We start from the raw sequence: 61,829 nt of genomic DNA, 5'->3' as shown, positions 1-61,829 counted from the left end.
GCCGCTTCTCCTCGACGTGCTCCCCCGGCCCGGGCCCTGGGGACGGGACGGCCTCGCTGCCCTCCTCACACGGCCCCACATGCGCTCGGCCATCGGTCGCCCACCCTTGCCTGGCCACTGGTCGTGCGCTTCGCTCTCGTTCACCTAAGGGTCTCATTCTTCCCCCGCCAGTTTTTGGCATCCAGGCCTCTGCGCTGCCACAGCAGCGATGTTTGCCACTGCACCTGGAGGATGGAAAAGGCGGATCTGCAAGGGATGCGGTAAGAGGAGGGAGAGCTTTCCCACACAGGTGTCGGCTGCGCTGGGCCTGTGCTGCAGCTGGGTGCCTCCACTTCGGGCCTGACCTGAGACCAAGGAGACTAAGGGATGCACAGCTTCCCGTCAAGGCTGGTGATATGCTAAAGCTGTCAGGCAGCAGAACCCAGCAGTTCGTGAGGAAAATATTCCAGAAAAAAAAAGAGTATCTTCACTCTGAAAATATGCCAGCTGTGGCACCGAAACAGCCCCCAAAAGCATGTCCCTGGGAGAAAATGGTGTGAGAGAACCTCCCAGTGCCCAGACTTACTCCACACCAGTGCCTTTGCCCTGCCACCTCCTGGGAAACCAGAGGTGAGATTAAGCGAAAAGGAGAAAGAGACCACATCATGGGAAGGAAAAGAAGCAGAAGCAACTTTTTAAAAATGAGTTTTCTCTTGAAGCCAAGCTTTACAGACTCTCAGAACGGAGCCCTTCATGACCCCCCACAGGCTGCACCTCTTAGGGCAAACTGTTTTCACCTGCTCTGGCACCAGAAACGAATTACACCTCTGCAGAGGGGGGTGGGGGAGGTTTGCTGAAGCCTCTAATCGTTTTTCCAAGCACTTTTCTACTCCTCACCTTTGCTTTGGTATGGCACTATCTCATGTGAGTTGTGCTGCTTTGGTTTTTTGCTAGTGCTTACAGACCTAAGTGACAGGGCTGTGCAAGTTTTCTCCTACTTAGGACCACAGAACTGTTCAGGTTGTAGAAGACCTTGAAGATCATTGTTTAACCCAGCACTGCCAAGCCCACCACTAAACCCTGTCCCTAAGTGCCACATCCACACGTCTTCTAGGTACCTCCCAGGATGGTGACTCAACTCCTTCTCTGGGCACCGTTCCAATCCCCAACAGCCCTTTCAGTGAAGAAAATCTTCCTAATCTCAAGTCTGAGCCTCCCCTGGCACAGCCTGAGGCCGTTTCCTCTCATCCCATCCCTTGTCACTTGGGAGCAGAGACCAACCCCCATCTCTCTGCACCCTCCTTTCAGGGAGTTGTAGAGAGCCATCAGGTCTCCCTGAGCCTCCTCTTCTCCAGGCTGAACCCCCCAGCTCCCTCATCTGCTCCTCACAGCACTTGTGCTCCAGACCCTTCCCCAGCGCCGTCCCCTTCTCCAGACACATTCCAGCACCTCAATGTCTTTGTTGTAGTGGGGGGCCCAAAACCAAACACAGGAATCGAGGTGTGACCTCACCAGTGCCCAGCACAGGGGGATGGTGCCTGCCCTGGTCCTGATTTAATTCTCCTCCTGTAATTTTCACTCTGCCTTTGTAACAGATTTATTCTAGTTCCCTGCACATGACATGAAAACAAGCTATCACTCATGCCAGTTCAACAGCATTTAAGGCGCTCAGATAAAGGCTATTCCACAAAATCTTAACTGGACCTGGTTTCAGTAAATCTGGCTTTTTGGACAGACTAAATCCTGCAATCTATTTAGCCCTTGCTAAAATCTTTCTTCTTCCATCACTGAAATCATTGTACTTTATAAAATGATCAATGCCATCCAAGAGATGGCAAATCTACCTCATTTCTGAGTTAAATAACTTCACAGGGGAACTGATGGAGCAACTGTCTCCTAGGAAGTAAAAGCAATTCTGGCTCAATTGTGTTAGTTCCTTCAAAATGTATTTTCAATGTTAATTTACTAGTTGGTTTGTATCATTTATACTTGCTATTCCGTTTTTAAATGGTGTAAATATAACAGAATCCCTCAGTTTATTGTAATATTAACTGCAATTTCAAAATAACCAAATCATTCGTTATATAAATTAGCGCCCAAACTGAGAAGAGCCAGAGAAATAACCACCTATGAAATACAGTTAGAACACTGAATGTCTGTGATGAATCCCTATAAAATTACTTCAAATTCTGCCTCATCCTTTCCTTGCAAAGGAAACCTACATGCTGCCAGCCTGCACATCTGGTGATAAAAGATGAATTCAGGAGAGTTATCCTAAAACCAGTTATGAAAAAAGTTCAGACACCGTTTTGCACCAGATATGCAAGAATAGAAAGAATAAAATCATTGTGTTTAATGCAACAACAGGGGCCCTGGAAAGGAGGAAAAACATTCTTCCTCATGCTGAAGACGTAGGCTCTTCCCAAGCTGTAGCAGCTGCCTTGCAGTGCCTTAGATAATTATCTGAGTTAACTCTTTTAAATGACTTTTAAAAAACAATTCAGATCAGCACCTTTGTGATCAAGCCACATAAAGGGTGTGTTATTGCCAGGTAAAAAGGCATAAAGGGGCGTTAGCCCAGGATTAAATAACATTATTGTATCTTGAGGCTGTGAATTTAATTATAACTGTAGGAGGGGGAAACTACCTCTCTGGGAACCTGCAACCGCTTTCAAGAGGCCTCGGACATTGCACTTGATCAAGGGCTGATCACATTTACGACACTGATAAGGAGCTGCAGTTATCAGCGAGTAGTTGTCACATTTGGCCCAAGATCAAGACTTATTCTCACTTTCCAAGGTCCTGTGAAAAGAACGCCTCTGTGAATGAGTAAGCTTGACACTGTTTTCCCAGCGGGATGAACAGCCAATGCTGTCATGCAAGAATGTGCTGCACCACTGCACGCTTTGAGGCTGGATGTTTTACACACTTCACAGCCCAGACACATAGCTGACTTCGTTTTACAGTGAGGCAGGTTCTCCAGAGCAAACCTCGACCGCAGGTATCCTCCAGAGCCCTGCTGACCCTGCCGTTCACATCCAGTGCAATCTGGCCTGCGGGTTGAGTGAGGGGAAGCCTCTCCTTACATGCCCTGGGATTCCTGTGCGCTCATAGCGTTCCTTCTCTGCTCCTCATCCACAGTGAAGCTACAAGAGGAGATTATCTCTCCTTTATGCATTGCCTAGTTAGTTAGGATCCTCTGTTAGGTCTCCAATCCTGGTTTTTTCTACATAGATGATGTCCTGAAAATGGCACCAAACAATTTAGCATCAGTATTTCTAACTCTTTATGCTTTTCTATATACTTTTTACCACAAATGTATGCATCAATGTAATTACAGTGCAATGCAATTATACGGATTAATGTGTGCTTTTGTGGCAAAAGTATACTGAACAGTATACTGAGGCTCTGTATTTCATAGAAAATGTTTGTTTCAGTGCTGCCACCTGTCATTTTGCAGGGACCAGGGTAATGAGATAATAACAATGGCATTAGATTTTCGCTGTTCATTAAAAAATAAAAAGTAAAACATCAGCCTCATTAGCAGAGAGAAAAAAAATACATCCCAGTATCACTGCAACCTTGAAGCATCCTGAACAGGCTATCAAGAGCCTGCGATCTACAGTTACTGGGGTTGGCAATGCCGTTGTTCTTCTGCGGCTACATGGATACCTAAAGGAGCTTTAGAGGAAATCTGCCCAGCGCAACGCTGAGATTTGAAGGGCAGAACAGGCTGTGGCTCACCAAGGCTGGCTGCCGCGGGACTTCACTCACCATCAGAGTCTGCCTCCTGTTGGAACTGTACGGTTCGCTTTCCTAAGCCATCTAGTCTCGACTTAACGCTCTTTCCTGGGACTTTAATTAAAGTGCCTGTGCTGGGCCGCAAATGATTTCACAGCCCCACTACAGAAAGTTAATTTTATTGATTAAATTTCTGACCCCATCAAAATAGATTTCGTATTTGCTTCGCAAGAATTATTTTTCACAAGATGCCCTGGATGGGTGTTATGTTGTCTTAAATCTTTCACTGATTGCATCTGGCCATGTCTTTCCACTATCCAGCCTCGGACTCATTGGCAAGCCAACCAGCCTATATTGGCCTGTTCACCCTCTTAAAATACTAATTTTTCTTTACGCCTCCCAAACTTCTCCAGCATGATAAAATTTAACAGAAATCAGTTCTGGTGATTTAAGTTTTCTTTAAATTTGCAGAAAACTTTATAACCTTGAGATGCAGTTTAAATATGTCACTACTTTAAAATATTTTCTCTGAATACTACCAATGTTTTCCTCCCAGAAATATATTGATAAGATTTTCCATGTAAAAAATGGAAAAATGGATAAAGTATATGAAGATGCTATGTAAACAGGGCAAACTAAAAATATCCAGCCAGACTAGCTAATAACAGCACCATAGCCAAGAGGCAAGAGCAGGTCAAATTATATGGTAAACATTTATATTGTAAACATAATTCTGTTTGTGTAGCTCCCAGTTCTATATATAACCGTTTGAATTCCCACATTAAGTGTAAGAAATGCCCTTAAGTAAGAAAATACAGTGTAATTTATTGGCAACAGAGAGTTCGTTTGGAAGATTTGGGGCTGGTCTGTAATTTCTTTAAGTCGACAGAAAAAATTCCACTGAAAACACACAGAAAACACACAGAAACATTGTCAAGATCTTAAAAAAAATCCACAAGATTTAGAGACAAAGGCTACTTACCTCTTCCGAGACCCTGTATTTCCAAAATAAATGCTACATTTCAAATTAACTTTAAACCCAAAATATTTAGATTCGCGCGGATGGGCAACATACAGTGTCAGAATTCTAGGTTTTGCTGTGGTGGAAGGACTAGAAAGCTGGCAGCATAACACAGGATGCTCATTTCAGTGAGGAGAAGTCAATTACAGGAAAAGCCGAGGAACTCATTCCTGAAAAGCGTATTTTTTAAGTACAGGCCAGCGTGAGGCCTCCGTGCGTGGGCCTGCTCACCTTTGCGAATGCCGCGGGGCTGGGCGGCAGAGCCCCCTGAGCCGGCTCCCTGTGGGCAGACGGCCCGGCTGCATGCGCCGGAGCTGGACAAGCCGTTGTCCCTCAGGAGGAAACAAAGCCCTGAGCTTGGCACCCCGGCTGTGTAAGCTGCCAGGCTTTCCCCTGAAAGGTCACTGCTGTCCGATGCCGCTGCTAGGGAAGCAAGCACGCGGCACTGAGAAGGTCCCTTTGACGTTTGGCTTAACCAAGAGGCAGATGTGGATGTTACAGTGCGTACCTGCAGCGAGCCCTCGTGTTACGCGTCGGTTACCCAGGCTAAGCTGTTTGGCCTCTAAAAGGGTCCCTCTAGCCCTCCAGAAGAGAGAAGCAGGGCGCAGCGAGCGCCGGCAAGTGCCAGGACCCCCCTGTGCGGGTACCTGCGGCCCACGCTCCCTACAGAGCTGCTTTGGCCTTGCGCAGAGGGCTTCGGCCTTGGAAACCGAGGCCACCCAGAGAAAGGAAGATTCCCCTGTCGCTCCCGTGGGCCTGTGCTATCCCTTTTCCCACTTGCAGCACGGGATTGCAGCACGATTGTCTGAGGGGGGATTTCCCAGCGAGCACCAGCTGGTAACCACAGCTGGAAGTGTTCCAGGGCTGATTTGCTGCCAGGGAAGGGAAAGGAGGCAGAAGGTACACACGGTGCTGGGAAAGCCAAGGGATCGCAGGGAGAATGTGCTCAAAAATTTATCCAGGATAAAGCCTGAGGCAGGCAAATGAGTCTTCTGTGCTGGGCTGCCCTGGGGAGGGGGGAAATGTTTTCAAGTTTCACCTAAATCCAAACTCTGTGGTACTATAAATGCATGTTTGTATACACATCTATATATAAACATGTATGTGTACACTTATAAATATATATGTGTGTGCACATATGTCTGTGTGTACAAAAACACAAGGGCAGATGAACACTTTGTTCCTTTTTCCACCGAAAGCAACAGATTGCAAAGTACACAACATTCCCAAGCCAATTTCACGTCTATGACATTGTTGCCCTTAAGGACTCCACTATGCAAATGATACGTAGATTTCTAACAGGTAAAAGGCTTTCCCTCCCCACTTTCCTATTCCTAAAACATTAATTTCTGGATTTACAGCTACATGATTCAATTAAAGAAGAAATGGGACAGAAAGCAGACATCCAGGACAAGGCTCGAAGGAGAACTATGGAAACAATGCGTCGAAAGGAAATTATATTGCAATTTCACTAGTCCACTCCAGTATTAGACGTCTGTATTCAGTTTTTAAGGTGTGGCTTTCCGTCATCATTCCTGACATCAATAGCGGTCAAAATGTAACCGGCCCTGGAAGTAATAGCTGTGCCGTCCTCACACACACATTTCACCCACATACCTTGGCAAGTTCTTTTATGTAAATCACTGTCACCTTGTTTTTACAACCATGAGTCCCCTAGCCAATATAATATTCCTTTTCAAATAGGAGGGGGTGAAATCTCTCAAATAACTCAGTTACTCTGAAGAACTTGTTGCTGGAGTCTGTTTTCCTTCTCCATGGACACCATTGCCATCTAGTGTGATGATGATGTGACTGCACTATTTAGGTACAGAAAAAAGGGTAGGAAGATGGTTATTGGTTACACTATGTCAGTAAAGATGCTGACTGCATAGAATGAAAGTACAGTATAGGAACCTGAGGGTTAAAACTGCAATGAAGATACACTGAACAGTGTAGCAGCAGTTATTAGACTACCATTTCAAAAGCCAGGTAGTCAAAACAACTTATTTTGCAATCCAGCGTAGAAGACGGCTTTTAATTATGTGACTGAGTTACCCTACTTTTCACCTGCCACATTCAGCTTCTAATTCAAACGTTAAGTTTACCCCTTTAGGACTGTGTTCTTACTTTTTATTTATCCTTCAGTTTATGCTAGATATGTAAAAATAAAATAAAATAAAAATAAAAAATTGCAAAGATGCACTGGTTCAGTGACCATTAAAAATATAAAAAGAAAACGTATATTATTTAAAGGCAATTAATCCTAGAGGAAAAAAGTTCAAATATAATGCAACACCACTTTTTTATAAAATGTAGACTTTATGATAGAAACCCAAATCTTTATTTGCATGAAAAGCTGGATTTTGGAGCATCAGTTCTCAAGGTTGTTTGTCAAAGTGTCTAGAAGAGTATTACAGTATGGAAAGGAAAAACTTCTGGAAAACCAAATGCATTCATCTCATTTTCCAACTTTTGGCTGGGTTTCACTTTGGCTAAACGGTGTATTGGTCAGTGCTACCTACAGGCCACAGAAGGCAGAGACTCCTGCCTGCCTGCAGTAGGCAGCAGCATCAATCAGGAAGCTCACGAGACACTTTGCCCATATTATCCCATCCTGACTGTCACAAGTGCTAGGATGGCCATGAATTTCTGGAGGGTATGCCAAGCAGACCTAATCCATGACAGGTCCAAGAAGAGAGGTGCTCTTCATGGGAGCGTGGTGAGATCAGAAGGTTGAGTCTGAAATTTTCCTCTGTTGTCTCACACCAAAGACCTCACTCATCAGGGTATAACATGAGATAGTAAATACTTTCACCTAATCAGCAGCAGAGAGATAAGGGGAGAAAATCCCATAACCCCCAAAATCAGTGTATTTATATTCCTCCTGGTAACCACACAAGGAGAAAAAGAATTTCTTCAGAATTTTGAGATGCTCCAAGTATTTTCAGTGCACAAGAGAAGACTGGATTGATTGCCTGTGCACTGGTGCATAGTTAACAGAAGAAAACGGTGCCATAATGACTCCACCATGATGCACGTGGGCAACTACAGCTGATCAGAACTTGGGTTCTGAAGCTGGGTCCTTGGCCGCCCACCTGCTTCTTTTAACATGAGGGTTTGACATTTGGTTTGTCCTCCAAAATGATTTTAAGCAGGGCCATGTATTTTGGTGTGTATATTTGAATGAAACTTAACATTGCTGCACAAACTTTTCTTTAGTCATGTCTCTTACAGAAACATTAGTTAGCAATAGGAAGAATTGTCTGGGATGTATATATTAAGTAAATCTGGAGCTATAAATATCATTGGGGAAAGACTTTGTTATTTTTAGCTTTTCTTCACATTTTGGTCTTTTTATTTGTGCACTGGTGCATTATGGCATCCGTAAGGTTGAACACAGGCTGCCTCTATCAGGAATCTCCTGCCAGAGAGGTTCCTCTGCTGAGAGCTGTGAATTAATTTGCACAAGTGCAATACACCCCAAAGATCTGCTATTTCGACGGCGCGTGGGTCCAGGATGCCCCTGACCTTCCCATAAAGGCTGTGCACAGCCCCAGGTCAGCACGCTGGCTCGTGATGATGTCTGCTCGCAGCACTGGCTTAGTCTGAAATTAGAGTGACCACAGTGAGTTGTAACTTGGGTGGGCACTCAAAACTCACCTGGCAGTGCAAGCCACAAACCAGGAGAAGTTGTATTTCAAAGGTACGAGTCTCAGGCCTAAACGCAGGAAGGACCCAGCCCCCACCTTGGGACACTCCCTGCTGCATTGCTAAGCTTGCAAGGAAAAAATGTGATTATTCTATGGCTTAAAAGTAAATAAATAGGTAAATAAATAACTTTTAAAACTGAGCTTAAAGAAAAGCTCACCCCTTCACCCATTTACAAACGTGTTATTAAATAACCGACCCCACACCCCACGAATGTGACCCAAAGCCTAGGGGACAATCTGTTCGATGATGGCAACTCGTGCAACTGCCTGGAAAGTAATTTGTTTTGAGCTGTCCTATATTGAGTGGCTTCTCTGGGGGTTTATTTTTATTCAAATAGCACCAGCAGAGGGGACCTACATTTCAGAAACCAGGTCATGTTACAATGTGACCCAGAGGACGGTGGTGGCCCAGAGGAATGAGGTGGAGAACAGGCGTCAGCAGGGTGCTGTAAGGGCCCAATTCATCCAGCACGAAGGGAGATTGCTTTTCTCACAGCCTGCAAAGTGGGGATATGCTATGCTGAAGGCAGCTAAGGGTCCATAGCATGGATAGACCTAAATATTTTCTATTGTAACTGAAGCGTTGTGACAGTTTGCATGTGCAAACTCAAAAAAGGGGAGTCACAGGCATAGTGTTGGGGACAACGTCCAACACACCCCCTTCTTTCAGCATGTAACATAGCATATATGTTTCTTACATTACTGTGTTCAAAGTCATTTTACTCCTGGCAAGTAAGTAGTATAACTGTTTGGGAAGTATTGTAGAGATTGGGATTTTCTACAGAAACATATGGGCAAAGCAGCTTGAAGCTGCTATGTACACCCATGGCAATTTTTGCAAGGCTCTGGACAAGTTTGGTGTCCTAGCAGATTAGACTGGAGACTCAAGAGTTAAGTGCAAGCAGCTAAAATACATCTGACCATACAGCTGTACATCTCAAAGCTTTTGTGGATTCCTGTGTCAGTCCCAAGTGGATTGCTTTGACTCATGATGGATACAAGTATGTTTGCATCATTTTTTATACGCTGACTTTGCAAAAAAAAAAAAAAGTTGCTTTATTTACTTGTACATCATTGTTATATTTAAAAAATGACCCTTTAGCTTTCTAGTAAAAAGGAGAAACTTGTTAAACTTATGGCAGGGAAGAGGAAATGAGAGGAACATCCCCAGAGCAATGCAAAAACAAGAGTAGGACACTGCTTGTTTTAATAAACCCACTCATTTGACCATCTGACCACTCCTTTTATGGAGAAAAATGAGTTTTTTCCCATGGTTGCTTTTGTGACTGCTCAAAAATAGTCTTCAGTTTTGCCTTGTAAGTCGCTTATAAATATCTACTCCAGAATGCAGTTTTTTACAAAAACCAAATCATCCTAGGAAAAAGGTGCTGCAACTACTACCACATTTTTGCCTTTTCCCTTACCATAACTGTGTTAATGTCAAGCCAATTACTAAAAAAAAAAAAGAAAAGAAAACAAAACACCTAACAAAAAGCCCCCAAACAACCAAAAACCACCGCAACAACTAACCAACCAAAAAAACCCAACCCAAAAACCAAAATAGTTTTCTGAATCGAAGTCCATCAGCGGAAACCCTAGATATTGCCAGGGCTGATTATTGCACAGACCTAGCCGCCCGCTGTTTTTAAGAGGATTTGAGGCTCTCGCCTGCCTTCCTGCTGTCCTGGGGTGACATCTTCTGGCCCCAACTGAAACTGCACAAAAACACATCCAGTGACACTGGTGCAGAAACCCTCTGATTTATGGCCATTAAGAGATTTCTAAACTGGACCAAAAAAATATCTCTCTTCCTTTTTCCCACAAGGATTTTTCTCCTTAGAGCTTTCCTGGCTGGCCAAACCCCTGCTCTGTGCCCAAGAACTTACTTCACTGTTTTTATTTTGTACCACTCTCAAGCTGTAGCAAAGGAGGGTGCAGAATTAGGGTCTGGGGTGCAAATCACCCCTTGGCTACTCAATACAGCGCATCTTGAACCTTGCTGCTTTGTCCAAAGGTTGTTTCAACTTACCAAACTGTCTATATCCCAAATAAAGCCCTTTTTTTACGCAGAACAGCAATGCCCTGGCTATGCATTTATATTGTGGAGCTGATTCATAGGGGCATCTAAGACAATTACCCTTAGCTTTGGTCTGCACAGTTCTTGCAGGGAGTACAGAGGTCTGCTGCTCCCAATGCCTTCACAGCATAGCTGGGGGGGGGGGTCTGCCCAAGAGCTTAATGCCCCCATCTCACCTGGCGTGGTGGTTCAAGGGTTTTGGTTCATGGTGGTTCAAGGGTTTGCTGGGTCCTCACACAGACGTGTGACAGCTGAGTACTGAACAACTGCCCCTCAGCAGGAGCAAACAGCTTTGCTCCAAGCCACATTAGAATCACAGAATGGTTTGGGTTGGAAGGGACCTTAAAACCCATCCAGTTCCAACCCCCCTGCCATGGGCAGGGACACCTTCCACTAGACCAGGTTGCTCAAAGCCTCATCCAGCCTGGCCTTGGACACTTCCTTGAACACAAGCACCCTACCTGGGGAGGCTGCTGGACACGGACTCTGCAGATGGCCTCAGGACACCCAGGTACCCTGGGTCTCCCAGCTCCTCCCCGACTACCCCAGTGACTCTAGAAAAAATGCACTTTTCCTCCCTCACCTTGAAGACACTGGCCTCAGTGTCACCGACTCCTCACAGGAGTCTGGGGCCTTCCGCATGTTACGCGTGCCCTGAAACAGCTCCCCCATGGGGTCCTGGGCTGCCTTCGGGCTCAGCCTCTGGGCACGTGCCTCAGGACAAAGCTTTCTGTCCATACAAAGCAGTACTTAGCGTACCTTGCCAAAACCCAAGGAAGCTGCTTACTGAGGCTACCTGCCTCCAGGGCTGAGCGGTTGCAGACTGGGAGGTTTTGCAGTAGAATTTTGGAGGTTAGGCCTCTTGTTGCCACCATTTTGGTTTACCTGCATCCTTTTGAAAACAGGCCTCTCTGCTTCCCATGAGCTGATCAGTAACTATTCACCCAGCCCTCACCTGCTGCAGCCTCATGGATGATGAACTGGAACAATGCAAACACCGAGCTGAGGAGTCCAGTGTATTTAACGAGTAGATACAAACAACTCTTTCAGCACCTTCTCATTCAATTAAATAAACCTGTAAGATGGGAAATAGACTTGATGGTACACAGAAAAGTCAATGATGATTTAACAAGTGGTTCTAAGTGCTGCTGGCTTGGATACGAGTCTTCCCTCACAAAAGCGATGTCATGTAACCAAATGCCAAATTAGCGGTTTCCTGCAGGAGGAAGCAATTAGCAGAGATAACCTGGTATTCAGATTTGTCACAGGGCACTGGTTTAATCCCTTTTCCCCCATATCAAGCCAAATAGCTTGAGCTGGAAGAAAAGGCTGTTGGTCACGTGGAGACTGTATTATCGTGTGTGTCCTCGTGCAGAGGAAAGGAGGGATTGAGCTGCTGCTCTGCACTGAGCTGCAGTAAGTACGGGGTGGTGGAAACAGGTGAAAAAGGCCGCATGCATTCTGCATCTCAGATCTGGCTATCGGTCAAGCGTACCCACACACAGAGCACCCCCTCAGTGCAGGCACACTTAACAGCTTTCTAAAGCATCGCAGACAGCTGCCTGGTGCCTCATCTCTCTCTCCCTTCCCAATTCTTAAACTCTTCTGACAATTTTGCCTCAATGAAGATGAAAAATTTTCTGCACTCTGCAGATAAATGAACAAAGCCTTTGGTTGGTTTTTGAGTGCAGCCCAACAAATACTCCTTCCTTTGTGTGTGTGTGTGTGTGTTTTTTGGTTTTGTTTGGTTTTAATGGGTTTGGGGATTTATTATTTTTTTTAATAGGAGGTTGACAAAATGGGGAAAGCAAGAAATGTTAGTTGGGTAGTTCTTATGGTACCCAAATCAGGGAGACAGATAGCAAAAAGTTACGGGACCATTACATGCCCAACCTGAGTCACCCCATGAAGGTCTTTAACCTATAGAGGGGAAAACGTTACTTGTTATAGACTTCCATCTTCTAGCTGGTCCAGGCAAGTCACGTCTGATGCCACCCCTGTTCCCACAAGGAGATTAGGCTGGGCATCCATTTGCTCTCCAGAGCCTCTGGGTACACCCAGTCCATTAGAAATCTTCAAACTGCAGCTTTCTCCTGGTCACCAGAACAGGACATCCCCACCCCCGCTCCATCCCATGTGATATATTGTCCTCGGTCCCAGGTGAAGGGAGAGATCTGGGTCCCTTACAAAGGTAGGAGGGGGAAGCCTCACAAGCAACTGTGTGTTCCTTGAGTGTGTAGGGTAAAGAATTTATACATTAAATGCTTCCAGAGGGTCTGTGTGGCCAACGCTCGGAGCAGGGTGGCTGACCATCCTCAGTCTAATGGAAAATAGATACTTTTTAAAGACCATCCTACTTAAAAGTGCAAAGTGTTGTATAATTTGGGCTCCATTTTTTGTCTTCTCCTACACTGCAGGAAACAACTACAGCCAAACTAAACTTCACTGAGAAATGCTGGTGCACCAAAGTTGCAGGATATTGAGCCTCTAAGCTATGAATTCCTCTTTCGCTATGCTGAGATAACAAACGGACGAACAGTATGGTGCGAGCCCTCAAAGGGCAGAGGAAATTATTCTCATCGGCGGGTAAGATAGCCTAAACACTAATTCAGTCTTAGAAACATGCTACAAAAACTACCTTTCCTTCTCCTTACCTCCTGGAGCCCAGTGCAAGCACACTTGTGCTGGGGACAGAGTGACCCGGCAGAGACGGAACCAGAAGGTATTGCCAAAAAAATCACCGTGCAGTCATGAGAGCCCTCTGCTTTGCGAGGGGGATGGAGCAGCCCACAAAGCACAACTGCAATGAACTGCTCATTAGTGGGTAAAGTTATTGACACACCCAGAGTGGAGGAGTAGAACAGAAAACACATTATAAGATGAACAATATGCAAATGATAATTTGCGGCTCCATAAGCCATCCCACGCAGTGCTCAGGCTTCTGTACACTTCAATAAACCCAGATTTGAATACATCAGGGAGGAGAAGGAAAGTGGCCGTGGCCAGAGGAAGAGATGCTGCATCCTTTCCCAGGAGACCAAGGGGCGAGTTCAGTGCTGACAGCCACAGTGAATGGTGCTGACCTTTCCCAGCACCGCTGGATTTCTGGAAGCCCAGACCCACTGACTTCTTTCCTCTCCCCCCACTTTTCAGACTTGAGGAAAGTCCTGCAAAATGCCTTCTCTGCAGCTTTCTCACCCTCTGCACTCACTCTGCCTTTTTCAGAAGCTGTGATGAAGGCACCGGTTGACAAGCTGTGGATTCAGAGCTGCGGGAAGTGGAAGAAAATCTGTCTTAATGTCTTTACTCTCTGGTGTTGCAATTGCAAAACTCCCCAAGAAGAAGCCAGGGCACACTTTGATTTGTTAATGCTTCTGATCTAACGGGGAGCTCTACATTTCACTTGCAGACCGGAGGGGGAAAATTAAACCAGATGGGAATAGAGTGCTGCCTACTGCTTTCATGGCATATACCGCAAGGGGGACTCTTCTCCCACTTCATGGGGCTAGCAATGTCAAAGAGAAGGGAAAGGATGAATAAATCGGTAATGCACCTGAATGTGCAGAGACCATGTTAGGCTTTAAGTTTTTAAGCCTGCAGGAGCTGTTAATCTGCAAAACTCATTAACAGGTACCAGTTCATGTGCATGTCCAACTGCTGTTCTGGCTCCTTTCAGCTCTGGTTTTATCCTGTATATTTTCACATTGCAAACATCCTCTCAATTTTTCTTAACGGAGGGAAATCTAAGGAACTTCGTAGAGCCACCGGATAGGAACTACAAATGAAAAGCCTGACCACCCATAGAAACCTCTGATTACATTCCAGGGCTGGGAGAACCTGCTGGGCTGCCGAGGCCTGTCCCCGGCGTGTCCGCAGCGCAGAAGCCAGGTACTGATGTGGGCTGTGGGATGGGGTTTGGGCAGCAGCGCAGGAGAGGGGGAACACGACACGGAAGAGTGCCGGAAGGGAGGGAAGAGGTGTGTGGCCCAGTGCTGACCAGCTTGAGCCATCCATGGAGTGCCACCTGCCTCAGGGTAACACATTCTAAACTGACAGAAGAAGAACAAAAGCACAGTTTAAGGTTTCTGCCAGTGTGCACGTATTTACCCGTGGTTTGCTGTACTAATTCTCAGCTACCATGAAAGCTTGATCCTGCACAACTGCATACATCCCTTTCTGCCTTAGACAGAGCCCACATTGTGAGGTTTATCAGCACTTCAGGTTTAACTAAGTTCACTTTCTGAAATCAAGATTTAAAAACACAAGCTCTCTTCCCTTTAACTTCTAGGAAGTGAATATAGCAGGGTCCATAAATACCACCCTGAATTGTCTGTATGGTGCCTTTCTTTGCTAAAATGCAAAAGAAAGCTTGGGTATCTATATCTAATGAAACTCTTATCTTGAAAATATATTTAGTGGGTTTATGGTGAAATCACAGAAGATGGCCACTAAAATGAAACAGAATTAACTGCCTATGCAAACAAAGTTGTAGGTGACCTCACAATTACTTTAAAATCTTCCCCAAACAAGAGACATTATCATACTAATTGGAACTTCATTTTAGTGGGAAAAAACTTACACAGCTGCCATAATTCTCATTATAAGTGTGCAAATAATTGTTCTACTTAACATATTAAATTTCTATTATCAAAACATTAACTTAACCCAAAAGTCAAAGGTGTCAAAGTGAAACCCAAAAGTCTGTGCTGGAGGACAGGGCTTGAAATGTTCTGCTAGTCAGGGTGCATCAGCGATGAGCACGTTCACATCTCACGGCGTACCAGACAGTGATGACTGGCTCTTTAATGGTTTTTAAGATTTCAGCTATGCACAACAGTAGGAAAAGAAAGTAACTTGCACCGTGAGCGAAAAAAGTGTTTGGATTTCTCTCATTTGTCCCTCTGCCACCCAGGCCACAGTCACATCAGGCATCCCAAGGCCACCAGAACACCCCCAGTGTCATGGTAGAGCTGGATGCGTCCTGGCTGCCCATATACTGAATGGGTAACGGCAGAATTCTGCTCTTCCTCTGGGAGCACAGAAGCATTCATTTGCTTCTCACTTTCCTCTACCCAGCTGTCAATTTTCCTGAAGTGGAAACTTAATTAATTTGGAGACTGCTAATTCTCCTTCAAATTTGGATGGAATCAGTCATTTGGTTCAGAAGTTATTCAGAGCAGGAGGGACAGGTGGGTGGACACTGCAGTCACGTAAGTGTTGTTTCCCTAGGAAATCAAACTGAAAACAAGAGGGTAACAGGAACATTAGAAAAAAAGAGGTCCTCAAATCTTAAGAGAGCTAATTAGTACCTCACAACTGTTGGAGAACTAATTGTTAATGGACTAATTTTGACCAGGCATCTGGGAAGTACCGGTTATGTATGCACAGTGGTGTAGTGACGCTGCAGTGCGGGTGCAGAGGGTGAGTGCTTCCCGCAAGGTACGGGCATGAATGTGGAAAGTGGGGTTCTTTACCTAATATCAAGAGCACAATCAAATCTGTAAATAAAACAATTACTTAGAAAAGAACTTGAATTTCTGAAAGTAAGGGCAATCGGCAGCAGGTAGCTGAAATACTGGCCAGACTTAGATGTCTGTGCCATGTCACAAAACCAAAGCGCTTTAATGCAATCCACATTTCCACGTTAATGCAATTTTTAATGCAATTTAAAGCCAATCGGAAGTCTATGTGTAAGACAGCCTAGAAAGAAGGCACCACAGGACCATCTCTTAGAGGCGATGGAGCAGGAAGACGGTAGGAACAACACTTCCTAAACCAAACTCTGAAGTTTTTCATTGGAGGAAATAAGAAGTAGTTTGGGCACTGAAGGAGAAGCAACAGGAGTGATCACGGTACATGGATCATGTACTTCTGCCTTCGGAATTTAAAATTCATGAGAGGAACTACTGTAAGAAATCTTTTTGTTTGGTTGGTTTTGGAGATTTTAGTGACTCTATAAGATGAAAACTAACAGTCCTTTCTCTCGATGCAGCTACAAAGATTCTGGAAATGTATTACAAAGCAAGACTGTAAAACTTCTTTCCTATGCCTTTTTCAAAAGATAAGTCTGCAACATTTATTATAGAGTAGGAAAGAGACCGAATCCAGTCTGTCTGGTTTGCAAATCAATAAATTCACAGGCTAAAACTGGCAATGTTAACAAAACAGGCTGCACAACCAGGGTCATCAGCAGAGGGCTTGCTCAGGCTGAACTTTTAACAACATGGTGTTTAAAAAGGAAAAAATAATCAAACTACGTTACAGTGTATGTATTTTTACAAGAACTCCATTAGCCTACTTAAGCAAAGTCACTTGCAAGAGCATGAGACCCTTTCTTCTAATCTCCACACCTTTTCTTGACTCAGTTTCTCCCTGCTTGGTTTGGGGATTATATTTTCCTCTTCAGTTCAGCCACACAGAGCTGTATTCAACTGTAAATGAGATGTCCCCAACAGTACCTATTTGACCAGACCTTTTATTTTATCATTTGTATGTAACTATAACCTTTTCTAGAAAGATGGAGAGGGATTAAAGACCTGTTAAACTCACACATTACTGCTAGACTGCTAGAAAGGTCCCACTCATATTGCACTGTTCAAGTAGAAACAAATTCTACTGTCACCAGCAACAACACAGAATATATGTCTGCTATTTCACTCCATGTTATGGAATATATTTTTTAAAATCCCAAACCAACAAACCCAAACCAAACAAACCAGTGGTTTTGGATAGACAAATGCCACAATAATGCTAAAGTACTCCAGAGAAACCTCACAGAGCTGAGTAAGTGGGCAGAAAAAGGGAGGTAGGTGACTTTCAGCAGAGAGAAATGCAAGGAAACGCGTAGAGGGAAAAATAATCCAAACACTACCTGCAGGAGGCTGAACTCTGAACCAATAGGTAGAACTACAGGAAGAGCTCCTGGAGTCATCACTGACAGTTTTTGGAAATCAGGGCACAGCCCAACATGTATCAGTAACCAAACATAGTCAAAATAATGGACATCATAGGACAAGTCATAGCAGAGATAGCATTTTTCTACTGGATATTTGCATGAAAAGAGAAAGAAGCTAGGAAAGGCCAAACACTTCTTCCATGCAAACCCACTGCAGGAGCTGCTTGAGAAATAGAGAAACCTGCCTTGGATGGTGAAATTTCCTTGGAAAGACTTTTCACTGAAAAGTCAGCTTGTTCATCTAACGCATGCAGTAGCCAGACTGCTTTACTAGCACTAACCAGTATTTCTGTGTCCTGGTTCTGGCATTTGGTACAGACGATCTACTTTTAAACCCACTACTACAGAAGCAGCACCGAATCAGTGCCTGTACACCAACCTGCCGAAAGGGAACTGGGAAAACAGGAGTGGGACCTACAGTGGGGAACCAAGCCTAAGGAGCTGCGTATTTACACTTAAAAGGAATGTGGTCTTAAGCCCTGAACTCTGCAATACAGAGCTATCATGGCTTAAGCTTGCTATGCATGAAAATAAACCACTTGTGAATAGCTTCCATAATGACCTTACTACAAAAAAAGCACTTCAAACCAAGCCCTTACAGTGTTTCTTGTAGTTATTTCAGTGCATTCACAGTCTCCTTTTATAAATCCGTGTAGCATTTTGCTGCCTGAGTGAAAGGAAGGGTCCATATTCCAGTAGTTAGAAACCCTTTCATTTATTATTAAAGCTTTTAAAATACGTATCAATAATAAGAGCTGAGGCTACATTCCCGTATGAAACGGCCTCACGGAAGTCTCCTTGCTAAGGCTACGTCAGAGCAATGTTTGTCCCTGGATGGTCTGTGCTTTCTTCAGGGGACCCACTCCCTCATTTTTTAAATGCAAGTAGAAACCTGCCTTTCAGCAGCAACAACAGGCAGCGCAAGAGGAACATTTTTCATCAGTTTTAGTTCCTAAAACGTCCCTCTTTTTGGATGATGTGTTCCTCTAACACGCTTGCCATCAGGCAGAATTCGTCTTACTGCAGCCCAGCTTTCCTCCGTGGAGGCATGGTCAGCGGGGGTGTCCACGCAGCATCCTTTGATTTTAACATCAGTCATGCTCAGAAACAGCAGTGCATTTCAAAGACTTCATCGCTTCACAGCCTGCCCCTGACTGACTCAGCCAGAAAAGAGCAAACTGAAAGTATTGGTGATGTTTCCTTGTTCACCTCCAATAGCTAATTACTGGCAGGATGCACTCAGGCACTTACCCGAGCTAGATGCAGGCAACAAACCCTTAACTATGGTAGTATGCTACCAGCACAGAATGCCAGCACGTGCTGAACACATTCGATGTGAGTTTATGTGATTCTGCGAGAAAGTTTGATTTTAATGAACACCCTTTTTAACAGAGCAGAGAGCTTCCTCAGCGGTTGATAATATCCCTTCAGAGCCCACCTGCAACGTTATGTGACTGACTGCCCCACGCCTTAAACATCAGGATCATACTCCTCCTGCCTTTATTTAGTTTTTTAAAAGCAGCCTATAGATCAGCAAAAGAAGGTCTAAAATTTGGGAAAGACAGACCTGTCAGGGTGTAGCAGCCCGACTTTTGCACTTCCCTGTGGACAGAGTACTGCTAACAGCAGGGTGGTGTGCTTACATCCTGACAAGGCCTCTGCTCTGAAGTGGACCTTAGGAGGACTCAGTTCCAGCTGCTCTCTCTTACGATTTATTACATTTTATTGCCCCAAGACTGTAAAAATATAGCGTATTTTCTATGGAGGCTGAACTAGCAGCACTCAGATGAATGGATATCACAGCCTCGGATTAATTTGTTTCGACAATCCCCCTCCAAAAAATCCTAAGAAGCAAATCTTGCTCTCACCTGAGTTTTCATGCAACATGCCAGGTTGGGAAGGAAGCACAAGAAATCAAGGTGACATGTCCTGCAGTAGCAGCAGCTGGAGCGTTTCCCTGTACCTGCAGCCTGTTACCTTGTTTTTAAACCTCAGAAGCGTTGCTGCCTTTTCTTTTTACACTTCTCTCCTTTAGCGACTGTGCCTTCATTAGTTTGAGGACGTGGAGGTTATCAGGAAGGCTGGAAGGCTGTGTCATAGAAAGATCAGCTGCTGAAATCAATGTGACTTTCGTGCTTGCCTCTGTGGAGGCTACAGCTGAGCACTTCGCCTCCTGAAAACACCAACTCACTTGGCACAAGAAGTTGCTTAGCTGTGTTACCTTCACAGTGGCACAAGTAATGTGCTCCGGCTTCAACAGGAGCTACAGTGGAAAGTGGGGAGGGTTAGGTTAGATATCAGGAAGAAGTTCTTCCCGGAGAGGGTGGGGAGGGACTGGGACAGGTTGCCCAGAGAGGCTGTGGATGCCCCATCCCTGGAAGTGTCCAAGGCCAGGCTGGATGAGGCTTGGAGCAACCTGGTCTAGTGGAAGGTGTCCCTGCCCATGGCTGGGGGGTTGGAACTGGATGGGCTTTAAGGTCCCTTTCCACCCAAACCATTCCATGATATGATATGAATCTATGAGATCTGTTTTATCCAACAGTCCTGGAGAAGGATGATGGACAGGTGGGTGCATGTGTGTGTTTAGATACACACGTGTATATACACAAAGACAGCAAATCCCCTCCAAGCAAACAAGGGCACGGCTATTCTGTAATTCCAGAAAAAAGGGACTGTAATTCGTCATCTTGGCAGGATAATTAGCCTGGGCAGTGCACTGCCCAGCGTGGCTCTACTCAGGCACCCATGCTAGACTGGGTATCTCTCCACACACCGTCCTGTCCCCGCTCACCTCTTTTAAGGAAATGAAGGAGTTGGTGGCTGAGCCAAGCACAGCTTCTGAACATGAAATCTGGCAGCACGACTTCTGCTCCCTTCCCCTGCTTCTAACTCGGTTGGCCTTAACAATCCAATCCACAGTGTTTTACCACATTGTGAAGGTCTTTCAAGGTGCCTACAGGCCACTTTGTGCCCTGACGTCTATTCAGAATTAATTTATTTATGCATATTGATAGTGTAACTATGCAGATTTTTCAGTCTGCATAGTGTACCAGTAAATTAAACTGATGAGAGAGACAAATATTTACCATTCTCAGCTGGCTTGATGGTGGTATTAAGTTCTATAGTTTACTACATCCTTATATGCCGTGTTCCTCATTAAACAGATGTGATTAATCGGCATTCACCGTTCTGTTTACCCCCTCTTCCTAGGACTAGCATGCTGTGGTAGTTTTTTGTCACACTAAATTAGGGCAGAACCTGCTTAATATTTTATATATTTAAAAATTACACTTTCCTTTTCCATTAAAACAGCCTCTTGCCAGCATTTCTGAGATAACAAGTTAGAGTAAAATAGCTCTTTGTGAATGCTGTTAGAGAAATGCTGTCTAGGTCTGATTTCTGAAATATAATACATTAAAAAATAATCATCTTTCTACCTGTGAAAAATTAATCTGATTAAATAATGACCTTAATACAATATCCCTTGGTGACCTTTATCAAGGAAATAAGAAATTCTTTCTTAGATACTAAAAATAATCACGGTAAAGTAGAGTTTCACTCAGGTCTCCTGCCAGCCTTGAACCCCGGCTTTAAGGAGAATCTGAGGTGTTACCTCGGCGGGCAGCAGCTAAACCACGGCAGTGCTGAACACAGTGGCTTTGCCACATTTTTTTACAGAACCCCAGTGACCCCCCCGCTACCTCGCAGCGGGACGTGGCTGGAAACCACTGATCATGTCACCGAGCGTCTAACTTGCCAGTAGCTCCACGGGAGTGGGTCAGGCTGCCACACGGGAGCGTGTCAGACCACGCAGTACCTGTGGGGTTGTGGCATCATCAATTCTCCCTAAATTCTTGAAACAAAACTAAACCTCTCTCCAGTGTAACACAACATTCAGTTCTGCACTAAGCTGCCCTTCTCTATAAGCATCCTGTCCCCAGCGTCACAGAATTCTCCCCAAAAATCTCTGGACTTCTGCAGCACGCTCAGGCACCTGCAGTTCCTGGGAACTGCTGCCGTCAGAGAAGCCCCGCACCTGCCCTCACCTTCGCCTTTGCCAGGTACCATGACCCCAGTCTTGAGAGTACACACTAAAAACCCTCAACATCAGAAGGATATTGACCAGTTGGAGCGAGTCCAGAGGAGGCCACGAAGATGCTCCCAGGTCTGGAGCCCCTCTGCCATGGGGACAGGCTGAGAGAGTTGGGGGTGTTCAGCCTGGAGAAGAGAAGGCTCCAGGGAGACCTTATAGCACCTTCCAGTGCCTGAAGGGGCCACAAGGAATCTGGGGGGGACTTTTTACAAGGGCCTGTAGTGACAGGACAAGGGGTAATGGGTTTAAATTGAAAGTGGGGAGGTTTAGATTGGATATCAGGAAGAAGTTCTTCCCGGAGAGGGTGGGGAGGCCCTGGGACAGGTTGCCCAGAGAAGCTGTGGATGCCCCACCCCTGGAAGTGTCCAAGGCCAGGCTGGATGAGGCTTGGAGCAACCTGGTCTAGTGGGAGGTGTCCCTGCCCATGGCAGGGGGGTTGGAACTGGATGGTCTTTAAGGTCCCTTCCAACCCAAACCATTCTATGATTCTGTGATTCTATAAAAAAGACTCATTTTACCTCTGTTGCCTTAAAAAACTGATAATGTTTTTCTATTCTTTAAGCATTTAAGCAGAGCTTTGGTGGTGAAAAGAAAGATTAACAGTTTGACATAGGATCGTGTCTTTGCTCTTTCCAGAACCACAGAACAGCCACTGTACAGACACCGTCCCTTCCCCAAGCACACTCGAACATGGCACGAACAACTGAGTGGCTATGACCCGCTCCGAGCAAGGTCAGCCTGTCCTGAGCTAGAGTTTCAACGGGATCTCCTTGTGGAAACCTACAGGCAAAGCGTGGGCTGTCCTAAGGGTCTCCACGTCTCTGCCCACACTGCCCCAGTGGATTAGCTGCCCCAGCAGCTCTGCGTGGCTCCCCCCGCTCTCTGTGGGAAATGCTGCTCCTTGCCAGCTTGACAACATACAAACTACAGCCCCCTTGGGCTAGAACAAGCTTACTGCTTCCCTGTGGACCAATCCACACACCAGGAATTGGGAGCTTGCATCCCCTTCTGCTGACCTCCAGCACAGGCTCCTCATGCCTGCTCACCCCACGCTGGCTGCTCAGAGCAAAATGGCAGCAAACCCCCAATTCCATGGCCACCTCTATGCTTCTATGGCATCCACAGGGGACAAACAAACATTCCTTGGAACGCTGTACCCATTCTGGGTACCACCGCATCACCGCGTTGCTTGACAACACGCAAACAGTTTGCAGGGTTGGTGTTGCTTGTGTTGGGTGACCCGTGAAAGGAGCAATGTAATTTTATCAGGTATTGGTGAAGAGCAGCAATCAGCGACAGAAAGAGAAACGGCGTTCCCAGCCGTCCAGGCTGCTGCCACCCTGAAAGCTTTGGGTTTGTTCTGCTCCGAGTGAGTTACCCGATTCTGCGTGTGTTGTTGCTACACTATTGATCCAGGCCTGTGCTACAGCTTCATCATTTGATCAGCTGGGCTTGGCGCTCCTAGTCCAAGCAGTGAAATCACTGAAACTCTCTTCTCCAGTAATAAAGAAAAAAGGCGATATTCCTCAGTACTCATCTAACGGGCTTTTGAGAACCGGCTGCCTTCAAAATCCATTTGATGAACTGCCCCCTTCTTTGCCTTGATCGGACCTCGTGGTTCATCAATACTTTGAATTAAACGCAGGTCTTCCTCAGCCTATAAACAAGGAGACAGCGGCGACTCAGTTTTCTGCACGCAGCGTTTGTGCCATCAGCAAGCCTGTGCGGGGCAGGAGAAAGCTGCCACCCTTTCTGTTTTGGCCTCGGTGCTCCTCTTCACACAGCGGGAACTAGGGCTCGCTGAGAAAGCATGCACAGGCGTAACCCCCCGCTGCAGCACGACCCAATTCAGCACCATCCACCAGATTTAAAACACACTTAACTGGAAATCTTCGAGTTACAACTGACATTTCTAGAGGCGAACAGATGTGAAAAGTCACTTCCCAACCTCTGAGATCATCACACTGGAGCAACCTGGGGATGACCAGGAGGAGACACCAGAACCACCACGGCTGTGATCCATCAGAGACTTTGTTCAACTACCAAGCTGAATTTCCTTAGGAGTGTGTGACACTTGCCAGAAAGAACTTTCAAGGTTGTGACTGGCCCAAAACATCCTGATCCCACTACTTGTTTTTCCAACGTGCTGAAACTTGTGTCAGATTGGTGATGTTCTCCAATTGCTAAAAATTCAGTTTTTTGTTTCTGGTGCTTTTTGTGTGTGTGGGTTTGGTTTTTTTTTTTCCCCAATCTCTCTTCAAGTTTGCTGACTTGTCCAAGTTTTCCAGCTGCATAACCACGTTCTGGAAGGATTCACTGTGGGGCAGGGGGATGCTGCATGATGGTGCTGTCACTCTGCCAGCAGAAGGCACCCAGACAGGCACACGTATCACCCACCACGCGCTGTCCTTTCGCCCACCTCCAGGCAGGCAAATACTGCCTGCAAGGACTACCTACCGTTAATTACCTGGCAGAATCAGGTCATTCACTGGTAGCATAACAAACAATTACCTTGTATAAACGCTTTAAGCCTCCTAACAGATCCCCACTAGAACCACGGGGCTTTCTTTACAGTCTTGGACAAAGTAGTACATACTTATAGGAAAAAAAAGGGATTCTGCTTTTTCTCCTGACATTCCTTGTTGTGTCTCGCAGTGGGCATTTACACGGCCTTCTACAGCCCGGCATCGGTCACCTGAATCTTGCTTAGACTGAAAACGCAGCAGATGCTGTACTAAACCCCAGAACTTTCGGTGCCTGCTTGGCGGGGGCACATTAAATCAGTGTCAGGAGCAATGATCATCACCTTGATCGGTCAGCCAGTGAGTCGTTCTGCCACCCAGGGGAAAACGCTCGTGCCTTGCATCAGCTTTACAAATTTCAGTGCTTAAACAGCTGTAAATGATACCCAAGACCCAGATACATTATTCTACTTACTGTATCCACCAAAGCCATGCTAATACTTTGTTTCCCAGAGGAAAATTACAAGTGACCTTTTTTATGGTATCAGTCTGTACTGTGATTGCTGTTGGTTCCGGGCCCCACTGCCTGCTCAGAGTCTAAAATCTGTATTAATTTACAGTATGGGATCCCCAGAAAATAAGGATTCAAATTGTGTATCAGTTTACTGTTATTACATCCACAGAAAATAAAAAAGAAAACACTCCCCCACTCCCCCGAAATCTTCTGCACCTATGGAAGATTTCGTCAAGCCCTCTTCACAAATGCTTTCCCAACAGCATTCAAGATTTTGAAGATCACTACAAGTTCAGCTAAAATCAAGCTAGATTTTTAGATAAACAAACACCACCCGCTGCTCAAAAAATTAAACTTCTTATGCTCTTCGCATTGTGGGAAAAGTTCTGAGTGCCTGGACAGCACAAAACAGGAGACGGTACGGACAGGATTTGCCTCTGAGAGGCGTGCACAGCCCCAGTGACCACCGGCGTGGACAGTCCTTCACAGAGCTAGAGCTAAAGCTGGTAGAGCTGCGAGTCTCTAGGAAAAGAAACCCTTTTTTTCCCCTCAGAAAATTGAGAGTCTCTGAGAGACAATGTTTCTCTAAAAAGCTTATCACCTTATCGAAGTGTTTTGTAAGAACCAAACCGACAGATCTTGCAATAAAAATGATGTAGTGAAATAATAACACTATCTTAGACAGGATTAAAATATAACATTTTACTAGTTATTTCAAAGAATAGATTTTTTGTTTTTCTTCCATCATTCTTATCTGTACGTTCAGACTCTAGCTGAACTATTTTTTTGTGAGGTTACCGAGTGCAAATATGCCAAGATGAAAGAGTTAGGAGAAAGAAATACCCGGTCTCTTTTTTTCTCTTTAGCTTGCGTGGTAGGCTATGTTGCATTTCTCATGCTTGAAAATGAGCACCATCTCAAATTATTTGGTCAGAAACCTCAGCTTGAAAAGGAGGTATGTCACGCGTACGGCGGCATAACATGCGAACAGCTTCCGAAGACGAACATCACAGGAAGCCTCGTGGAGGAGAACCTGGGTGAGGGGAAAACAAACACAACCCCAGCAGCCGACGTCCGTTTGCTGCCGGAGCAGAACCAGCAGCCACTGTCATCCGAATCCTGCGGTGCAACTTCAACTGCGGCAACACGGAAAGAATCAGGGTGCCAATCGTTCCCTTACTGATCGCACCCGCGTCTCTGCCACGTCTCCCAATCTTTCAAGAGGTATCCATACTGCTCTCACAGCTAGTTCGATCGTACCCTGAGTAAAACGTTTGGACACTTCTCTCACGTGAACATGCACCTTCCTTTTTACTTCCCCATACCACACTGGAGAAAAATACTTTGCTCAGTATTGCCACTGTCTTTTAGGTACCGGCAACGGCGAACAGGGGCATTTCTAAGCTCCTTTTTCAAGTTGTACCACAACACGCTCCCTACTTCCAGGTACAAACAGAAATTATAAGCAGGTGCCAAAATTCATGTAGTGTATTTTACCACTAATGCTTACTTTAAGTTTCTGAAACAACTCTGTGCGTGCGTTCTGACACCCTTTGCCCTTCACAGATGCGCTGATGCACATTAGCCTCGTAAAATAACCACTTTTTATCCTCTTCACCATCATCCATTCGTCTTTTCAGCAGGTTTATGTTCAACACTAGTGGAGTGGAATGGTGATTGTACCACTTAACCCAACAGCTAGCTGGGCTTGAAAATGCATCCATCCCCTTCCTATTAATTACTCTTTAATGCCTATTTCTATCACACAGACTCGTGCATCATCCTGGTTTATTTCGGAGGAATATAGCCATAGGATGACAATTATTGATGGAGCATAAAAACTGGAGCTAAAGACCGTATAAAGAAGAAAACAGAACTGATGTGGGAAGAGATGAAAAGATGAAAAATTGACTGGAGAAGAAAATGGGAATGAGCTAATTTACAGAAGAAAATGAACAAACCACGGCCAGGTAACTCTGAATAAGATTAATTGCTACACATTCCCTTCCTCTTCGCAATTTTTATCCTACTTAATCTTCTATTCCACTTTTCTATGGAACAGTGCTATATCCTTACGGACTCCGATTCCACTCTTACCTATGTCTGCTAGCTGGGTGTTGAGCGAGACCCTCTCTTTGCATAAACTGGTATATCACTATCGACTTTGCTGCTGTTACTCAAATTTAAGCCAGCCGAGGATTTGCTCCATTGACTTTCATGGATTTATTTTTAATTTATTACTCTGAGTTCAGAATCAAGAGCTCTGGATATAAATCTTGAACATAAACAGACAATTTCCAAATCTAAACAGTATAGCCACAAGTACCATACAGAAAACCAAGCTAGGTATGTATAGAACTGTCTGAAAAGTTAACCAAATGTTGCTGTGCATTTATTAGTAGTTTACTGTTTATTAAACATTAAATCAAGATCCAAAAAACTGAATTAATTTAAATGAAGTATTGTTTAGTGAAATGGGAGCCTGTCAAAATAGTTGTTGGGGAGGACAATTAATTGGTACAAATGTGAGTGCAAACTTTGTTTTTAAACTTTAAAGCGTGTCGTTTGTAGTATACAATGTATGTGCACAATACAAATTCCATACATTTTCCTCAGTGACAATAAAAAGCGCAGTTTATTATAAACTGAAGTAAAAATTAAAATAAAAAAAAAGAAGAAGATCACAGTTTTGTCATTGGTATGTGAAGGTTGTTCCAAGGGCCCATCCAGAGCTCCTCTTCATCTGACTGTGTGTGTTCACTGTGCGACTCCAAGGGCTCTTTGACATCCTCGTTAGCAACAACCGATTCCTGCTCTTCTGTGCTTTTCATTTTGGAGCCCCCTGGCCTCGTTACTATACTTTCGGCCCCTATCGTAGAGGAAGCAAATGAGACACTGCAAGGTCTTGTGTTCATTTTATCACTGGACGAGGGTCCCTTTGACAACGTGTTCAGTGGGACATTCTCCTCGTGTGTCACTGCAAGCTTGTCCAGCTTCTTGAACTGTTTCCCCAGCCGCACTGGAGACGTGACTTTCAAATTATTACCAAGGCCAACGCGACGGGTTCTGACCACAGAGCCGTTCTGCGCGATGTAGATGTTACCATTGATGTTGTTCTGAATATTCGGGTTGTTAAGACGATTCCTCTGGCTGGAATCAGGAGCGCTGTCTTCTCCAGTGGAGCTGGTCTCGTACTCCGGGTCGACTATCAACTTGATCCTTTTCTTTCTGGCCCACTGTTTGACAATAAATAGAAATAGCGTTAAATCGCAGCGCTATTTCTTACGTTTCCATGTCCCTTTTCTATCTCTTACCTTGTCTTTTATCTAGACGCTCATATGAATTGTTATTCACTTGGTCCTTTATACCCTTCCTCTTATCTCCTCTAAATATTTGGTTGTACACAGATATTTTTGTGTTTTGATTATCACTGTATGCCCCTGCCAAATGTACCTAATGCTTAAACACCCCAAGAGTTCTAGGGACAAAGACGGATAACTTCATTTGAGTTCACGAACTGCATACTGAGAGTCAGGCAGAATGTATAAAAACGGTGATTTAGCGGCAAATTTGGCTTGTGTTTTTGTTTTTGCTAAAAAAAAAAAAAAAGCATTCAGATGTGCTCCCATTAAGTCAAGCGCTCCTCTCTGGAGAATCCTGAGAATGGAGACATCACTTTCTGCAAGAAAACTTCAGATACTGGCAAGCCAGTCATGTTTTGACAAAGCAACTTCTCAGCCTGTCTCACAGAGAGAGATGAAAAGCAACGAGATTAGAACCCCCTTCTAACAGAAACTGGAAGGCATGGATGATGAAGCCATTGTGTGATACTTCTGAAACTACCGTAACTAATGGGTAAATGCTTGGAAGGCCTCAGAAATTTTCTCCCAGAATATTACTACACCGTAAATTCAGTGCAGAAGTGGCATTGAGCAGCTCTTTTGTCTGCACAACACCTCAAGTAGAGAAAGATCTGGGGACCTACAGGAGGGAAAATCTCAGGCATGACGTTGGCAAAATTGGCTGCTTTTAAATAGAAAAGCTTGATGTAAGGCTTCGTGCCAGTTCCAATCTAGTGGAACCAATGGAGATGCTTTGCTTTTAATTGGAAGATGTTGGAGAAAGGAGGCTTTAGATTTTATATAATGGATATATTTTTTTAAAGAATTAAGGCATACCATTTTCATGTTGCTGTGACTCTGTACTAACAGTGATTACACAAACCCCATTACTTAGGTAGATTTATAATTGAACTCTTCAAAATAAATGCCTCCTTGCAGCTCCCTGAAACAAGCTACTATCACTCTTGAATTAAGAATGAAAACACTGTTACTTCACTAAGGCAGCAGATACCATCACAGTTAACTCCCACTGCAGTACATACATGCACACCCCAAAAGCCAGTTTTTAGAGAAAGAAAATCATGCGAGGTACTAATGGGTGATGATTACTCATAAGCTTTTGAGAAGTTACACTTTGTACAAAGTACTCAGAGGACTACTCTTATGTTCCTGATAAAGACATACAATTTCCTTTCCACAGATATATTCAGGTGGATGCAAAGACTGACTAGTTTAAATGGGATTTACACTAAAATACCACGTGCAGCTACAAGTCTGTGCTGTATGGGAATACAAAGAAGTGGGTAAATGTTTGTAAATCTAGTCGACATTTCAACTGGAATTAAAGACAGTGGTTGAAAAGTTAGGATCAGGCTTTGCAGTGCCACACCAATTGTCCTGCCAGGGTAACTCCACAGCAGGCTCAAGTATCTTAAAAATGCAAATGTTTTTCTCTCCCTCGTCTAAGAGAGACTTCCCGACAGAGCTTTGGTGCATATGCCAGAATCTGTAGTAGCTTTAAAGAACTCACAAGACTAATCCAATCCTGGCTCAAAGCTTTAATTTTATTTAGGTTTCTAATGGCTTATCTGGCTAAATCCAGTGGCTGAGAAACAGCTCTACAAGGTAAGTAGAGCTTGCGTGTATTCGCAGCTTGCCTGCTCCGTGGGCTGCCAGCAGGGATGAGAGCTCCTTGAGGAGGTACATCGTGCAGAGGTTGCTTCTTACAGGAAAACACAAAGGCCACTTGTGCTATCAGTAACAGATGTCCTTCCTACACAAATATTCTCATTCTGAGCGGAACTCTGCTAATTAAAGTGCTGCAAGATTTATCTGTGGAATCACATCAGATATTCTGGGTTATTGTGTTTTAAAAGGCAGATACCAAAATATGCAACAAAGGTGAAGGTTACCTTCAGCAATACTTTGCTGTTACACACCTCAAACTTTTAAACAGGTGTTTAAAAAAAACTGAAATAAAATCACAGTACTGTTAGGTGGGAAGGGCAGAAGTTGGACCTTGTCATCCACTTCCCTTTTCTGACCAAGGTCACTTCGTACACCTACCTCTGCATTCCTGTCCAGTACACCACTGGTACCTGAAACCTGAAATTTCATGATCCAGAAACAGTTTAATCCCAGCCTTACTAGTAAAACTCTGCAACTTTGGGAGCGCTTTGCTGCAGTTTCTGTTGTCCTCCCTGCAAGCAGGGCTAATGTTTACAGCAGAGAACTCATCAGAAGATTAGCACATGTACAGCAGGGGAGCACAAGGTGAAACCATGCGTGACTTCCTAAGGCTTTTCATCCTTATCACCGTTTCCTGTTCTTCACCAATTTCCATGTTTTGTCCCTTTTCCTTCCTGCAGCGTTCCATTTAATGACAGACGTAACCTGCATGAAATAGGGCCCTTCCTAGGTTTGTGCCATCAGCTTTGTCAAGCTATCCATCACAGCTAATGCGAAATGCAATGTCAATTTGCCTCACAACATGCATAATGCAAAAAGTATAAATCTAAGAACACGATGCCTCTAACTACATTATGGACGTTAGCAGAGAGAAAGAAGTACTGCTTCCTGCCATTGCTTAATGAGAACAAATCTTTCTATACCCACCACAAAGTACACCTGAGCGGTGTCTCAGAGGAATTGCATGAGTTCAGTTTTCTACAGTTCTAAAAAGACAGCACACGGGGGTCAAATACTGCAGGAATAAGCTTTGGCATTTTCTCTTGGCTGTCGCTAGTCAAGTGTGTATTGCTTAGGAAAGACCACACAGAAGGCACAGCAAACAAGAGCACTCCTTACTGCAAAACATCCACCTACTGTCACTCCTTTTTAAAAGGACGTAGAATCACCGGTGGTCTCTGACTCCGTAACAGCAGTATCCAGGGTCTCATCTGACTGAGACTGACTGTTTTCCGGCAACATCTTTTTTCTTATTTTCTTTTTTTTCAGGTGGGTGTCCGAACTTTGATTCTCAGTATCAGGGGAAGTAGCAGTTTTACCAGAAGTGGCACTAGCTGTGCTTTGTGTCCCTTCAGTACCTTTGGAAGTAACGCTGATCTCACTTTCTAGGCAAGAAGATTCGTTCTTACTGACAGCTTCCTCCCTGTCACTCCCATCTGTATCAACCTCTTCTGTGCTTTCGTCCACGCTATCCTCAGCATTAATAGCCGATTTTTCTCTCTTCCCTTCTTCAGTAGCGGCGGTTTTTGCATTGGCAGGTGTTTCAGAAACTGCCTCATCCGAGTTATCTGCCCTCTCGTCAGCACTTGCGCCGACTTGCTCCGCATCTTCTTGTTCATCTTCTTCAGACACCTCTTCTATCGTGTCTTCTATTTCAATGCTGGCGGAGGAGGTTTTGCTCTTATAGCTGGATCCTGAAGTTTTCCTGTAGCTCGTGTCCCTGTCACTGCCTGATGCATTAGAGCCAGTGTTTGATTTTTGGCTGGATCGCCTTACTTTGCCACGAGAGCTACCTCCTGTACTTTTTATACTGGACCTTTCAGTGCTTCTTCTACTGCTGGACTCACTAGTCCCTGATCTGCTGAACGAACTCTGCGTAGATGAGCTCTTTGACAGGCTACCATCTTCATCACTGTCAGAGTCTTCCTCATCATCGTCCTCTTCGGATGAGTCCCCCTCGGATTCACTGCTTGAGCTGGATCCAGAGTCGTCGTCAGAATCACCAAAATCGTGCCCAGTGTCTTCATCCGAGTCCACAGTACTTTCAGTGGCTTCATCTTGGTCCAGAGTTACTTTCAAGTAGTCTTTATCTTCTGACTCCGAGCCAGAGCTACTGCTCTGCTCGGATGATTCATCTGAAGTGTATCTTCTTCTCTTTTTCTTCTTCTCATAATCACTATCCTCATGTTCACTCTCTGCTGTGATATTTATTGAAACTCCTGGTTTTGCTTCATCTCCTTTATATTCTTCCTCTCCTTTTCCTCTCGCTGAATCTGATCTAATAGGCTCTTGAAATTTTCTGGAGACACTAATGCGTTTTAACACGTGATTTAGTTTTCTCATCGAAGGCCTGTCATCTGTCGATTTCTGGAAGTAACTCCCCCTGATAATCATGCTTTTCTCACCACCCACTTGGTGAGCTGACATCAACTTGGCATAACTGGAATCCTTCCTACCGCTTTTCACTTTCTGCAGAATCATGGGGAATATCTTTGCCTTCTTCCATGGGGAGCGAGCAGACTCAGTTCCTCCTACTGGTTTGTGAGCACTGGCTGCTACGCGGCTTAAATGCATCACTGCTTTTTCCCTGGCTGGTCCTATATGCTCTTCCAGAACCACGTCTTAGATCCATCCCACCACCTAAAGGTCTACCTTCTATTTGAGCCCCTGCTCTCTGGCTTATACCTCTGCTTGAAGGACCTGGACTCATCCCCTGCAAATTGTGAAAATGGAACTTGGTTACAATTTGAAAGGCAGTTACTATGAAAACTCATACCTTAAAATAAGTCAGAGGGAACAAATGCAATGGCCTTTCCCAGCCACAGAACTCACTTACCTGTTTTAGAATAGCTTTTAACCAAATTTATGGGGAAAGCTGTACTTCCAGCATAGGCTGCAAGTGCACAACTACCTAACTCTGCAACAGGAAAAAATACCAGCTCAGAAATGTTCTCTCTTCTCCTTTAATCACAAGTGGATTAGGAGTCTAGCATGTCTGAAAATTAGATTAAAAAAAAAATAAAAGGAACATTTATGTCAACTTTCTTCTGGCTGCCACTGACATTTTAAAATTTCTTCAGTTGTGAACTCTATGATAAACGAGTTCAGGCGACTGCTTTTCTCAGTGGAAAATCAGCAGTTATAGGCTGAATATTAGTGCTACCCCCTTTGGTTAACAATATAAAATGGAATTACCTAAGGCTATGTGGATTTTGCTTTGAACTAGAAATCTGCAATGAGGAAAAAGTAGCTGTGGCTATTAAAAGAAACTTTGCAATTCCTTTTTATATCTAGAAAAAGGTGCTGACACAATCTTTAGCCGTCATCAGGAGGGCAAACTGTGATTGGCACTGGAAGAGCTGCGTAACTGGTCTATACAGAATACAATATTTCAGTCAATTATGAAATACACTCGACAAGGTCTAATGGTCCTTCATCTCGCTGCAGAGCCAGAATCCACACACCAGAGACGCACCAGAGATGCTTACCTCTTCTGCCGTCGATCCATGCGGACTATAGTAGTAGCCACCGTCGTTCTCCACCACGACTTCTCCGTACTCATCGTACATCCCTGAAGGAGACAGCAATCGGCGGCGGCTCCCATACTGAGGCAGCTCATACCTGGCAAAAACACCATCGTCTCTCGATAACGGGCACCAACAAATGCGCGTGCTCGCATGCCGAAAGGACGAGAATTCCTTTGCTCTCCCGTCTCCCTACCTCTGAGAAGGTTATTATTCCTTTCTTCTCAGTGGCAACACAATCCAAAACCTCTTCCTATTTCAATGGGCCACAAGCCCATTACAGCTGGGGAGGCCCCAAAACATGAAGTCTCCAGGATCAGGCAAGAATCCCCCAAGTGCAATGACCTTCTTTCCAGGTACCTGAGCTTTTCGGAGGATCTTTTTTATAATTAGGGAATGAAAGAGCGGGTTCCCTGGGACAAGTTCTGGAAAATCACTGTGGGCTTGTAAGAACAGCAGTGACCCCTGAAGTGCCTGCAGTCTGATGGGTATGATCAGAACAAGGCAAGATGGTGGGTTTTTGGGTAAATGTAAAAGGCCAGATGCTGGTGGGAACTGTGAGCAGAAAGTATCCGTCACTGCACCCAGGCTGATGAGCCACAAAAGTGGAGGAGATGATGGAAATTAATTTCCAAGACAGCAGAAATATGCAAATGAAAAGTGAACATAAAACCAGCATGATAGATGGGGAATGCACTCTGCAAGCGTAATAATTGGATTCCTAAAGAAGCAGGGAGTTCTATAACGCCCCCTTAACTTTTAATAAGAGTTCTGTTGTCAGTGCACGCCTTCCTAGACACAAAGATTAAAGTAATCCTGAGGTGAAGGCAAGTCTCCAGATTAGACGCTGTAATAATAAACATCACCAACCTGGAAAAGCAGCGTTTTCAGAAACATAGAGGAAAAATGAAAATATACCCGTGCTCATAACTGTAGTAATCCTGCCCATAGTATTCCTGCCCTGGATCAATTCCAGACTCCATACTTAACTCCTGTCAAAAGAGAAACACCAATGGCATGTAAACAGTAACGACTAATGAAAAAGGCACCAAGAACAGTATCTTAAAGTGCAAACCAGCAAAGTAAAACATGATAATTTGAGGGACACTGACAACTGTCAAGAAACCAACAGCGGCTTTACGTGACCCCTTCCCTGGCATATTCCCTGGGAGCGTGCGTTCTAAGTCAGCTGAACGTAGACGCTGCTCTGCTGCGGGACGCTGTACGAAACCCTCATTCAGTAAGCTGGACTCACGCTGCCGCCTCTCCTGCCTCTCTCAGAGGAAGAAGCTCTGCTGAAAGGTTAGGGCTATTTTATTACAGTGACTGTCAGGTCTCCTTAGGTTTTCTCAACCACCAACAATCATGAGCAGCGTTAGAGTATGCTAAGGTCTGCATCCTACGAAAGTGCCAGCGTGTCCGTAAGCTCCTTTCACACACTGTCTGTTATCAGGCTGCTCTGTGGGATACCTCCGAACTGCAGTATTGCCACAGAGCGCCGGGGCTTGGGTTTCAGCAAGGGACTGCGTGTCGTCTCCATCTCACAGCTGCCTAGAGGTTTTTCTCCTGTCCAATGAATTCCAAGTTGTGTCAGAGCATCTCCTACTGATCATGTCTGCAGAAACTACTGCCATATCGTACCACAAAAAGACCATCGATAGCAACATCTCACAAAAGCTACATTTGCTCTATTGATTATTCTGGAAACGATACCGGAAATCTTCTAAAAGATTTGAAATGGAAAGAATTGGGTCTATAATCCAGAGCGGCCTTCGCACTTCACAGCAGCGTGCTAATGCTTTCATTACCTCGACAGACCAGCTGCTTAGCTCATCTGTAGGTACAATAATCGACTCCCAGTTGACTGACATCTAAAATGAAATTATTCTGCCTGTGAATCTGGACATGAAACTGGGAAAGCTTTCCATCTGCCCGATGAAGTCCATGGGAGCAACTGTAAGATGCTCAAGGGGAAAATACCAACACGTGGGAAATTTAAGGTATTTAATTAAAACAACACAAATGGAGTAACAATATCAGGACTTTCCTTTTCATCTAAAAGAGTCAGGGTGGGAAATATGACCGAAGACAGACAAGTTTTTGCTAGGAAATTACGTGAAAGCCATTAAAAAAGAAATGAAAAATAATGGTACCTCTGGTCTGAGAAGGGAAGGTCTCAGCAACTGCTGTTGCTGCAAAAGAAAATTAGAAAGGGATTAATTAGGCAGCAACAATTAAAGTGCTGGTCATTTGTGTCTGAGTTAAGACTGAAAGAAATCCTGAAAGCACCGGTCCTTCAGAGCCTGTTGTAGGGAAGTCACCTGGATACCCCACACTCGCTGAGAAGCAGAACACGGCGAAGCACCTAACATAGTAAAATCACCTTACACTCCGCTATTTCTTCTGCCTAAAATAAAATTAAATTCCTGGTTTATGTGGTGATTCTCTAAATTATTTAACGCAGAACCTCCGTCAGAGCCCCGGAGAGCTCTTGCGTGATGTATTCTGGAGGCAGCAGGGAGAGAATGGCAGACAAAAACTGACCCACAACAGGCAGAAAGCACATCCATGGGAACCCACAGTAAAGTCTGTGCTTCAGCTACTTAAAACCTGAAGTGATTTGGTTTCTTACCCAAGCTTCTACTGCAATACCACTGCTTTAATTATCTACCTATATGTATATATTTCTGTGGCTTTTGACCGAGTACCTCGTAGCCCCAAATTCACCCTACCGCTGAGACAGTGAAGGATTCTCTCAGTTGTTTTCTCCACAGCTTAGGTGTGATTTCCTTCTGTAAGCAGCACGCAGTCAGAGAAGCACGCTGACGTGAGGTTAAAGACCCCGGGAGGCTGCACGGAGAGGAACGACAGGGCAACAGGGCTCCTCTCAGGTGTGTCACAGCTAAACATGGGTTGTTTTTGGTAATCATGCTGTTAATTACTCTACAGCTCCGGTTTTGTAAATGAGGATCAGATTTACTCAGGAAGAATCAGTACCGCTGTCCCCGGTCTCCCCTCAAAACTTAGTGACACTATTTCAGCCAAGTTTCTGGGCCGAAACCAAAGCCCTCAGAGATGAGGAAGTCCTGTATCTGAACTGAGAGACACAAATCAGCCCTGCAAATGGAGGAGAAATCACAGCAGAACAACAGAGCGCTTGTGATTCGTAGACCGCTACCGAAGAAGGAGCAGCAGGCTCCTGACGCACGCTCTAAGATTAGTAAAACTGACCCCGCTCTCAAGCCGTAAACGTCAGCCTTTCTGACAGAAATGCATTTTGGGGAACATTCCAATTATTAAACGGGTTCATCCCTATTTCTGAAGGAAACTCCCAGCGTGGCTGATTGCCGGAGATGAAGATGCTGTAAGAACAGCACAGAGCTGCACAGAAGGTCCGTGCAGCGGCAGCACAGGCCCGCGGCAGCGGGCTCCGGCAGACGATGAGGCCCGCCCCAAGAAAACACAGCAAGCCTGGGGGAAACTGTTTGGGCAGTTTGTTGAGCCGCCCTCTCCTAGCCTGGAGGTTGTATTGAGGCCACAATGGTTACTAGCCCCCATTGCATCTATGCCTCGTGAAATTTTTTGGGGCACTTTATATTTAGGTTGCCCAGAGAAGCTGTGGATGCCCAATCCCTGGAAGTGTCCAAGGCCAGGCTGGATGAGGCTTTGAGCAACCTGGTCTAGTGGAAGGTGTCCCTGCCCATGGCAGGGGGGTTGGAACTGGATGGGCTTTAAGGTCCCTTCCAACCCAAACCATTCTATGATTCTATGATTCTATACTATATATTTCTGGCCTCTACAACGCCCCACAGCAATGAGTGTCCCAACGTAGGCTGTTCGGGGAAATTATGCTGATGGACTTTGTATTTGAAACAGAAGTGGGGAACTGCCTTACCTCTTGCTGTGCATATCCTCGCCTAGAAGTCAGAAAAAGAAAAAAAAACTGATTAATATACTTCTCAGAGACTATACAAAGACACATATTGGCATTCTGTCTGGAGGGAGGTGAAAAGATAATGCAATTAGAAATATTAGCAGCAAGAAAAGTACGTTTCAACAACACAAAATATGTTTTTCTTTAGATTTGCTCTGGACATCGGAATTAGTGCAGGAGAAAGGCTAGAGAATCTTTGGGATCTTTTCTTGCTTGAGATTGCAAATGAATGAGAATCCCCAATCCCCAAAAGCCAGAGAGCCAGTGCAGCCCGTGGAACACAGCGAAGGGAAAGGGGGGAAAGGCTATGTTTGGTTTTCCCTGCGATCCCGGAAGAGAGGTCCGGCCCAGTCACCTTCCCAGAGACCACCCACGGGAAGACTCATTTCACGCATCTGCTTAAGCAGTGAAACAGTCTCTCTGCTACTTCGGGACTTGCTCTATCCACTCGGGACTTGATAGAAATTGGCCTGGAGCTTCCATTACTAATTTCTTGTAACAACATTATTATTAAAATTACACATTTCCCAACATCACCTATGCGGGGCGGGGTGGGGGAGTTAAATTATTTTTGCTGTCTATGATTATTTTGCCACAGGCATTGTGCTTTTGACGTCACTGGAAATTTGTTGTTGTTTTGATTCACTTTCTCTGAGCCATTCCTACGCATGACAAACTGCACTTCTGTCTACCAAGTTCCCCATTTTCACATTCTGTGCAAGAAAATTAAAACGGTTGAGACAAAACCAGGGAACATCAATTTAGGTCTTAGCATTATTATTAAGGATAAGCTTGGATTTTTTTAATTTTCTTTTTTTTTTTTTTTAAAGAAGGAAAGGGTAAATGCTCCAAATTATGTTGAGCTTAACCTAGTACACAGTCAGCAGTCTAGGGAAATTCTTTAATTACACTTGAGTAAATAATAAAGAGCGGAGTAGAAGTCCTTTTAATTCTTTAATATCAGCATCTATAAAGTTTTCTATTAATATTCAACACATGGAATTGATTATCAGCATTAAATTAATGCTGTTGCCCATATAATACAAAACTAATGAACAACTGAAATGAAGATTTATCATCAAAAGATGATCTGGGACTTTTCAAAGCCCACTTGAGGAACACTGTATTTAGTTTCCATATCGCCTACAACAATCTCCAGATGAAAGTCTGCGTTGCACAGAAAGTAAGCTTATTAATCTTAATTGCTCTCAAGTAGTTACTATATTGCAGATTAAAAGTGTAATATAGGTAATTCTCATTCAATTTGGAATTCAACTTCTTTAAAAACAGCCCCACACTGTGTTTGGAGAGATGCTTGTATTTCTCTTACAGTTTTCTGTGGCCATGAGTAGAAATAAAAAAAAGCCCCCAAAAGACAAAAAATACCCATTCACTCAATACAGCACAAGGATCTATTCTGACAAAAAGGCAAAGGTCAAACCAGCAGCATTTCTTTCCAGGAAGGAAGTTCTCCACCGAGGGAGGAATTGCATCTGGATAAACATTATCAGCCAGACTTCACTGCAGTCAGTCAGAGAGAAATCTTCAAGGCAAAATGGGAAGCAAGGACACAGTGCCTATGATGATGTAGGATAATGTGACCGCTACTACAGACTGCTGGTACTTAACGTGACAGATAAAGCAAAAATGAATTCACATGTACAAAATGTGCCAACCTTTCCCAGGTCTGTATTGCTAGCACAGGTTAAAGGAACAGTGATTTGATTTGCCTAAAGCAACAATATTCCCAATTACTGGCATCCCAACAGGCATTTGCTATTCTGCACATTGTATCTGTTTTCATATTAAGAGCAAAAGCATCATAAACCCCAGATATTACAGACACTACTCAGAGGAGGCAACTGCTTGTCAATTTGCCCTGAAAATCTCTTAAAATGGAGGTTTCCTGCAGTTCATAGCTGGAACCGAAGAGGAAGGATCTGGAAAGGAGATGAGTAATGATAGGCTGCGGCTCAATTTCAGCTTTGCAAAGCAGCCCTCTCCACTGGAACAATCTCCGCTCCCGCTCAGAACTCAACCCAGTCGAGCGGATGATGAAAGGGTAAGAGATACACCCAGGGTCACATCAGACCCCAACCACCAAATCAACCAACCTGAGGAGAGGTCAATAAGCTTATAGATGCTCCGCTTCTTACCAACTACTACGTTGGTTATAATGCTTTGTAGTGCTGCAGAACTGCAGTAGCATCCAGACATCTCAATGGGATAGAACTTCCCCGGTTTAGGTTGAAAATACACGCCATTGTTACAGTTTCTTTCCTGGTCTAATAGAATGATTTTTTTAAAACAAAGGCTATTCAAAAAACCAGCAGGAGAACAAAGGTTGCATTACTTCCAGACAAAATGAAACTAGGTTTCATAAGCTTTCCAACCTAATAGAAGTTTCCTCATTAGCGAAGAGCTGATTACCATGGCTGCCACAGACTCTTCTGAGACGGATGAAACTAAATATTTAAAAAGGAGCTCCTGTGTGATGGCCAGCCTTTCTGCTTCACAAATACCACAAATTATTGTAGCCAAATACAACCTTTGGGGTTTCTGCTGTGAATTACTGAACACCTGCAGTGCTGCTGTCTGACAGCAGACGCTGCAGAATCAGGTCGTATTTGTCTAGTACTTCACTAGTGATGTAATGAACCCCACAAAAGCACCTGTTATGGGTCTACAAGCTCTGAAGTGGGATTTGGGGACTAAATTCAAACCTTTATCTTAGGGTTGATCCACTCTGAACACGCTTAGCACAGTAATTTCTCTCTAAACGCTCATCTCTGGACATTTTCCACTGTCCCACTGTCTCCACACCTGGACCGTCACAGACACCCAGAAGCAAGCCCACCCCTAAGCCGTCCTCCGATTCTGGCTCCTAAATCTAAAACGTTTCTCTACCTAATAGCTGCTGAACGTTGACAATTTGCTGCTGGTGCTGCAGTAGGGCCGCTCTTGGAGAACTCAGCATCATTGGCAGGTATTCTCCATGCGTGCGTCTCGTGAGTTAGCCAGATTCTGTCACAGCAAAAATGCTACGAGTGATAACAACTCCCCTCACGCATTTAGCAACCATGGGTGTCTTGGAACCACAGCCGTAGCCCAAAAGGAGTTTTAAGTAGAGAAAAGTTGTAATGTGTCAGTGAAATTTGTGTGATGATGTTTATGGGGTTTGGCTCTGGGACAAAGAAAGAGTTTCCGCAGTTTCCGACTGAAGCATCCACACATGTCCTAACTGCGGATTTAAAAAACAAAAGAGAAAAGAGAAAGAGCCAAGCACCATGGAAATGCTGAGTATCGCCAGACAGTCTGACAATCAATTACCTTTTTGCTCAGAATTTAGTTTCTCTTCATCATGTAATATCTCCCTCGCCCCTTACGTTTTTTAAAATTGTCATATTAAACACAGATAATTGGAGTTTTGGCAAATGACTAAAAGGAAACTTGCAAGTTGAACCCAACTAATGCCCAAACTGCTTTTACTTACCATTTTTTTCAAAGGACAAGCTAATGTACTATAATTTACATGTTTAATGTAAAGGTCTGAGTTGGATGACCGTGAGCAAAAAAGCCAGTAAATCAATCCACATGACATGGATTTTTACAAGTCCTTGAAAAATCTTCACTTGGTGACACTAATCAGAGTGACTTTATTACAATTTAAGATAAAGCAAGATGTTTCAGCTGGAAAGCTCATGGCAAAGTAGCATGGAAGTCAGAGACGCCGACAACACGCACATGCAAAATAAAAACCCAAACGCTTTGTACATGAAAGAAATTTACAAAATAAAAACTTTTAACACATAGTTACAATGTAAAAAAAACCGCAATGGAAGGCAGAACAGGGGTAACAGGAGGGAAGACAGGCAGGTTGACTGAGAAATCAAGACAAAACCCTTCTTCTGACTCGAGACGGAAACATGAGCTGAAAGACGGCGAGCATGCCAGCGGAGCGGAGCGCCGCGCCGTCTCCCACGGAATATGCAGATGCCTTACTGCAATAACTCCGGCTCACTCTCGCTGAGCCTGCTTACTACCAGCACTTGTTTTCTTTGACATCCAATATTTGACAGTAAGATTCCTCCCGGGTGGTACGTTTTATGGGCAAAGCAAGAGATTCCAATTACAGCTGCAGAAAAATCGGTCTGCTTACTGGTATTACCTACAGTGGAGGCTGCTTAACATAAAGCAGTATCAAGCTCTCGGCGTCTATGATGGATCCTTGGGTAAAAATGGACAGTTTTCCCCAAGAATTTTTGGTAAACAGACTAAGAACCAGCATCATAGAACAGCAAGATGTAGCTCTGAGAAAACAACTTGTAGAATTATATATTACAAATTTCCGAGCGAACGGGAAAGACGATGTCTCTCGGTTTGGGAATAGGACTGAATATGTAGTGACATACAGCAGAGAAAGGGAAAAAGTCCGAATTTCTAGAGAGTCTGAGGCAGATACCGTGTGCTGCATTAGAGTCATCTCACTCAAAATGTTACATGCAGAAAACATCCAACCGTAAATATTACAGTGCTGTCGACTGAGACGGGAAGCGTTTCTCAAGCTCCTCCACAACACAGCTCAGGTTGCCGTTCTGCTGGTTGTGCTCAGGCACAGCCTCTGGAGTCGGCAGCTCTGGCGTGGCAGCCGGTTTGAGCTTAGAAACCTGCTTGGGCAGGACGTGGTTTTTGTCTATTTGGCTGTACATGTTGGCCACAGACTTTTCGATCGCCGCTAAATTCTGAATGTTTTTAAGAATACCTTTCAGCTCCCTGCGGGGAGCAGGCTCTGGCACTGTGGCCGGTGGTGGTACAGCTGGCTCTTTGGCAGGGGATTTGGAATGCTTGGCAGGGAAGAGGTGCTGGGTGCTAAGAGGAGATGAAGAAGAAGAAGAAAGAGAAACGGTGGGCAGAGGAGGAGGATGTGGTGGCAACAGAGGAGGGGATGGAGGTGGTGGTGGCAGCGGAGGTGGCAGCAGTGGAGGCGGGGGTGGGGGAATTTTAGGTGGATCTGGAATGCTTTCTATAACTTCTTTGGTCTGAGGAGCTAGAAAACTTTGGCAAACTGATTTCTTTATCCTAAAAGACGGAGGAGTTGGTTTGCGAGCTGGTGGAGGAGAAAGTTCTTCAGGATAGTCGTGGTGAGTGATGATCACAGAGGGGACTGGAGAGGCCTCCGGTTCAACTACTTTAGCACAAGGTGTTGGAGAAGACAGAGGAGAAGAGCGAAGGCAAGGAGAAGCAACCACACTCCTAGGAGACTGCTCTAGCCCGTTCTCTCCTTCTTGGAAACAGATGCTGTGTGTTGGCGATCGGATGGATTTCACATCGGGAGATTTCACTTGCTTCATTTCCTGCAAAGCCTGCTGCTCAAACTGTCTCGCCTTCTCTTTCACAGTTAACTTGGGGCCACTCATTTTTTGAAATGGTGGACTGCTAATATCAACACTGCTATGCTGATTTTCAGTTTCTTCATTCTCTGCTTTGAGTCTCTCCTGTTGCCACTGAATGGGGTCCATGATACCTGGCCTGCTCAGAGAACCAGGAGGGTGTCTCTTAGTGATGTGAGTTGGTACCGTCCATGCACGGTGACTGCCTCCCAGGGAGGCATCTCTCAAGACTAGACTTGAAGGAGAAAGAGAGTCTAGAGTATCGTTCCGTTTCCGTAGAAACCCAGCAGCAGCGGGACTTTGAGTGACACCTTCCATGTATAATGGGTTTTGAGTAGTTAATGGGTTCTCATCAGATAAAAAAGTAATGTTACTTGAAGATTTGGGGAGATTATTGTTCAATGATCCATTGATATTAGATTGCTTGTGAGCCTCAATAGCACGGGAAGCAAAGCTGCTTATAACTCTCTGACGGTCTCCTTCTTCTAAGACTGACTTTTTTCCCCTGCTTTGTTGGAAATGGTAGAGAAGAAAAAGACTTGAAAGAAAAGAAGATAATCACATGTGAGGAAACATGCATGGACATAGATACTTATGAGAGAGAAAAAAAAAAGAACTTATGATATGAATCAGAGCCATTAAATTACTTCTAGCAAACTACTACTATCCAACAGAAAGATCACATTGACTAGACTAATGAGCAAGACATTTACTTTTACATCTTCTTTAAGGGATAAGGACTTGAGGAGGAAGAAAAATTAAAACAAGTTTTCAGCTACTCTGCAAGTTCAAAAATAAGGTGACTTCTTAAAAAAAACCCTTAGATTTCCCAAGTATCAGTCAGTACTGTGCCCTATCTTCCCACTGACACAAAACATCGATGCTGCTCAGTTGACACAGTTTCTCTGTGAGATAACATGGACTCGTGGAATGTATACTATATGTACGTGTAATTGCGTCTCCGTCATTCAGAGGGCAGTGGCACTGTGCCGTACCACACACGGCCAACACAGCATATTCACAGGGACTTTGATGTTAAACCTGTCGTGCACAAAAGCTCGGCTAGTCTGCAAATGACACGTCCAACTGGGCAGTCTTTCAGTGTGCCTGCACTGCCCTTTAAGGACTGGCCACAGGTCACACGCAGAACCAGAACCGTGGTTCCAGCCTGACCCCGCGACCCCAGGAAGAGCCAGAGGGGCACCTGGGCACACCTGAGGTGCAGACCCGTAGGGTCTCTGCACGGCTGGTGCCAGTCGGCTGAGTGTTGTACTCAGACCAGTCTCCTGACACTGATTATTAAAGAATTACCACGTTGGGCGTTGTTTCTTGCATTTACGATACCCATACTGGCACAGAAGTATCAATATGCGTATGAATTTCATCTCTGCACCAGATGAAACCAAATGAAAAAACCCTGCAGTTAGACTGCACTGAATTTCTACACCAAAAGTAGGTGGTTTTACCATTTTCTGGAATTCTAGCACCTCTGAGTGCCTCATTAAACTACCTTCCTCAAAAATTTTTAATACCACAAGCTTCTGAGCAGATTTTAAGATAAACAGTATTTTAAAATCAATATCCCCAAACTGCCTGCTAGAAAAGTGTGCCCTTAGAGCCCTATTTTAAATAATGCTCACTTGAGGCTGAAAATAAATTTATTTCCCCCCAACCTGTGACAAACGTAAGATACTGGCCAACGTCAATGTTAGTTCTTTAGCTAAAACCAAACCCCCTAATTTTTTCAAAGGGAAGATTTGCCCCCATCAGCAACAAGACTGAATCAAAATGCATTTCCGATGCTACCTTATACAAATTTATGGTAACTAAACAGACGTGCTGGGGATGCAAAATGGGGATGCAAAGAAACCCCATTCTTTAAAAGGGCACCTACTCTAAAAAGCTCTCTGAAATCTTAAATACACCTGTAAAACAGACTATGGTGAGAACGTGATGGCGTAAGGGAACACTATGGTAGAAACGGGGTGTAAAGACTGAATTCCACTTTTGTACAATTCACTTAAAGCTTTACTACCTCTGCCTAATGCTGGCACTCCACATTTTGAATGTCATACTTAAAGCCTTCCAATTTGCTGCAGTTAAGCAACTGTAGCTAAAGTATAGCATGTGTAGCAATGGCTTTTACACGCACACAAATCGAAACACCATCTGAAACTATTTTTAGCAACTTAGAACGGTCCAACATTTTCATAAGACCTTTGCAGTTAAAAATTCTAAGGCTCGTCGCTATCAAAATTTGGGTCATGTTCTTTAGAATTCAGATAAAAAAGGGTAAGGCTTTACTAACAAGGGAATAGGGGAACAATTACATTTTCCATGATTATGTGAATGTTGGAAGACAAAGTTTATACCTCTCAGTCTTGGTGGTGTTTATATTGTATCCTAGAAAATAGCACCAAATCTAAATTAATGGAAATGTAACCTCTGGTGGTTAAATATGCCCTAGCAAAACTGGAAGAGAAATTTAAATAGCTAGATACTGGATAGTAGTTAATTAAGAGTTATTATCCTCTAAGTTATTTAACATGTAGAAGTCCCCCAAAGGCCTGTATCTAGTAACAAGACACTTTTGCTTCTTCACTTTTGTTTCTTTTTTGACTGGGACATCACCCACACAGAGAAACTTCAGCTTCCTAACGGTCACAGGGACCTGAGAGGACTGATGGAAGAATCGCAGCAGAGGGATCTCTCTTCCACGTGTCAGTAACACCCAGCAAAGCCACAAAAGGTTACACCCACAAGCAAACTCTCCCCAAGCACTGCAGTTCTCCAAAAATCAATATGCCCGAGGCTTGCCTTTGGGCAGAATAGAACTGTATGAAAAATAACTGACTTAACACTAATACGAAAGTAGTTCTTCATTCTAAAGCAGCCTACTTTGAGGTTGGCCAAGCCCCCTCAATCTGTTTAGAGGAGAGAGAGACAAATGATTCTGAACTTGAAGGAAACCCTCCAGTAGAAGGCCCATGCAAGATGATATAACCTTGATGCTACTGGAACAGATTATTTCAAAAGCTTCTCAGTTCCTTCCTTGCTTCACATGACGCCTCTCAAGGATGAGGTTATCCTGCAATCTTTTTCTGTTTATGTACAGGTATGTTAAACAGGGAGGAACAGCAGCTCGCCAGTCTGAAGCACCTTTCTGTAAACTGAAAGAAGTATACCTGCCTTGCCAGGAACTGTAAATAACAGACCAGAAAGGTTTTGCTTGCAGCCAATTGCGAAATCTCACGTCCATAAACCAAAAGCAAACCTCTGTGCATGCACTCAGTTTTGGTTTTGTTTGTTGTTGATTGGGTTTTTTTTTAAGGGAGGACCATGTGGCTTTAGAAATAATAACATTCAAGTTCAGCAATCATTCTTCTCTACTTCCACGAAAAGGATAAAGAAGCATAGAAGTATTGAAACTTCACAGTAAATGTCTTTCCTGTACTTGATCAATGGACAAATAAAATATGAGTTTCAGATTGCAAGGTTTAATGGAAATTACTGTAAGGAAAGGTAACTAGCGTTTCTACTAGCTACAAATATTAAGACAATGAAATGAGCTTACTTACTGATGCCTATGTATCCAAAGACAGAGAAAAATGAAAATTATGAGACAAGGCAGATTTAAAACTAAAGAGCTTAGTTCCATTTCATTTGCTATAAACACCAAATTAAGAAAACAAGACACAAGGCAGCACTGCAAATGAAAGATGACTGTCTTAGGACAACTAAAGGCAGGAAATATTGTAATAAAATCCATGAAAAGTGTTAATAAAAGGTCTTTCCCAAATAATAATTTTTAAAGCTATACCAGTGCCTTGAAATCAAGTATTTGACAGTAAAAAAAAAAGATAATTTATATTTATTTTTATTGAATCATGTTATTTTCTTTAAAATCCTAAGGATTTTAATTTATCTTCTAATGATTTTTACTACTTTATGTTTAATGAGATCCTTAGCATGATGGATATGATATAGCTTAGCCATATGCAAAGACATCTGAGAGAAAACATTCCAAATACGGCATATTTTTGGTGCAATGAAAACTTTTTTTAGTCAAAATGAACATAAATCTAAGCCTCAAAGACAATAATGCAAGTCTGGAAATTTGCACCTATATGTTGTTGTAGTAAAACCCAAAAATCTTTGCAGGTAAAAACAAAACACCACAAGGCTTGTCCTGGGTTTAGCATAAGGTTTAAGTACAAGATGCAGGTTCATTCACCGGCATACCCAGTTCCTATGAGTAGTCAGCTTTACGTCACTGCCAGTAAAATTAGAAGTGAGTAATTAATTTCAGCAGAACTTTAGTTAAACGCAAAAGAAATGGGAATTTTAGCCACATGGCACCTCACTGTGCGTGTAAGCGTTCAGATGTGATCACGTGTGGTTCACAAGCGGAAGGGCTCACCTTCAAAAATGCACCTGTCTGTCACTGTCAAACGTACGTTTTTCCTCCCTTCCTGCCCAAGCAGTTACACTTCACAAAGGCAAAAGGCACTGGAGGAAATTCAGCCTATAGGAGAAGCCATTCTTGCTTCAAGTATAGCCCCTGTTTACACAGAAAAGCTCCAGCTCTGGAATGATTTCAAGTGCAGAGATGGCACTCGGCTGGCCAAGAGCTAAAGCGGCAGTGATACGCTCTGCCCTGCCTCCTGAACATCTTATAAACTCGGTCGCAGCGCCTGGAAAACTTCCTGAGCAAAACAAATGACGATGGAAAATGGAGCAGACGTTGGGCGATCCTCAACACCACCAGCAGCTCGCTCTCCGCCTGCCTCCAAACGAATGGTTAATGCTATGCTCTTCAGGGTTAATTGATTTTCAAGTATAAACACAGCCGAGTCAGTCTGGCAAACCTACCAACAACCCCCCCAAATATCACCTGCCTATTCTCCCCTGTAATATTTTCATGCTGTGAGTTAAATTGTTGTTGGGGTCCATAAACTTCAGATTTACAGAAGCTTGAAAAGGCAGGCATCTTCCAATCTTAGTATTTTATGAGCATATAATAGGAACAGGTAAAAACAAATAGGTGAAAAATAATTAATTGAACTGCCAGTGGTTTATTCTGACAGTTCCTTTATCTTTACATTCCATATTCAAACAGTTTCAAATTTAGGGGAAAAAAACTCCCCACTTTACCCAACAGAATATTTCTTCCTACAGCAAATGAAGCATTTGGGGCAGCAATTTCACTGGATGTGGTTGGACACAGGTGTTCAAAAACACGGCACGGGATTTGCAAAGGTGTTAAAGGACCCCAGTCCTGGCTCACCCTAGTAGCAATGGCCTGCTACGGGCTCTTGCTCTAGAAAAAAAGTATCTGGTTATACCCTGCTTTTTGCCAGCTTAAACGCTCTTTAAGCTTCCCCCGTGCACTGAAGGCTGATTTTTTTTTTTTCTCTCCTTAGGGAGTCGCCCTGTTTATGTGATGGATGTTTGGGAAGCCCAAGCTGCTGGGGAGAGACCTCTTCCTGAAGAAAAAGCTTTCCTGACACAGACTGCGGGAAGCCGTATCCCCGGAAAGTGAGTCCCGGCTTCGGTCACTAACAGCTTCACGGATGCAGCAGAAGGAATACTTACATGGTGCTGTCGCCAAGCTCTTCATAGAGGTTATTGGCAGCGGTGCTCGCTGGTTTGCCTGCTGGCAAAGCCATCTGGATTCTCGCAGTCTTTGCGCATTCGGCCTGTCGCCTTTGGTGAGCCACGGGGAGAAGGAGAAACGCTCGTTAGAAACACTCTATACCCCAACATAAACCCAGTTCTCTATGGTTTTCGCCTGCGTTTTGCCTTCTTCAAAGACAAGTAATAACATGATAATCCTTTCCTGGCTTTTCCAGCTCTCCATTGTTTGTTCTCTCTCTGTAGAATCCCAGAAACCTCCTAACCCATGTCACGCCCCTGACACAGCAGGTATTTCCCAGGAAATAACGTACGTGCTAGCTTCAGCACTGCTCTTGTTAGGAGGTTTGTCTGTCCTGGCTAGCCAAGGCTAACGTGGGAGAGAGTAAGCACTTTGGTCAAGTGCTTCATCCAACTGCCAAGAAACTGTAATTTTAAATGCAAAGGAAACGTTCCTGGCAAAATTTAAGTTATCGCAACCCCTTTCTTGTTAGGGTTGGCTGGGAAATTTCTGTTGCGCTGCACAGAAAAATTACTTTCACTATGAAACAAATGTCCATTTTCTATCTAGAACCAAAGGCTACACGTTACAAACACGCGTGTCACCCGGGGAGCACCAAGGAGGTGACGTGGTCTGCCCCGCTTTGGTTCGGAGGGTGGTCGGAACTGGGTCTTTCCTAGGGAAGTCTCTCGAGGCACACTAGCCTGACAGGCTTGCTTAGGAAACACCGGCAACGCCCTGAACCACAGCATCTTTAAGGCGTGCTAGCATGCAATAAAATACTCCAAGTAGCCATGCACGTAACTTGTAACCTCGCCGTACACCCGGTTTGGGAGCACGTTGGAGAAAAGGAAGTTAAACCCTTACTCAATGTCAAGTACCCTTCCTTCTTGAACACAAAGAGGGGTAGGCTGTCAGTATTCCTACACAAGTCGTTAGAAACAAAACTGAAAACAAGTACTTACTCTTTGAATCTGTTTTGTTATGCAAAAAAGATAAAGAGATAAAATGGAAGGTTAAAGGAATTCAGTTCACATTGCTTTTAACAGTGAACCTACTAGGAGAAATAAACTAGAAGCTAATTAATCATTCTACACATAAAATTACAGAATTAATGACAGGTTTAAAGAATCATAATTTCCAGAGCTGAGCAGTGTTTACTTGCTATTTGTGAGACTGCTAAAACAAATTTGCAGTCAGCATAAACGTGAATTACAGTGGGAAAAACTGCTTTGCGCTCACAGAACACAACTCCCTGCCACCCCCACCCCCTGAAAGAGTAAGACATGAAAAGAGGAATATACCTCATGGTATTTTCACAACTCCCTGCCACCCCCACCCCCCCCTGAAATAGTAAGACATGAAAACAGGAATATACCTCATGGTATTTCTTTAACAGGCGGACTACTAGGGATGCATTTTTATAGCACTTTTCTCATTTTAACATGTTTCAAGAATGCCATAGAAAACATCTTCAGGAGTGAAGGTATATTATTTTTGGTTGCTCTTCAGAAGATACTGGTCTTTTTTTATCATTAAATAATACATTATTCATAGCTACCTTATGCAGCTGTACTGGACAGTGTATTGCAACAACACTGCTTAATAGAAAAGAATGGTAGCTTCTGCCTTGTTTACAAGCCATAATGGAGGCACTGAGCTGCACTTTGACAGTGATAATTTTATATATTAAATGAGTTTTCAGTAGCTATTATTTTTACCAAATTTACTAAGCTGATCACTGATCCTGAAAGCACTGAAAAATGGACCTGCTGCACACAGGAAGTTTTAACAGTGAGAAAACCCTACCGTTTCCATTCCGTGTGACCATTTATCCTGCCATAATTGCTACACTCAGTGGCAGACTGGAGCACCTGCCCTAGCCAAATGTTATCAGGAAAAACACCAAATCTCCCTTGGAAAAGGAGGAAAAAAGGCTGTAATGCAAAACAAACCGTAAGGATCAGCATGGGTTTTGGTGTTGATGTTAACACTAAAATTCCTTTTCTTTTCTTTGGCACTCTTCAGTGACACATTTTTCATAAAAGTATAGTTTATTCACATTGGTCTGCTGTACGTTCACCTCCAAGTCATGCTTCTGGACAACAAAAATATGATTTTTGGAGTTAGTCAGATTCCTTACAGCTCTTTTAAAAAGAGATTGTTAATCTTTTGATAAGTTCACAGATGTCAAGGAAAAATAGTGCGATTAGATTCCTTAAAGAAACAGGCAATTGAGATAACAACAACCACCGAACTGTAAGTTGAACTGGCTGAGTCGGGTTTCACTGGAAGCACGTGTTATACACAATAAAAAGCAGCATTGAGATGCACTGCCATCCCAGTGGTGCAGAAGTTAGTCAAGCTCTTTCAATTTAAGAAAATAAATGTACAGTAAATGCCTTGCAATGAAGGATAATTTTCAAAGGAGTCCTGCTAAGAAACTGTGCTGGTTTTGGCTGGGATAGAATTAATATTCTTCACAGTAGCTAGTATGAGGCTGCTGTTTGGATTTGAGCTGAGAAGAATGTTGATAACACACTAATGTTTTTAGTTGTTGCCAAGCAATGTTTACATTAAGCCAAGGAGTTCTGCCATTTCTTTTGCTCAATTGCTTTAAAAGGGCTTCTTCCTTTGACCCAAATTGTTTGGAGCAATTGGGATGTAAACATAGCCCAAGGAACATGCAGTGCACAGCAGGAAATGGCTACGCTTGGCTATTTTTCTGGTGTTCTCAGGGAAGCGTTTTCAGGCAGGCTGACGTTTTTTCACGTAGGGCAGGCTTTTTAAACACTGGCTGACGTAGTGCCTTGCTAACTCCTAACTGCAGCGCAGGAGGGAAAACTGCTCCGTTTAAATCTCACCTGGCGTGCGGCATCACATCTAGCGCAGCACTCCGACGAGAATTAATACACGTGCATCAACTCTCCCCTGCACTCTCCTCCCCCAGGCTGATGCAAGACTACAGCGAAGGGCAGCAGAGGGACTGACAATTCCTTGCCCTCAACACAATGGCTCAATCCTCAAGGAGCCAAAGCATTTTTCGTAGAAACAAAACAAGCCCACAAAACAATCCAGCAGGGCTCAGGGAACGCCTGCCTACACCCTCCTGTGGAGCAGAGGTTTTCCATGATGAGGGCGTATTACTTTCCAGCTGGTTCCCTAATTTTAAAATGAAGATAAAAAGATATGGAGGTATGGGCTGTTATCTACAGAAGTTAAATGTAGCCATTTACTGGGGAAGATACACAGAATTAGTTATATTTTGATTTTGTAATGGTTGGTAATTCTTTGAGTGCTCAGAGCATCATGTGGAATTAGAGACCTTTCATGAGAAGAAATCAAAGGATAAATATACAGCCCTTAAATCCAAATGCATTGATTTTATATATATGAGTGGACCTGAAAAGGCTTACTTGAGAGGAACTTGTTAGTGATGCTGATCCTTTAATTAGCCTGTTAGCCAAATTATTTAAAGCGCTTCAGCCTAGGAGAGGTGAGTGGAAATATCAAGAAGGTTTTCTGGTGTAGGCTGCTTCAGACAGCGCTAAAATGGCACAAAATCAATTCTTCATGAAACATTTGCAATTAAGCAGCATACAGCTAGGGGAAAATATAGCCGTGAGTATTTTAGGATCTAAACAAAAGAAGTTGAGTGCTCTTATTTTGCCTGAACTACACAATTTGATTTTTGATTAATTTATTGAAACAGAACCTACTTCCTCTTTTTTTTTTGTTTTTCTTTTGGCATGGAACTTTGCTCTGATTCTACACGTGCATTTCAAACATTTGTCTTTTGATCTGGTGTTTTAGCACATATTCTAAAACAGTTACTGCACTGCAGTTTTAGAATATATAGCAAGATGCACTTTCCATGCATCTTCTCTTTTCATGCACAACCCACATGAAGCATTGACCAACTCTTGTGGTGAGAGAGAAATTAAAAATATTTCCCTGTATAATAAATGCCTTGCAATGAAGGATAATTTTCAAAGGAGTTCTGCTAAGAAACTGTGCTGGTTTTGGCTGGGACAGAATTAATATTCTTCACAGTAGCTAGTATGAGGCTGCCGTTTGGATCTGAGCTGAGAAGAATGTTGATAACACACTAATGTTTTTAGTTGTTGCCAAGCAATGTTTACATTAAACCAAGGAGTTTTGCCATTTCTTCCCCTGCCTCTGCTTCCAGCTTTTTCTCTGCAAGAAGCTGGGAGTGGACACAGCCTGGACAGCTGACCCAAACTGACAAAAGGGACAGTTTATGCCATCAATCATCATGCTCAGCATATAAGCTAAGGGGAGTTGGCCAGGGGTATCACTACTGGGGTCTGGCCAGGTGTTGGATGGTGGGTGGTGAGCAGCTGTATAGGTTTTTTTTTCCTTTTTTTGTTGTTTTCATCTTCATTACATATCAACATCATTATTATTATTAGTCGTATTTTCCACTAGATATCACTATTACTAGTAGCACCATTATTTTATTTAATTAATTTTCAATTATGAAACTGTTCTTATCTCAACCCACAGGTTTTCTCACCTCTTTTCTTCGAATCTCTCCTCCATCCCACTGGGGAGGGGGGAAGTAAGCGAGCAGCTGCGTGGTGCTTAGGTGCTGCCTGAGGTTAAACCTACTACAACGTTGCTATCACAAAGAGGAGGAGGAGTACTTACTGTCTGTAGCTGACCATAACTATTAAAATAGCTGGCATGCAGCAAAGGATGATTATGACGGCCAGAGCAAGTAATGCGCCTTCCGTGTAGCCTACGGCTTGTGCCTGCTTCTTGACGTTGGCCACCACATCTGGGGTGCGGATCTCCAGGATGCGTCCCCCCTGCCCCAGGTACGGCTGAAACTCTTTATTGATGTCCAGCAGTTTGCCATCCAGGAACCTTCAGTGTCACAAAAGAGAACTATTACAGTGAAATTCATTAATGGCATTTGAATTACTGCAGAGTTGGGTTAATAACTGTGGCCTGATAAAGCATGTACCTCTTTTTTATGTGCTTAAGAATATTAGTAACTCCTCGTAATCTCTATGTCAGTGGTAACACCAACGTACTTCATACCAGCACACAGTTTACACACCGAAAAGGAAAGCTGAGCTGAAACTTATCCTAATTTCCAGGGGCAAAGTTCTCCATTCTATTGAGAGCAGCACAGCAAACGGCTTTCTTTGTGCTTTTTCCTTCAGTGGTCTGCTGCAGAGTAATAACTAACCCTCCTGCACATATCCCTGAAGACCACGCGGGCCTAAAGATCAACTTGATGCTGTTCTGAAAGTAGGTCATTTTTAGAGAACTTTTCTCAGCTTCTTAGGGAAATTCTTTGACTGGAGGGACAGCCTACAGTCTGTCCCCTTTTGACTTCCCTTTCAATATCAAAAAAAAGAGAGACTTGGAAAAACCATGCTTTTATTAATCCCCACCCCCGTTCCCCCAGCTGCATCAGTTCTGAACCTCATGCTCACATCTGCTCTGTCTAGTTAGCTTCCACATCTCTGTTTTCTTAGGTTGTAGTACTTGGTGCTACGTATTGAATTGTTGGAGTAAGACTTTCATCTTACAGCATGACTGATGCAGCAGGAAAACACAGAGGAACAAAGATCGGAGGAACTCCTCTCCAGTGGGAGCAGACATCAGAGGAGCTGAAGGAGGAGCTAAAATGTGCCCTCCCAACGCTTGGCACATTTTAGAAAATGCTACATAATTCGTCGTTGTTTCCTTAAAGTCAAATTGGAGGTCACAAAAGATGACAGAGATTACTGTAAACTTCCTTCTCCTCCTTTTTTGAGGAGATGAAGGCCATTCCTTCTGGAGTTTCATACCTCTTCTAAAAGGATAAGCACTAAATGCTTATAAAACTGTAATTTAAACTTCAGGCGTTCTCCAAATGCTGCCAGATACCAGACCCATCCTGACTAACCTTACTATTGACAGGAACAATAGGCTATCTATACAGCCATGAGAAAAACACTGCCTTTAGGTAGGCCTACAGAGCACGCTGTTATGACAGGTCCTAAGCAAAACCAGGGCATTAGCTAACCAGGAACCACGCACTGCTGTCACTGTTTTAGCCTATGATAATGTCCATCTTCTGTTTGTGCATCACCCAGGAGAGGAACTTGGAACAACAGAGTCACCAAGCAAAGGACTGGAAGAGTCTCTGGAAAAACGAATGTAGTGGAAGAAGTTCAGTATGTGAAGTGGTAATTGGCAGTTTAAAGACAGGCAGCCAAATGTAAATCCTAATCAAATAACCTCATTTCCCACAATGGGGAAAATTTTCCATTGCATGACTTCTTGATAGCAAACAGTGTGTTTGTTGAAGAAATTTACTTTAGAGTTTAAAAAATACTTTGGCCAAGGCTTTATTTGAAAAGAATATATTGGCCAAGGCTTCAACTTCCAAAGGAAAATCAAAATTCTTGGATCGCTTTAGAAGTGAGGATTGACTGTCTTACAAGCTGCCAAGTAGCAGGCTCCAGCTGTAAAGACCAGAGTAGGAAGCACCCATTAGGATGGAGGAGGTTCCTGCTGGCTCTTAGCTACGGCAGGACCCCAGACCCTTGCAAGTACAGTGGCTCTCCTGCAGAAAGTCAAGTGAAAAACACTGAGAACCCCCCAAAAACAACAGCTAAAACAATGTTCTGAAAGGATTTCTGCATATAAACTCTGAACAAGTAAAGAAAGTCTGAAATAGCTTTTGTTTTCTTAGTCTGATCATGAGACAGAAATTACACTCCTAAAAGACCATTTCTTAAAGGGTGTTAATTTTAAAAATCGATTTCCTCTCGAATTAATTTACTATTAGACCCTCATAGCACTGTTTGTTCCTGTTTTCTTGGGGACTCTGGGGAGAAGGCCCTCTGCTCTGTGTGTGTTACCCATTAGCTGGATCTCACAACATGCAGAGCAACTCGTCCCAGATGCCGGTTTCACGACACTAACCGTGCAGAAGAGTGGTGGCTGCTCACTCACAGACAGCCACTCTCACAAAAAGCAACCCAAGGCCTTTTTTCATAGAATCACAGAGTGGTTTGGGTTGGAAAGAACCTTAAAGAACATGGGCAGGGACCCCTTCCACTAGACCAGGTTGCTCCAAGCCTCATCCAGCCTGGCCTTGGACACTTCCAGGGATGGGGCATCCACAGCTTCTCTGGGCAACCTGTCCCAGTGCCTCCCCACCCTCTCCAGGAAGAATTTCTTCCTGATATCCAATCTAAACCTCCCCACTTTCAATTTAAACCCGTTCCCCCTTGTCCTGTCACTACAGGCCCTTGTAAAAAGTCCCCCCCGAGCTTCCTTGTTGGCCCCCTTTTGCAGAACAATTTCCCTCTGTATTACTATGCTCTGCAGGTAGGCACAAAGAATCCCTTGATTTCTTCTGCAAAGCATTTTCCTGGTATTTGAGCAAAAACCCCGTATCGCAGCTGCGAGACCTGCACGGACGGGTCACAGACACAAACCGAGCGGAGCTCTCATTCTTCCGTTGCACACTAGATGTCAGTGGTGCATGTCACACGCTCCTGTGAGCTGGCAAAGCACCCAAGGAGGACAGCATTAAATCTCTGGATGATTTTAACAATCTCCCAGTTAAAATTCTGTTAGCATTTTCTCGACAAAACCTATTTTAACAGGATCGTAACTCAACCGTGCACATTTACTCCGTGATGAAACATGACACATTGTGCAAAAGATTCAGAGAGGGTAAGCATTTTATTTTTAATGGTGGACATTTTCCACGTAATGTATGCAGGAGAAATTTTCTGGATTCAACTGCTTTTTATGCTCCAATAACTCAAACCCTCTTTCATATAAAAGACAAAAAAGGAGGCTGATCATTTCAGTCTGTAAAATTATCTAAGTGGCCTCAAAGTCTTTTACGAGTTTGTGGTAGAGGGAGGAAATAGCAAAGCACGGTTACTATTCAGACCCATTCTTTGGTGCAACCAGACAGATTCCTGATTAATAAAAACGTCAGGAAATCAGTCATAGCTGTCTTAAGGAGAAGTATGAATCTCCCGTTGTGTATCAGTCTTACAAAGTACAGAGCAGGGAAAAACCAGCGTGTCTTGCGAGACAGATGGGTTTTCCCCAGCCGGCAGTGACGAGCACAGCACGGCTGTTACGTCCATGACTTCTAAATCATGCCTCTGTTTTCCAGCCAAACGTTTTGCTTGAATGCAAATCCGTGGGACTGGACCACCCGCTTGGGACTTGTGGGTGTGAGGCAGCCCATTGGAAATAGCCTGGGAGCGAGAATGGCACAGCCTGTGCACGCGCTGTCGTCGTGCCCGTCGGCATTAATCCAGCAGATCCAGAGCACACTGCATTTCCTTGCATCTCTTCCTTTCATCGATGCCTGTCGGACATGACCTGATGCCTTGGAGCCACGTTTCCCAGAGGTGACTTTGGGAGCCTCAAACATTGGCTTTGGTTCAGCGGGGTTTACTTCTCGCAGGAGCGCAGCCCTCTAGCCTGTCGCAACTGAGACGTTGCTCAGCTGCTGGCAGGCATTAGCTGTCTTGCCTAGCCTTTCCTCACGGCTCCAGTGTAAAGCCAAGCACCTTTGGGAGCCCAACACCACTAGCACCAACCAGGACAAGTTGCAGATTCGTCTGTACTCCAGCAGCATTCCACCTGGGAAGGGGAACAGGTCACCCTGCTCCACTCTGTCCTCAGCTTACCCCCACATTCCTTAAAAGGTCTTTGCAGATAATTGTTTTCAGTGACAGGTTTAACATAAATTCTGTTAAAATCAGGGCCTCTGCTATGTTTTATAAGCAGAAACACAGCAGGGTGTTCCCAAAAAGCCCATTTAAGAAAAGCTACAGGTATCTTCCAAGAAACAACAGCTTTGTAAATGGTGTTAAAGTCACAAATGGCAAAATCCCCGTACTAAGTGCTGTTGGTACAGTTCTCTCTTCTATATACATCATGAAATATTTGAACACTTGGAAAATACCTTGGCTAAATTTATATTCCTTGTTGCCAAATAATGTTTTAAACCAGGGGGCACTCTCTCTTTCTGACCTTCTAAACTTTCTCTCATCTTACCCAATTTATTGAAATGATCCTTACACCTATCAATCTCCTTCCTGCTAGGGTCCAGGGCAGACTCCTGGCTGGCAGAAGGATGGTTGTGACTCTCAGCAATCTCTTCCCAATGACAAGGGCCATTGCTACTGTGTCCTGCGACATGTCCCTAAGCACCTCGTCCACACGTCTTTCAAATCCCACCAGAGACGGTGACTCCACCTCCTCCCTGGGAAGCCCATTCCAATGCCTGATAAACCTTTTGGTGAAGGAATTTTGCCTAATACCCAATCTCAATCTCTCCTGGAGGAATTTGAGGCCCTTTCCTTTTGTCCTGTTACTTGTCACTTGGGTGAAGAGATCAACCCCCACTGTGTGACCATGGAGATACCTACAAACAAAAAATTACCACCAGAAGGAAGGAGGCTGCATTATCACCTCTCTGAAAGCTGCCACTGCTAAACTGCATCTCATGTTTATATTCCTAGTTCAGAAAGTGATGCTGGAAGACTGGAGAAGGTTCAGGGGAAAACTGTAAGTGATTAAAAGAATTAAAATATGGCCCAGAGTGCAGAGCTCAAGGAACTTCTCAAGAAAAAAAGTTAATAGGATGATGTGATTGTAAGCCTAGACCTCGCTGGGAACCAAACATTAAAAGCACCAATGGGATGCTTCAGTCTAGCACCCACAGTTATAAGAAACATCTAAAACTAAACCTAGAAAAATTAAAACAAAAAGAGAAAAGGCCTGATTTCTGACAGTAAAAATAATTTCCCTGCAATAACACCACAAATGTTGTAGCTGATTGGATTTTCTTGAGCAGTTGCTTTGCTGAGAGACACTCTCAAAGCAGAATTAATTTTGGGAGTTCCTGTGGTCTTTATTATACTAGGTCAGACTGATCACAGTGATCTTTTCCAACCTATAAACTCCTGATGTATGCAGAGCTTTAGTATGCCATCATTCATCTGTACTAAATTAAGAGCTTGGGAGAACAAGCCTTTTTCAATCACAGTCCACTGAGATGGCTCACAGCCATTTGGTTTTTAGGCTGCTGACTGACATGCTGCTTTATACCACCATGGAACAGTCTAGTCTGGTTTTTACCAAGACAAAGAGCAAACACAAAGGTGAAACACACGCAAGAAAACCCAAACGACAGCGGCTGCTTTTGAAAAAAAGGAGGCTGTTTGCATTCTCATTGTTTTGAATTAGAGGCAGAATGCTGAAACACAAAAATAGAGTCTCTAACAGAATGACTCTACAGCCATACCGGTACATTGGCAGCTGAATGGGTTGAGACACTAATTTTGTCTTAGAACCTACTTGCTGCTAGTGATGACTCAGAAAAACCATGTAAAGAGATTAACCTTCATTTCATTTCCTTACCCATGTAATCTCTGGCTTCTCTTCTTACGCAGGCAGAGATCGGAGTTACCACTGGCCCCCCGAGCAGCAGCGTGCCCGGGTGACAACCCACCGGAGCTGTGCCACGGCAGAGTGGCACCCCATGAAACCGCCCTGCTGCAGTGACCGGAGCTGGCAACACGCTGTGAGTATACTCAGCCAATAAACAGACACCTCTTAGCTTTTATGTGACGCTGGAATTTAAATGCTAATTTGGAAGCTGATTGAAAAGGCAAACCAACATCAAATTATGAAGGTAACTGGCCTGTCTTGCAGTTCACCACCTCCTCTGGCAGCTGGTGGGATGGGCCCATGCAGATCTGTCTGCTCAGCCCACCTGGGCGTCTGTGAGCACTACCGACTGCCTGCACGTAGAGGTAGACCTGCGTCATACCCTGATGTCTATGCTTCAGATTAGGTGCACACCACCTCTCTTCATTCCCCTTCTTCTCCTTTGGTTTCCACAAAAAAGACAAAAGAGAGATATGCTCCCAATGGAACCTACAGAAATCCTGAAGGTCAACATCTGGAGCACCAAAGCCATTGCCTGGAGATCACAGAGAAGTTTTGGTACACAGAAAGTAAATTCCTTCAGAGAAACGTAAACGGGAAGCTCCTCCACCGGGCGGGCCAAACGTACTGCAAGCTCTCGTGGCGACGTTGTCTAAATCACACGTACTGAGGCCATTCAGCTCAAAGGAATGGACTGAATCTAATAAAACTGTAAACTCCCAAGCTGCCGGCAGGGTGGTAATCTTCAACAGATTTGTTTGTTCCTGTTGTCTTGAACCACTTTCTAACAGAGACAAAACCCGAAACAGTCCATAGAAATATAGAAGAATAACAGATAATACACTTACTTAAAAAGTTCATTCCTCATTATAGCTCTATTTGTTTGCGGGTCAATTGCGTAGACCATGAGGTCAGACTTGGTGTAATCCTCTTCAGAGTACCCATCCCCGAATCTCCGAGCACCAATGGATTCCACCACGACCGTTGCACCGGGAATCTGATCTTGGACATAGCGTTCCAAAATCCTAAAGGTGAGATGGAGCCAGAAAGCTGCAGTCATTTATTTGTGCTGATCAAGACTGACAACAGCCCAAACGAGATACTGATGGACAAAACCCACAGGCTTAGAAGGATGGTAACCTTCAGAGCACTTTTTAAAAATCTCTGCCCCAGTATAACCCCTTAAACACTCAACTCTTGGGAAAATCCTAGCAGCGTTAGGAGAGGTCACCAGAAATCTCATCCTGAAGTCTAGCCCTTTGTATTTATGACATCAATTGAGTTTTAAATGGCTCATGGGAAACACCATCTATATTTCACAAAAAAGCCCGTCATCCTTTTATTAAGCTGTATGATTTCAGAACTCTTCAATTCCAGCCTTACACAGGGTGCATACAATAAATTTTCACCCGCAGAAACAACTGCTTCAGCCATTTTCAGTGGGATATTTCATCTGGCTCTCTGATATAGCACAACATATCAGGTGCCAGAACACCTGCTACTCCAAAAGGCAGGAGCAAGTTTTACAGCCGTAAGAAAGTTGGAATATCGAGCTGACACATAAAAAATAAAATAAATTGCCGAAGTTCTACAAGCAGAAGAAAGACAGGTTGATAGAATTCAGCAGCAGCTATGCCCAAGACAACAAGGGCGTAACAACAATAAACCAAACCAAATCAGTTCCTTTTACAAAGAGAAGGATTCATTGCAAGCTACCAGAGCACAGAACAGCACCCCGTGGATACGTACATGAACTGCAGTGTGCCGACACATGAGATGCAATTCTGGGGAATTAAAATTTATTAGAGAAGACGACATTTACTGGTTATTTTATTAATTCTTGTCATGTGACCAATTTTATTTACTGCTGAATAGTTGTTCCTTTTTTTTTTTTAATTTTTTTTTTTGACAACTGACTGTCCACAGACATCTTAGTGTGTGCTTTTGAAAGCCTTTCCTCTAAATTCAAAACCTCCTATTTTTCGACAGTTTTCCCTGCAGAACCTTTTATGTGAGAAATCCTAACGTGTTATTCCTAAGCATTCGAAAAAGCCGTTTGCAGAATATTCCTCCAAACCAAACAAAAGAATACTCGTGCCTATGCCAGGTCGAAACCCCTTCAGCATGCCTGCAGAAACACCAAGCCGACGGGAAAGGGCCTCGCTGAGCACCTGAGAAGTTTCTCCACAGATAGCAAGCACAGTCTTACCTCACATATGGTTTATGGAAAGTTATGAATGTAACTCACTATTGCTTTAACAAACTTCTTCAGAAAGGACATTACCTTAAATATAGTTATTAAAAAAATATGTTCTCTCCCCTCCTCTTTGTGTGGTCTGCTACATGAAATCTGCTGAGTTCCTGTAGCAGGCTGCTGCTCTCCATCTGCCACATCCTGCGTCCAGTGTAAAAAGGAGGTTTGAGAAGTGTTACAGCTCAGCTGGATGACCTTCAAATCCTGTAGGCAACAGGGAGATGGGGTACTCCCTTCGAGACCGCAGCTGGGGCGGGCAGCCAAGACGGCAGGGACCACGACTCCCGCAAGGACGGATGGAGCCAGAAGGAAAATGGAAAGCTGTTCAGACACTGCCCTTGAAAGAGCTTTAACCCTGGCCGGTGGGCAAGGACAGAATACATCTCAGTGAAAATGGGAAGTCACAGGCTTGCTAACGGCGTGACGAGGTTTCCAAACTAAGACTGAGAAAGGCTCTGTTAAAGCCCACGGAGAGTTTTATAAACAAAGGCATAAAAGCAAGTATCATCAATACTGGCCAAAAGGGCAAAGAAGTATGGAGAAATAAACAGGAGAAGCTGGAAGTCTAAACGCTCCATTGGAACTATGAGTTACGGGGATGACGTGGTTTAGCCTTACCTGGCAATGAAGTACCACCAGTCGCTCTACCACTCCCCCCTCTCTCATGGAAAAGGGTCGGAGGAAAAAGACAACAAGGGAAGCTCGTAAAATTTGGGATAAGAACTATTTAATTATATAAATGAAACTTAGAGTGCTACTAACACTACTACTGCTAATAAGTGATTAAAACAACGAGAAAGAGAACATATGTGCCTTGCAGACTGACCACTGAGCTGGACGTATCATGGAAGGAAACAAGATCCTGTGGGCTGGCCATCTCTCTGCAGGACAGCAGCTCGTCCCTGCCTGAAAGGAGCACAGGGGAAATAACAAAGTTTTTCTGGGCTAACTAATGCGATCAGAATATCAAATCAAAAACCAGTGGCTGAGTTAGGAGGCAAAAGCAAGGAACGAGAGGGAACATGCTGCCCGATATATAGAATCATAGAATCACT

General features: G+C 44.0%; 1 protein-coding gene across 1 annotated transcript; it reads right to left on the bottom strand.

Annotated features, from left to right (window-relative positions):
• Nucleotides 1-26,768: 26,768 nt before the first annotated feature.
• On the bottom strand, nt 26,769-59,545 carry LOC104514584 (the record flags this gene model as incomplete). Its single annotated transcript, XM_010158315.1, is given in 10 exon segments — nt 26,769-27,788; nt 30,852-32,166; nt 32,168-32,295; nt 33,071-33,203; nt 34,025-34,098; nt 35,260-35,298; nt 37,002-37,023; nt 48,026-48,136; nt 52,737-52,955; nt 59,369-59,545. Coding segments are annotated over 10 exon segments (2,773 nt in total), but the record flags the coding sequence as incomplete, so codon positions are not given.
• Nucleotides 59,546-61,829: the final 2,284 nt, after the last annotated feature.

This window comes from Eurypyga helias, unplaced genomic scaffold (genome assembly GCF_000690775.1).
Source record: "Eurypyga helias isolate BGI_N326 unplaced genomic scaffold, ASM69077v1 scaffold9739, whole genome shotgun sequence".
Taxonomy (NCBI): Eukaryota; Metazoa; Chordata; class Aves; order Eurypygiformes; family Eurypygidae; genus Eurypyga; species Eurypyga helias.
Note: the sequence above shows the minus strand (reverse complement) of the source record. Positions and strands in the feature narration are given on the sequence as shown.